General features: G+C 43.0%; 4 protein-coding genes across 8 annotated transcripts; 3 read left to right on the plus strand and 1 right to left on the minus strand.

Moving 5' to 3' along the window:
- Window positions 1–7,002: 7,002 nt before the first annotated feature.
- LOC121717935 (B-cell receptor CD22-like) lies at window positions 7,003–8,911 on the plus strand. The gene is made up of 5 exons (XM_042102647.1): window positions 7,003–7,261; window positions 7,503–7,844; window positions 7,987–8,232; window positions 8,358–8,624; window positions 8,808–8,911. The coding sequence occupies exons 1-5, from the start codon at window positions 7,003–7,005 to the stop codon at window positions 8,909–8,911; spliced, it is 1,218 nt and encodes a 405-aa protein (XP_041958581.1).
- Window positions 8,912–11,160: 2,249 nt separating this feature from the next.
- On the minus strand, window positions 11,161–13,153 carry LOC121719832 (beta-galactoside-binding lectin-like). Its single transcript, XM_042105627.1, has 4 exons — window positions 13,093–13,153; window positions 12,554–12,630; window positions 12,064–12,235; window positions 11,161–11,513 (listed from the first exon to the last, which is right to left on the minus strand). Exons 2-4 carry the CDS (start codon window positions 12,628–12,630, stop codon window positions 11,367–11,369), a joined length of 396 nt encoding a protein of 131 aa, XP_041961561.1. The 5' UTR covers window positions 13,093–13,153; the 3' UTR covers window positions 11,161–11,366.
- Window positions 13,154–19,650: 6,497 nt separating this feature from the next.
- Window positions 19,651–42,478, plus strand: gtpbp1l (GTP binding protein 1, like). Of its 3 annotated transcripts, none has more exons than XM_042103556.1 (14): window positions 19,651–19,848; window positions 20,191–20,379; window positions 20,915–21,026; window positions 23,878–24,058; window positions 27,065–27,248; window positions 29,219–29,383; window positions 30,646–30,769; window positions 30,937–31,051; window positions 33,463–33,607; window positions 35,060–35,378; window positions 36,376–36,554; window positions 36,947–37,096; window positions 38,195–38,245; window positions 40,202–42,478. In XM_042103556.1, exons 2-14 carry the CDS (start codon window positions 20,200–20,202, stop codon window positions 40,304–40,306), a joined length of 2,010 nt encoding a protein of 669 aa, XP_041959490.1. In that variant the 5' UTR covers window positions 19,651–19,848; window positions 20,191–20,199; the 3' UTR covers window positions 40,307–42,478. The 3 variants fall into 3 exon arrangements, with proteins under 3 accessions (XP_041959490.1, XP_041959488.1, XP_041959489.1); XM_042103554.1 differs by lacking the exon at window positions 19,651–19,848 and adding an exon at window positions 19,897–20,018; XM_042103555.1 differs by lacking the exons at window positions 19,651–19,848; window positions 38,195–38,245 and adding an exon at window positions 19,899–20,018.
- Window positions 42,479–47,115: 4,637 nt separating this feature from the next.
- LOC121718537 (von Willebrand factor A domain-containing protein 7-like) lies at window positions 47,116–58,016 on the plus strand. 3 transcript variants are annotated; one of them, XM_042103553.1, is made up of 16 exons: window positions 47,116–47,214; window positions 47,564–47,781; window positions 48,439–48,711; window positions 49,243–49,336; window positions 49,540–49,668; window positions 50,191–50,377; window positions 50,802–50,980; window positions 51,333–51,451; window positions 51,641–51,757; window positions 51,877–52,029; window positions 53,533–53,665; window positions 54,838–54,990; window positions 55,120–55,212; window positions 55,857–56,119; window positions 56,618–56,914; window positions 57,284–58,016. In XM_042103553.1, the coding sequence occupies exons 2-16, from the start codon at window positions 47,587–47,589 to the stop codon at window positions 57,665–57,667; spliced, it is 2,769 nt and encodes a 922-aa protein (XP_041959487.1). In that variant the 5' UTR covers window positions 47,116–47,214; window positions 47,564–47,586; the 3' UTR covers window positions 57,668–58,016. The 3 variants fall into 3 exon arrangements, with proteins under 3 accessions (XP_041959487.1, XP_041959486.1, XP_041959485.1); XM_042103552.1 differs by having other exon boundaries at window positions 47,198–47,214; window positions 47,502–47,781; XM_042103551.1 differs by lacking the exon at window positions 47,116–47,214 and having other exon boundaries at window positions 47,424–47,781.
- Window positions 58,017–70,927: the final 12,911 nt, after the last annotated feature.

Below are 70,927 nucleotides of genomic sequence, written 5' to 3' on the forward strand. Positions count from 1 at the left end.
ACTCAGTGAGTGGTTTTGCTATAAGTATTAATAGTTTTAGAAATTGTGCTATAAGAATCACAGTTGTGTTTAAGCATTCAGAAAAAACTGTAAGCAAGTTGCTAGCTTTTGCAAGAGAACTACAATGTTTTGCTGATTGGGTGAGAGGTTTTGCCATTTGTGTGTAGAGTTTTGCAAAAAAAGCCATAGTTACAAAAAATGTGCTTAAGCAATCAGAAAAAACTGTAAGCAATCAAAAAAAAAAACTGTAAAAGGTCTCAGCTGCTCCAACAAGATGGGGATGTGGTCTATGTTCTGTTCAGCTCCTATCATATACTGCCCCCTAGTGAGTTTATTTGGCTACTAAAGGAAACATTACCCAATTCCCCCCCTCTTAAATGTTTCTCCAATTTAAAATGACCTTAAACATACTTTCAAATACATTACCACACACACACAAGTTCTTTATCCCCACAGTGTTACAGAACGTATGCTGTATTCTCTGTTGGCCTGGTCATGACTCTACAGCTTACAACCCTCAACAAATCGACAAAGTTGCTGATGACTTACCACAGTCACCACAGACAGTGTGTTAAAAGTTATCAGGATTAAGATCAAGACATACTGAAACCTCACTCTATTTAATGTTTCTTAGACATGACTATATGCCCATATATGTTTATGTTGAGATGAGCTTTGTTAGTGCTCTGTTAAGCTATACTGAATCAAATGTTGGATATTTGCAATGCCAAGCCTTTCATGGCTCGTCTTTGAGGCTTCACAATGTTATCAGAATGATGAATACATCAACAATATATTGTTTTTTCTATTATACAGCTATTGTATTATACAGTTTTAGTTTTACTTTTAGTTTTATGGTTCATTATTTATACAAATTGTAACGTTAATGTAATGTTTATTAATGCCATTGTAGGCCTTAGTCACTTTGGATAAAACATAAACATAAACAAAATGACAAAATGACTGACTCCTCTGCACTCTGGGCCCAGAGAGACAGAACAGTGTCTGTGTCAGTGTCTAGAAAGCAGCTTAACTCTAGGCTGGCCTCAGCTCTTCTCTCTGCACCACTTTGAGCAAACATTTACCAAGTAGCATGAGGTGCACCAGCCTCAGCCCAGACACATAAAAGGTGATAGAGGACATATCAGGAAGCCAACAAGTACAGCAAAGCCAAACCACAGCTACTTAGGTTGCAGATACTGGCCTGAAAACCACTGTTTGTTTTTGGCAGAAGATAAGATGATTGATAAGAATGCAAGCCCTCAATTTAACCAAGCACTTATAAAGAACAGATCACTGAAAAGGAAGTATCATTTGCTTTACATATTGCCACACATACTTGGTGGGGTTGGTCATTCACCGAATGTATTTTCTTTAAACGGTAGGTTTGTACCATTCTTTAGTAGTAAAACTCTTTTGCTTTGTTGTGTATTTTTTTACATGAATTTGAATTTCCATAGGAAACATCATCATACCAGCATTTCAGTGAACATTTCTTATATTCTCTTCTTTGTGTTACTTGCATTTCTTTGCAGGGTATAGATGCCCTTATGTAGATATCAGCCTAACAGCCTATACAGATAAAGGTCACTTATGCTAAAGACTCAGTTTGTTCAATATTCGGAGTATTGATAATTCATGAAGCATGCATTAAGTTAAAATGTGCTTAATCGTTCATGTTAATGCTTGTTCTAATATTGCAGGTTAAGGAAAAGACATGCATGTTTAAATCATGTACTTGTTTGTGGTACTTCTTCTACTCAGGCTTATAGGTAAGGTGCACATAATCTGATACAAGCAGAAAAAGATTAAATGAAATTTGGAAGTGTTCATTTATAATTATTTATATATGATATACATGATATATATATATATATATATATATACATGATATATATATATATATATATATTATGTATTTATATTATGTAAGTTATAAAGAATATAATATATTTGAATTCTGGGGTTATGGTAAGGGCATTCCACACTTCCAAGTAACATTAATGACCTTATTTACGTGATGGGCAGATTCTCTCAATTCTTCTCATGTTCTTCTGCACAAATTATAGCTATCGGGTGGCATGGGTTTCCTGACCAGGCTTGGAATCTCACCATTTTAGGGGCAAGGCCACTTGGCCTTCAGTTGGGCATATTTGGTGGGGGGCACAAAGGCCACATGTCAGGGCACCAAGGCCAAAGTTATAGGCTATAAAAATGATCAAAATTGTATTTAGCCCATTCACAGCAGTAGACCTGCATCACAGTATGAAACATTACAAAAACATGAGACATACAGTGTAGGCTATTACATAGAACTGTAAATCATCTGATCCAGGGGCGTCATGCAAGGCAAAATTCAGAGGGGGCACAATCAGGCAATCGGGGGGGGGTTCCTGTTAGAGGGGGGCCGGTGATTTCTCCCCCAGGAGATTCTGAAATTCTGGCTGCTAAACATGCCATTTCAATGCAGTTTGGGAGGGACAGAAATACCTTAACAGAGCAAGCAGCAACCATCCTCTATCTGAGGACTAAGCTAAAATATCTATTTTATAAGTTAATGTAAAACACATAGGTTGGTGAAAGAACTGTAAGCTCAAATTCAGCTCATTAAAGCATGTTTAGACACACACATTTACACTTAGGCCTACTACACATGATTTTAAAAACAGTATCATTGCAGTTGTTATGATTTGATTGATATGTGACCTAAGAACAATCTTACATTTAAAAAGTTGCTGAGGTCAGACTTTGTGGTGCTCAGAAATTAAATTATTTTAATCTTAATTCATGTGATGAAAGACTTTGAAAGAAGTTTGACAGGTTTCAGTGCTGAGTAAGGTTAACCCTAAATATTTGAATATTTTACTAGTAATATATTTTTCATGACCATTATGGCAAGCAATAGGCTACCTCATTTGTAAGTTGCTATCTGCAAATCATGAGCAAGTGACCTGATAATAACCTAAGTTATGAGCACGAGAGAGACTATTATACTTTCTTGCCCTCTACATCACGGTCATAGCGATCCTATATAAAACAACTTTAAGCCTCCTTTTGAACGCGTAGCCTATCCCTTTTCATTACATGGATTAGCAGCCAGATACGTGAAGAGAACAAGTGGAGAAACATCCAACGCAATGCCTTGGTAGGCCTAATGTTATTAGGTTGGATTTTGTAGTCACTGCAAATCTCACACCCTCGTTTATATAACTGGAAACAATTGAACCAGGAGACTTTGCCAAATATTTGTTATATTTGTAAGAGTAGCCTAGGCTACGTTATACTGACACCATGTGGGCTAACGTTAACGTAATGCTCTGAATTCGCTGCCAACATCAAATCCATAGTTCTAACTATTTGATCAAGTCTAAATGTCCTGGTCAACTACAAATAATTACAAACAATACAATTAAAAAATAACAAACTACTTTATATTGCTTAGCTAGACTACTTACCACTTCAACACCATTGACTGTATCTGTTTAAACTGTAACTGTAACAGTTCAACTGTTCAAACTGTAGCCTAAAGTTAACTGTAACAGTTCAACACAAGCAAAACATTGCGAGCTCAATGCACGTGTGAGTTGTTACGGGAACATACACAGACACCAATTTTAGGAAAAGGGCTGTTGACTGGTCTTCAGCTATTTTGCTACGGTTTATTACACATCTAGAAGAATACATTTGAGTCGTTATAGGCTCTGGCTTATTATGGAGCATAATAGGAACAAAGTTATGATAAAAAAAAATGATCAGGGACGAAAAATCCGAGGGGGCACGTGCACCCTTAACTTCACTGGGCACTGGGCAACTGGGCATGACGCCACTGATCTGATCATCTAATATTTACAGATATCTAGGCTATATTTAACATTTATTTTATATTTGGCCTGTTATGAAATCATGTATTGAACAATGTAAGCACAGCTCATGAGCTGCAGCTTTAAGAAACTCAAAAAGCCTAGAATAGATGCATGCTTAGCATTTTGTGATCATTAGGCTACTTTAACAAACTCGTAGTCAGCTGTATATCCTCTGATTTTAATATTTACCGACATCTAGGCGATATTTCTAACATTGAATTTGTATCTGGCCTGTCATAAAATCACATAGAAAAATTTAAACACATTGTAAAACTTAAAGCCGAAATTTGGCATGCATGTCGAAATTTGCTGCAAATTCAAAACCGGATTAGGCCTACTCTGGAACGGCTAACTGTACAGGGGACTTCTTTAAGGGCTGTATTTTGGGTCACCAGCGCATGGCCTAATACTCGTTATTCACCCGCGCAAAGTTGAATTCGGTATTTTGCACGTTTATTTTTTAAGCATTGCGCCCAGGGGTGTGGCAATTAACAACCTAGGGAGGGGCCTAGCGCGTTGTCTAAAAATCGCACCACCTAAACCTGGTCAGAAGTCAATGGCGAGTTGTTCATATGCTATTTTAAGAGCGCATATCACCAGTCATATTGGCAGGTGCACGCACCATCCTATCATTCATGAACGCACACCAGCGCACGTCCATGCAAAGCATTACAAATTGCACGATTACAATGGGAAACATAATTAGAACAAAGATATTACGAAATACTGTACATCTCATAATGAGTAGCCTAGTTATTCACCATTTGCAAATTGGTAATGACGGTTAAAAGTGATTAGGGGAGAGGCGAGAGACACGTATGGAGCACAGCTGAAGACGCACTGTCACGAGGTATAAGCAACTCCTCTGCAGGATAAATGTTGTTTTATTCAGTCATTTGAGCAATATTAGGGTAAGTGTTGCTTTTTCCAGCCTATGTTTTCGGTGGTAACCCATTGTCAGTCAATAGTGAAAGTAACTGCATATAACTGTCTTGTCGTTGACTGACTCCTTGGTAAAGTTAGTTTCACTTTGCCAATGAGTTCAAATAGACGAGTGCAAATGCGTGAAGGCTATGCTAGGTTTTAGTAAAGCATGATTTAAGAATGACTATTCTATACGGTCTCGCAAGCAGCCTCCTTCAAATGCGCCTTTGAATGCCAAAATACCGATGCATTTATTTGACATATCGCGCGTTGCGCCGTTAAAGGGAATGACCGATGTCATTCTCATTGGTTTAAAATGATGTTACGCCCCAAACACACCCATATGACTGATTAAAAGACCTAGGAACACCTTGTTACGCCATGCGCTCCACTTTTGATAGCGAAACCCCTCCCAATGTGAACTGGACATCCTACTAAATTTGAATAGACTTTTGACGAGTGACGATGCACTTTAGAATGTCATGATAGGGCCCTAAACCTTCGTGTTTGGTAAGGTCTGCTGTTTATTTTGATATATGGTTTGCCATGTTTTGAACGAAGGGTTCGTGAAGTAGGCTATAGGCCTATTCCACCAAGATGAATGGGTAGGGAGGGGCGCAGAACCTAATTTATGATTCAAATTAATCATAGTATTTATTTGTCTCGCGAACCGTTCACCAAACGGCTAACATCGTTTAAAAGCTGAGAAAAAGCTCTTTCATGCGATGTGATACTTGTGATGTCTGTATGATGAGTAGGCTACTTCGCGAGTAGTTCAACTGAGAAGAATGGGTGAATCTGGACGCACTTTGTTTCTTGCCGTGCACTGTCACTTTCTCCACTGCGTAAAAGCAATGATGGATTACTGCACGGGCTTAGCGGGCCCAGGCCCAGGGGCCCAAGGGGTCAGGGGGCCCTGAAGCCCAAGCCTTTGCATGGAATCATTGCCTCAATATCAACAAATCAGGATGTAGGCTATGAATCTGATCGAATTTAGTATTGGCCATCCCCAAAATGCACCAGAATACAGGAAATCACATCAAACAAATTAAAAGTTTGTGGGGGGCCCTTAATACATCTGGGCCCAGGGGTCCGAAAGTTCATAATCCGCCCATGCGTAAAAGACCACATTAATTTGCGCTGTAAATCCTAAGATTATTTTGTCAGGCCATAGGCTAATAAAATACGCTATTAGTCGGACGCAAACCAGAATATTGAAAGAAGGGGGCACCAAGGCCACAGTGGCCTGTAAACCTCTGATTTTCAAAGGGGCATCACGGCCAACGCAAGGGGCAATGAGGGCCATGGCCGTTGTGGCTGCCGTGAAATTCCTACCCTGGACCTGACTCAAGTTCTTGCCCTTAATAGGTTTTTCATATTTTGCCTGCAGTTATTAAATTAACTTAAGTTAGACTACAGACTACTTGCCCTTTACCCATTTTTCAAATTATGGCTCTAAAAGTGACAAATACTTTGTGTCTAATTTGTCAGAAATGATTGTGTGAGCAATTTAATGTCCTTTCGGCGCCTCTCTTTTTTGTGACCCTCTCTTGTTTCAGGTGTCCAGTGTGGTGTGACACATCCCTCTACACGAGTCTGTGGTCTTAAAGGGGCATCAGTGGTCCTGCCCTGCACACACAGGGAGGAGAGTGGCAGAAGGAGCAGAGATGGACATTCAGCGAACATAGCAACTCTAAATATCCTGACTGCAGCCTGAAAATAGATAACCTTTCAGATGGTCAATCAGGCGTTTACCAGATTCGGTTTTGGACAAGCTTATACTGGAGTTGGATAACAGCCAATTCTGCTGTTACACTCTCAGTCACAGGTAGTGATTAACAAATATTTATTTTCCATTTAATGAAGGATTGATATTAAAACTTGAGTGAATAATGATTTATACTCCACCACTAGAGTCTGTGGTCTTAAAGGAGCATCAGTGGTCCTGCGCATATTACTATTCTTGGGGTCATTTATATTGGGGGGGTGAGCGGCATAAAGAGTAGAGTCTGTGGGTGATAGGCCATGACAACTCTAAATATCCAAACTGTGACCTGACATCAGACAGTCTCTCAGAAGGCTACTCTGGTGTTTATTACTTTCGGTTTTATACAAGCATACATACACACTGGATAAAAGGCCATTCTGGTGTCACTCTGTCAGAGATTATTGCACTTTTTTGGCAGTGGATTCAATTTTGAGATTCAACTTTAAGATGAATGTTTATGTCCCCTCAGGCCTACAGGTGAAGGAGGAGGCTGTTGCAGGGAAACAGAATCAGACTAAACTGACCTGCAGCACCTTCTGCGACTTGAACTCTCACCTTCAGTATGTCTGGTACAAGAATGGACAGACTCTACAAGACAACACCAAAGCCTCCATACTACTGGACTCAACCAGACCCTTTGAAGTTAACAGTTACCACTGTGCTGTCATAAGTGGAGGCTATGAGGCTCAGCGTTCTCCTGCAGCATGTGAGTGTTAACATCCCAATCTTTTGTTTCAAAGCAATTGAACAAACAAACTACCTAATAAATTCAAATTCAGACTTTACCTAATAAATTCAATGATCATTTGTTTACATCAATACTTAACTATGTCAGTCACAAAGTATTTGGAAGAGGATGAGGGGTCTTCTTCTTTTAACAGTTTCATCCTCATATAACCTTTGTTCTCCAGTAACTGCAGTGTTTGATACTTTGCATGTGCTTGTAGGTGTTCCAGATAAACAGTGTTTGGCTGTGAACTGCTCTTCCAATTACATCTGTGCATTGTTGGGATCAACAGTGAACATCTCCTGTGCTTCCAAACCTCCCAGGGAACACAACATCAAAACAGCCTTCTGGTTTAGCAACAACAAATCTAGCACATCCCCAGGAGATCTGATGCTGGACGAAGAGTATGAGAATCCTGTGGAGTATCTTCAGGACAGAGGACATTTCACCCTCAGACTGAAGGACATTACAAAGAGTCACGCTGGAGAATATGGCGTCAGGATGACCACAGAACAGGAACGCATTTTTTGGGGGTTTCCAAGAGTCAACCTGTCTGTTACTGGTAACCCCCTTTTCAAAACAGGATGTAAAATATCTTATAACTTTAAGTGTGGTGCACAGGGATTGTATTTAATCATTAGTTCGCTGTCATGTTAGGATATTTTAGGGCTTGTCAAGTTATTTTAGTTTTATATCTCCCCCAGCTCTGCAGGTCATGACTTCTGCTGCAGTGACAGAGGGAGAGAGAGTGACACTGACCTGCAGCACCACCTGCACTCTGAGTGACCACCCCACCTTCACCTGGTTCAAGAACTCTCTCATCCACAAGCACACCTCTGACAAGAACCTTCACTTTGACCCAGTCCAAGAGCATGACTCAGGCAATTACTCCTGTGCTGTTAGAGGACATGAGAGTGTCACCTCGACTGATGTCTTCCTCTACGTCAAATGTAAGTTAAGATGGCTAAATGAGTGTGTGTGTGTGTGTGTGTGTACACAGTGTATCTACATACCTTTACAGTAATGTCTGTGAGGATGTAACACTTTGTGGCTGACTTGACACATATTTTCACAGACGCACCAAAGAGAATCTCTGTGTCTGTCAGTACTGTCGGTGACATGGTGGAGGGCCATTCAGTGACTTTGACCTGTAGCAGTGATGCCAACCCACCAATACACAACTTCACCTGGTACCAGACCGTAGGAAATGACACAGTTGTCCGAGGTGCAGGGGAGATGGTTACCTTCACTCTGTCTTCTGGTGACAGTGGGCTCTACCATTGTGAGGCGCAAAACGAAGTCGGATCTCAAAACTCAACTGGAGTTGAAATTACTGTGGCTGGTACGCAATCATTGATGTGTTTCCATCACAAATGGCATCTCTTAGCTTGTCTCTGATTCAGACACAACGGCATCCAGAGAATGAATGTGTTCTCAGAAGACCTATACTGTAAGTGTGTAAAATGCAATAATATAGCGAATGCATAGAATGCATCTGACACACTTTGTCTTATCCTTTCTGCAGGTAACACATTTCTGACTGCAGTGGTGTGTAGTGCAACAGCTGCAGTATTGGCTGTTGGAACATTTATAGCAGTCATGGCTCTTGTCAGGTATCAATGCACTTAGTTTATTAAGCGTTTCTTATGCATTATGGTTTGTATATTATAGTATTTATTTATTTTCATTAGGCTATTGATTGAATTGACATTGTTGTTTATTATTGCTATTCTCTTTAATGTAGTCTTCCCAACTTTTTAAACAGTTTACTGTTAAATCTAACTTTGTATTGTTGTTATTTGTATGTCGCTTTGGACAAAATGCTAAATACCATAACCATAACCATCAACCATATTGACTTTAACATATAGGGCCCTATCATGACATTCTAAAGTGCATCGTCACTCGTCAAAAGTCTATTCAAATTTAGTAGGATGTCCAGTTCACATTGGGAGTGGATTCGCTATCAAAAGTGGAGTGCATGGCGTAAGAAGGTGTTCCTAGGTCTTTTAATCAGTCATATGGGTGTGTTTGGGGCGTAACATCATTTTAAACCAATGAGAATGACATCTGTCATTCCTTTTAACGGCGCAACGCGCGATATGTCAAATAAATGCATCGGTATTTTGGCATTCAAAGGCGCATTTGAAGGAGGCTGCTTGCGAGACCGTATAGAATAGTCATTCTTAAACCATGCTTTACTAAAACCTAGCATAGCCTTCACGCATTTGCACTCGTCTATTTGAACTCATTGGCAAAGTGAAACTAACTTCACCAAGGAGTCAGTCAACGACAAGACAGTTATATGCAGTTACTTTCACTATTGACTGACAATGGGTTACCACCGAAAACATAGGCTGGAAAAAGCAACACTTACCTTAATATTGCTCAAATGACTGAATAAAACAACATTTATCCTGCAGAAGAGTTGCTTATATCTCGTGACAGTGCGTCTTCAGCTGTGCTCCATACGTGTCTCTCGCCTCTCCCCTAATCACTTTTAACCGTCATTACCAATTTGCAAATGATGGCTACTCATTATGAGATGTAGGCCTACAGTATTTCGTAATATCTTTGTTCTAATTATGTTTCCCATAAATCGTGCAATTTGTAATGCTTTGCATGGACGTGCGCTGGTGTGCGTTCATGAATGATAGAAGGATGGTGCGTGCACCTGCCAATATGACTGGTGACATGCGCTCTTAAAATAGCATATGAACAACTCGCCATTGACTTCTGACCAGGGTTTAGGTGGTGTATGATAGCGATTTTTAGACAACGCGCTAGGCCCCTCCCTAGGTTGTTAATTGCCACACCCCTGGGCGCAATGCTTAAAAAATAAACGTGCAAAATACCGAATTCAACTTTGCGCGGGTGAATAACGAGTATTAGGCCATGCGCTGGTGACCCAAAATACAGCCCCTAGTTAAATCACTGACTAATTAATCTGTCTTTAATATACAGTACATGTGTCTTTTACAAGTAGACTCTGTAGAGCAGAGACCAGATGGAGCTGCAGAATCTCAGGTTCAAATGCCAACACCAGACTGTCACCTGGACTGTCCGACTCAGAACCACTTTCTTACTTTACATTATCATACTATATTGAGCTTTAACACCACAGCAATACACCACAACAAAATTAATAATAAATCTAAATATTGTCCTTGACAATTTACTTGTTCTGTCTTTAGGGTATGTTTGTGATGACTAGAAGTTTTCAGGTTTGCCTTTTCCTCTGCAGCTTGTTGTGTAATTCAACATTTAATGTGGTAGTAACCCTGTAGAAGGCTTGTGTGTGATTTTGCCCTAGGAAACAGTTTCAGTGATATCAAGACCCAGGATGCAAAAATGTCTACAAAGAGAAAGCATATGTGATTAGTTACACATGTGTTGTTAATGGATGAAAACATAGTTTGCTGCAAATTTAACAGATGCATTTATCAAAAATAAATGAAAACAAACTCAAGACAAAGTGTTGACCTGTACATTTGAATCCATGACAAGCCTTTGTACTGAGTAATAATGTGAAGTTGGGTGAAGACCACTCAATGATCTTTCAATAGCAAAATGTGACAACAATATTGTATTTTAAATTTCTATACTAATGGATTAATCATAAAGACATCCAACATCATTTTCTTTAGCCAACTCACTGCTGTATATTGCTGTGCAAACACGGCCCAAACAAGTCCTGTAAATTTTCATAATATAGATGATCCCACAAAATGTACAACACAGAGTTCTGAACATGTATATGCACACAGAGTACTGATGGAAACAATTAACTCAGGGAAGTACAGACAGACTTGAGCCAGTTAGTTAGGATAAAAGTGCACTTTTTTCCTTTTGTGACATCAAATATTTGAAGGAGACAATTATAGGCAAAATGCTAAACATTGTTTATTTTGTGGTTTGATATTCATATCAGTCAATCAAAAATGTTCTCTTAGCTGAGGTGTTTTTCTTTTGTTTTTCAAATCACTTGTAACCAAAAGATTAACAGCAATATACATTAAGGCACTGCGCACTGAGGCCAAGCATTATAACATTGACCTATAGGTGGCACATGTGGTTGGTATCCTCAATGGATATCGATACCTTGGATCTTGACATCTCCAGTGACATGGATGTGCTTGAACTTCTTATCGCCAAAGCGGTTGGGAAACTGCATCTTGTGGCCGCTAGGAAGCTTGATATGAAACTCCTGGTTACTGAATTCCATAGTGATCTTAAACATGAACATAATAAAAAGAACTGAGAGTATGCACACCCAAACAGAGTTGTTGGATAGCATAGCTCCTGCTTATTCATTAATTAAATCTATTATTGTTGTTATCCTTTTTGTTATTAACTCTAGTTTTCAGTTCTCTTTGGCTAAATATGGTAATCTGAAATCATAAGAATTTTAAAATTAAATTTTAAATACATTATTAAACTCATGGGCCTAATCTGGTGAGTTAACAATACAAAACTTGTGATACAAGCCAAAGGATCTAATATATACTGTGTAATAAAACAGAAATGTACCGGATGAATAAATCAGTTTTGAGGATTATGAGTGTAAGCAGACTCCAAAACAGAGATGTAGAGGACAGAGAAGTACTAATACATAAATATATACTGAAACATCTTAAGCTACATTTGAACTTCTCCAAACTTATTAGACAGTTATTTCCAGTTTTCATTTGTGCATTTGTATGCACTAACTGTATGCTGAGCTATGCATATACATTTGTGTGTAGGCTATGCTATGCATGTATAACTTTAGGTGCTCTCACCTTGAACTCCTCATGGGGACGGAAGGGGAAAGCGCTCTCCCTCTGCTCCCCCTGCCAGGTGCCTTCTTTCTTGGAGTTGCACACGATGGTCTGATTGTCCCCATGTTCGGAGAAGCGCGGGTTAAAGTGGAGAGCCAGATTATCCTCACTGTGACCGATGTTAATGGAAAACCTGGAGAGAGAGAGAGAGAGAGAGGGCGTGGGGACTTACTGGATGTGTGGAGGTCTGTGTGGACACATGACGTGTGGCTCTAATAGGACAACAAGACACTTTCTTTGGTTTCGACAAATTGCTCCTGGCCACACAGTCCATGTGAGTTGACATTGCCTCAGAGAGAGAGAAGTTTGATTGGCTTTTGTCTTACAATACCAACATCCTTTCACCAGAAACGCAAACGGTCTGAACATATTTAGGGAACTTCACATGAGTCACTCTGGTCCAAAAGTTCTCATGATTATTAGCGTTGCACCATTGACACAGTGAGCTTACCCAGTGCCTGACGTGGCCTTGCCAGTGATCTTCAGCTCCTGACCAGCCTTGAAGGACATGTTCTTTAGAGTGAGCATCTATCCAGAAAGGGGGGAAAAAAATCTTTCAGTAATGTTACTGGCTCATCTATTCCATGTCATCTAGCTTTCTTAACCTACATTCTGAACATCCAGTTGTCAGTGATAAATAACTGAAACGAAGATAGTACATCTATGCTCAAGTGCCAAGATCAAAGCCAGGTGTTCTTTGAGCTCAAGGGCATATCCAATGCATTACAAAAGTTGGTTGAACTTGTTATCTGTCTGGATGAGTAGATGTTTTAGCCAAAACGCATGACTGCTTTGCATTAAATTAAAAAGCCTTTAATGAAATGGACTTATGTTTCAAATGATGTCTTCATCACATTTAAAGTTTTACACTAAGGTGGAACATCTTTCCTTCTTATACTGAAATAGAATAACCCACTACCACTGTACTCTTATTATACAATATTTGTTTGACATTAATATTACATTTACACCATAACGGATGACACTTACCTTGACTTTCGTAAGTGAGGAAGTTCCACTCTGAACTGCTCATGACCGCTGACTGGCTTTTATAGCCGCATGAGAAGGCATGGGATACGGAGGTTGCATTTGACCACTACGTCACAGATTTTGAGGAAGCTAATTGTAAGTGCATTCACTTATCATATATTGTCAACAAAATTAGGCAATTGTGTGATGTATCCATCTAGGTTACTGCTCTGCCCTGTTTACTTTCATCAGAGATTTTCTAATTAACTTCACCTTCAGTATGCAAGCTATGATTATAATTACTCTACTGATGATGGGCGTAATTTATGGTAGGGACAGTAGGCAGGGCCTTAGTCACCATAGACATTGAGGGGGACGTGTCCCCCCCAATATTCAAATATGACCAAAATGTCCCCCCCAATATACGGACATAGAAAAATAAATAAAGAAAAAAACACTACAGAAACCAACAAGCACCACCATCTGAAATGTAATCAAACATAAATAATGCACAAATTAGTGACCTATGGTGCCCTTTTGATTTCTATGGTCGCTATACATGTGTATTTGCAAATCAGGTCATTATGTGTTGCAAACTTGCAAACTAGTTGTTTTCAGACTCATAGTCATTGGGGTATTGTTTAGCCCTGTTATCTAGCAATCGAGCAGTTTAGTGTTTTGCCACTGTTGTCGGGATCACTTATTTTCTTTCTCACGCACCAATCAACAAACTCAACGCACATGAATATTTGAGATATAATTACTAGGCTACGGAACGCGTTTAACTATGTCTATCAGTCACGGTTTAGGCAGAGACCTTCTGATATGCTTTTTGTTTTCAAGTAAACTGAAATAAAGTGAAGCAAGTAGAAAAAATGCCCGTTTATTTAATGTGTCAACAGAATATCTGCAAATTCCGTGCAATTCCGTGTTCATAAGAGAATTCTGTTTTCATGTGTAGATTCTGTGATTCCGTCCGCGTTTTCCACATCACGGAAATGTAGGGCCTTACACACACTCTTACTCACTCACACACACACACACACACACACTCTTACTCACCACTCACACACAAACACCTTCATCCCACACACACACACACACACACAACACACACACACACACATACACACACACTTTTACTCACTCGCACACAAACACCTTCATCCCTCACACACACACACACGCACGCACACACGCACTCACTCACTCACACTCTCTCTCTCTCTCTCTCTCTCTTTCTCTCTCTCTCCCTCACAGAAACACACACACACACACACACGATCAATGTGTTTTAAAAAACTGTGGGGTTGAGATGCTCTGAAAAAAGATATGGCCACCTGATTTTTAAAGCATGCATTAAATAGGGCTTGAGATCACAACTGAAAATAGTGACACACAACACACAGTAAGCATACAGTACAGAGGTAGCTCATATACAAAACAGTTTTGTAAGAATAAAACACTGACATTGTATGTAGGCTAATAAAAGTGGATATATAAACATCCACCAATATAAACATATTCAATGAATTTATAGATTATACAGATTTTTCCACAGTTCTATATGAGGTGTGTAACTAGCACTCACTGAATTTAACATGACAGTGTATCTCAAAAGTGTGTTTTTTTATATCCAAACACAAATGCAGATGCAACATTCCTCCAGCCAGCCGTCTGCAGGAAGGAGGACAACCGTGTGGCCTGTGTGGTTGGTGACATTTTTCACACATTCTGAATCCTGCACTGCATCTGACTGAGGTTTGGACTGAAATATTTAATCTGTCACTAGCCCAGGCAGCTGTCCCCGCATGCTTTCAAACCACCTCCATCATGCCGGTGCCAAAACACTCCACTGCAACAAGCCTTAATAACTTCCGTCCAGTTGCACTCACATCATCATGAAGTGCTTCAAGAGGCTGGTCCTGGCCCACCTCAAGACCTGCTTACCACCCTCACTGGACTCCTTCCATTTCGCCTACCGTCAGAACAGGAGCACAGAGGATGTCATCTCTACGGCACTTCACTCTGCCCTGTCCACCTTGAAAATAGCAACATCTATCATCCAAACTGATCACCAAACTCAGTGAACTGGGCATCAATACCTCCCTCTGTAACTGGATTCTGGACTTTCTAACCCAGTGTTTTTCAACCACTGTGCCGGGGCACACTAGTGTGCCGTGAGAGATCATCAGGTGTGCTGCAGAAAATTACCCAAATGTCACTCACTGGTCCAGAAACCACTGGTCCAACTGTTGTATCAAAGAATTTATAACCACATGCTCTCATTGATTGTATGATTGCACTATTTGTGGTATGCAGACATTGTACAACGGGGGCCCCATATCCAGTATTCACAGAATCATCACATATCCAGTTCATAATAACAATTAAATTAGATATAGTCACCTACAAATGAAACAGAGGGCGCTTGTTTTATTGAGCAGGTCTTGCATAGAAGCCATAATAAGGCCATATCTGTGTATTATTTGAAATTGTAGGTTATGGTATGTTTATTTTTTCTTCACACAGGATGTTAGTGTACTGTGGGACATTTTAAGTGTCAAAAGTGTGCCGTGGCACAAAAAAGGTTGAAAAACACTGTCCTAACCAACAGACCTCAGTCTGTTAGGTTAGATAACCACACCTCCTCAACCATCACCCTGAACACCGGCATACCACAGGGATGTGCTGAGCCCTCTCCTTTACTCCCTCTTCACCTACAACTGCAATTTTACAACGGTATTGAACGCGATTCAGCCAATCGCAATCAAGGGCCGGAACTATCAGTTTTAGAAACGTATCTAGACATATCATCCACTTCCAAAATCCCTAACGTGCCCGACTGTTCTAATTTTGTTGAAAAAATAAATGCTTTATTCTTATAGACCAAATACATCTAAACCATTGTATCTGACTTCATTGTTAGTTTTTATGCATACTTTCATGTTGTTGGTGAGACAGAGAATGTGAATTCTGTCAACATTCTAAATCCCGTTTCCTGCATTTTTTTTACACTGATGACTAAATTTATCATAACTTTTGAAAGGTTACGGATATTCCAATTCATTCTTTTTTTGTTAAATAGCCTACAATTTGCTAAACATCTCATACTCTATATTTTTTCTGTCTTGTAGAAAAAATATGATGAAAATTCAGTTTTATGTGAATGAAATGAAATTTTGACAAATTTTGGATATACAGTACGTTTGGAGAGGATTTTCAAAGACTGTTCATTACTATATCAACATTACCATGTGTATTTTACATCATTTCATAGAACTGATACAATGGTATGTATATCCCATTGATGGTATGTATTATACTCAAGAAATAAGGTTTTTTGTGTGAGGAGGTCATCCAGCATCACAAATGGAATGTTCGGCATGGGCATGAAAGGGTTAATACTGTTTCTTTTACTTTCAATATGATTGCAAGAAGTGCAGATTTGTGCTGTTCCTCTTGATGAGTGAACTTTCCTTTTTACTTCTCCAATATCCCCCCCCCTGCTGACAGATCTTGACCTTAGGTTGTGGAACGGTTTCTGGCTGAAACTGACTGACTGATACGCCACAGAGAGGTTAAATTAGGTTTCACAGCACTACTTCTCCATTTCCTCTCGTACACATATGAATGTATAGTATAGAGTATAGATACTCTTTTGGTCCCGTGAGGGAAATTTGGTCTTGGCTTTTATCCCATCCGTGAATTAGTGAAACACACTCAGCACACAGTGAACACACAATGAGGTGAAGCACACACTAACCCGGCACAGTGAGCTGCCTGCTACAGCGGCGCACTGGGAGCAGTGAGGGGTTAGGTGCCTTGCTAAAGGGCACTTCAGCTGTGGATGTGGGCATGGAAGAGCAGTGCTCAACCACTTCCCCCAGCCCACATTTTTCCTACTGGTCGGGGATCGAACCGGCAAGCCCTACGGTTTCAAACCTGAAGCCCTTAGTAGGCCACGGCTGCCCCACATGTTGAATGTTGCCTCACATGAATGAATGTTTACACAATATATTGTAAACTGTTTATGCTTATTTGTGGCTGAAAAAAAGTGAGATTTGTGTCAACATATATCTACCTATGCATCTGTATATATCAGCAATAATGTTTACTTTATGATGGACAGGGAAGCACAGACAGTGATTGTGTGAACTCAACTTAAATAATATATTGTCAATTTGAATATATGTCCATGACTTTCAATATTGTTCAAAACTCTCTACACATGTCTAAAATTGCTGTTTATATGGGTATACACAAACACACACACACACACACACATACATGTGGATGTTCCCGGTGATTAGCAGATTGATTAGACTGAAGTCTCACGACTTTCCAAAAAACAATACTATTGCAAAATGCTCCTTCAACTTTCCACTACTGCCATTTAGCCTGTTTGCTTGATACCTCTTTTTACAACTAGAGCTAGGGTTATTATGTAGCCTAAAGAGAAACAGAAACTACAGTTTCTGTACCGTATGTACTCAGCACACAGAAACCTCAACCGAGGTGAAATGCGAGGTGGATCTTTAATTTGCATCTGCTTCAAAATGTAATAGGTTCTTCTTCCTTTCACCATTCTACCAACCTACCAATTTTTTTTTTAAAGTTATAGCCTGCTAGTTGTAGCTCAATTTAGTCTAGACGGATTTCAGAAAAAAGGCCTTCTATAAGAAGTGAGGAGCATGTTGTGGGTACAAGCATACCGTATATTTCAAGGGTGCTGAGTCCAAAAATGACTGATGGGCTATCATTATTAGCTTTTGCTGTTTGTTGGATCATCGTCATACAAGCTGATCAATTTTTACCACTTGTTGCAGCAGTGCGATTTTATCCCATGCTCATTTCTACAGGCTGTCTCTGTGCCTCCGCTCCTTAGCAGATAGGCTACATTTTGATGTAGCCTGCGTGTGAAATGGTTTCGTGAGATGTAGGCCTACATGATATAGGCTATGGCCGTTTCATAGCGTGTTGGCGTATAGCATTTTGGCATGTAACATTTTAAATGAGGCCTTGCCTACCCTACAGCTTGTTAGGCTACACCAGTCCGCCCAAATGGCATACCGATCGAGTCCAATATGCGGGCACCCCTGGCTGCAGCTTGCAGATCGGGGCTGGGCTCAATGTGGGGCAGAGCGCAAAGTTGAGCGCAAAGTAGAGCGCAAAGCTCAGCACAAAATCAGCTCGTCATTCCCTGCTGACCTCTGTGTCCGTCTATTTACCCGGACTCGGAGTTTTTCTCAAGGAAGAATGCTTCTCTATAAAAGCGTATCCTCCTACTGCCAACGTTAATCATGTCCCTTCCCGCCTAGCGTTTTAGAAGGCTATAATCTGTTTCAAATCTTGATGATTTGATGAGTTCTCCCTGCTTACTGAAAGTCGCTGTGTGAACCTGCGTGACGTGAGTGCGAAATAGAATGCGAAATATTAAAATAATCGCATCGGACTTGGTGTGTACACTTTGAGTGCGAAAATTTCGCACACGAATTTTTCGCATTTTCGCACTGTTATTTCGTATCGTATCTGGTGTGTACGGGCCTTAACGCGTTACTGGCATCACACACTCTGTGTGTGTGTGTGTGACCTGCCTGCACATCTCATAGCCTAGCCTACTGTATCAGAGATGGACTCAAGAAGTCACAACTGAACTTGTCAACTAACCACTGAACCTATACTAAGAGCCACATAAAGTGGGCTTAAAGCAATGCAGTTCTATCACCTTAAAATAACGGATTCAAACTGATGGTACTGATATAATATAATACATGATGGTCTGACATATGAAGTCTGTCAATGCATGCCCAGAATTATATTGCACTGTGCAAAGCTGTTGATCAGGTAGGATCATGACCCTAGGTTGGTTTTTAACTAGTTGGGTACTGTGTAAGCGCTAAATGGGTTATATTGACACCAATGGTCATATGGACTGGATCTGCTCCCTGCTATCTTAATTCAATGATCAAGATATATCCCTACCACTGAGGTCTTCTGAGCGTCTGTTGTGTCGACCAGCAATACAGGTCAAATTCAAGACCCTTTTCCTCAGTGGTTCCTTATTGGTGGAATAAGTTGCCCATAGTGCTAAGTATAGGTAGCCTCTACTCTTTTGCTCCCGTGAGGGAAATTTGGTCTCTGCATTTATCCCAATCCGTGAATTAGTGAAACACACTCACACAGTGTGGTGAAGCACACACTAATCCCGGCGCAGTGAGCTTGCAGGCAGCTCACTGCGCTGGGATTAATTTGTGTTTCACCTCACTGTGTGTTCACCTTGTGCTGAGTGTGTTTCACTAATTCACAGAGTGGGATAAATGCAGAGACCAAATTTCCCTCACGGGATCAAAAGAGTATACTTATACTGAACCGAATACAACAAATTAGTTGCAATTAGTTTTGGGTTGGGTGATTGTCTCTCACAGATTGCTTAGACTAGTGTTGTTTGCAGGTTTGTATGCTCATCTGTCAGGTGGGCCACCAATGCCATATCATTATAAGTGCCAATCAAGTGCTGTTGGCAGTTATTCGTGTAGACCAAGTAAGTAGGATAGATGACAGCTGGGGCCCCAGTATAGGCTATTTCAAATGTTAACCAAAAGGTCATTTTGTATTTCACATAGTTTGTGACTTTTGTGTTCACAGAAAATGTGAATAAAGTCGGGATAGTAGATAAGTGATAATAGTCTATGCATTATTCATAAGTGGGCGTGTGCGTTGATATTGTCGAATCTGGGACAGTGGTACAAGCAAGGCCACGCAACGACCCAGCTGGTATGTGTGTATTTTGGGCTCAGATTTGAAGTTGCAATGTGTTAATGTTATGAAATGTGATGAACATAAACATTTAAATATTCCTAAACCAGATGCGTCTCTGCAAAAGCTACTTCCGTTGCACTAGACATGGATGTTTTAGTTTAAACACAAACTTTATAAACTTACAGGTAGCTGTTTTGCTAGTATTGTTAGCCAACACTTAGCAAGCTGGCTAAACTACGTTTAGCTTACGTTACAGTGTTTGGCTAGCTTGCTAGCTAACTTCTTGCTAGCCAAATTTACAGCCAACTGTTCATCAGTGCATTAATTGATACCAACCATTATTGTCTTCAATGACAGGTATTAGACATGGCGGCGACCGAGTCGAGTTTAAGCCCGAGTTCAATAGCAGTGGCAGACACTGTTGTACCTGCCTGCATGTTTGCTCCAGACCGGGGAAGCGACGATGATCCATCTGGAGGGGACTGTTATGAGGACGGGGAAGCTCACAATGGCGAGGCCGAGGATCATTTAGACCTCACTAGCAAGGTAGGCCTTTGTCTATTATCTGACATGACGTTCTCTAATATATCATTTAACGTTTCAGCTATTTTATTGTTGTCATTGCAAAACATGTTGTTCATGGTAAAATTCGACCAGTGTGTTTAATTGTGGAACTGTCTGGTTATATGTACACAAGGTTAGCATTAGCAAGCTAACCGACTCTTTCAATGAATGACACGTAGCTAGCCATGTCAACATATGGTAACGTCAACAGAAAAGTACCATCTGGCCAATATTATGTCCACTTCAGTGTGCAGCCATGGTATTGATCATGTTAATTGACAAAGGATTTCACATTTTGTGCTTGCATTATTTGAATTATTCATTGACATATTACTTTTGCAATTTACCATGTTTGCTTCTGTTTGTTCTGTCAAGTTGGGAGCCAAGCATAGCATTCATTTTTAATTTTTGACTTCCTGTTAACACAACTTACTTTGCATATTACTGTAGTAGCATACTATTTAACAGAAATGCCTTATTAACTTTAACAGAAGTGCCTTTTCAACTTGTCCTTCAGATGGCTCTGGTCAGTCCAACTGGAGAACAGTATGATGTGTTATTTCGACAGCTCAGGGAGAGGATGGATGAGGGTTGTGGGGAGACCATCTACGTGGTGGGAATGGGCTCAGGTTAGTTGCTCTTTGTGAACTTTGAAGCAACACAATGCATTTTTTTTTACCTCAAAACGACTGCTCAAACTCAGTCTGATTTACTGACTTACAATGTGGAGAATGATTTCACGTTGCCAATGTGTGCCTGGAATGCTAGATGTTGAATTATGTACTGTAATGTCATGACCCTTTTAGCCGCTTTTAGACTAACTTGGTACCATCTCCGTATAAAAAAGCTTTGAATATTGACCCCAAGGGGCATAGATGTCAATTCTTCCATGGTGTTTCTTTAAAGGAACACTAAGTTTTGGGGAAATTCGCTTATTTGCTCTCAACCCCAGAGTAGGTAATACATGACCTCTGATTAGTATTGCTGTTTATTTTTGAACTGCGATGCGAGTGCCAGCCAGCGGAGGAGGACACTTTGACAGGATAACTTACGAGGCAACCAGGACAGTATTGTATGCTTGCCTGCCCTTTTTCTGAGACAGCGGTGCCAAGCCCAAAAATGTAGACGAAACGCTGCAGTTACAGCTCAAAAAGTCAGCCTTAATATAATTTATACAGCTCAACAATCGGGCTGAGACTTGTGAAAAGCCACCCATACCTCCAGACGTTTTACAGTTAGCCCAGTGACCTTTTCACCTTCCCTGGCCACAGCACATGCTCACAGCTCTGACACCAGTGTGGTGTTACCATGGCCACCGTAAAAAACATTCTGGACACAGCCTCTGGGTACTGGGGCAATGAGTGGCAACTGCTTGGAGGCTGAACTCACAAGAATGCACTTGCTGAAATCGACATTGATTGTGGGCTTGGTGAGGGTTCATTGGGTGCCTCTTTTTTTTACCAAAACCGTGTGGCTCAAGCAGGTGAAAAGCATTCTACATTTTGCACTAATTACATTTGGATCGTTTGCGTCTAATATAGATTAGGGCTCCCTCTCTCATCAACCAGTTAGTCTCAGATCAATGTTTTTGAGTAAACAAACCGGGGCCGTGCAGTCAGTTACCTCTAAAATGTCAGTGTGTGTGGCATTTTGAATAGTGCAGAGCTTTAAATTTGTTTCTTCCCCATGCTGACTTTTTACAACTGTGTTTTGACGGTGACATTTTCTCAAATCCTATGGGATGATTTAGCTCTTGCCTGCGCCCTTTGCATTGTGGCAGCGCGTTTTGTACACAGTGTGTTTTGCTCTCCTAAGCAGTGCTCTGTCACCCCCTCCTATTCTCAGCTGTCCCTATAGGTCAAAGGGCACCTTTGGCCGTCATGTTCTCTGTTTTGGGGGATCAATTTATGTCGTGGCTTAGACTCAGTGGGCACATACAATCCCACATAGTTGTTCATCCGCTGTCATGAAGCGTTTTACCACTCATCTCACTATTAAACTGTTTTCAGACATACAATTAACTCCTGACATTTTCTAGACGCTAAAGGGTTTTATGTGTGAACCAAAAGTTCAGAATTATTGTACTAACCTTGTCTTGACACTACCAGTGAAAATGGCTAATTGTTTTTGTTTGGATGGAATGTAGTACGCCCCTTATCTATCACCTCTGATCTCTCTCATGACAAATGATGGTGATATGACTACATTATGTTCTCCTCTGTTCTTGTCTCACCTTCACTTGTCACTGTTGTGCTGTCAGGTCTTAGCCTGTTGGCCCGAAATGTAGTACTCTCCTTTTTTCCCCTTTTGCATCTCAAAGAGTATGAGTATCTCAGGCCTACACTTTACACTTCCACACATCTTTAGTGGTTCCTCATTCTTCTCATTGGATCACAAATATGTTGAGGAACTGGTCGGCCAGTTGTTTGGTGCCTGTGTGGATTAATGGGATCTGCCGTCAATTGGAACCATTGCTGGCGGACCTGCAACGCAAATGTAAATGTGCTAACAGGTTCGTCTGGGTGAACCCAGACGACCACATACCATTTCAGTCCTTTGAAAATGACAGAAAAGCACAACCTCCATGTGTTTTATCCTTAATATACTCATGCCCATTATTTGTGGAGACCTCAAATTAGAGGTGTGCACTCCCATGGGAGTCCCGCAAGACCCCTGAATCGTGGCGCTAACGAGTGCGGCGTGGGAAACATTTTGAAAGCTGTTGTCGAAGCTCAAAGTTTAAAGCATGCGGAAGAGTGCACCTCTAGTAGGCTTTTTCAGATGTTCTAAAGAAACGTTCCTGCATACTGTAGCTGTTTTGTGCAGGCTTTAAAGGTACACTGTGCAAGATTTTCACCTTAATATAACCTTTGCGAAACCAATTTGATGGTAAACAAACTTGTAATAAGGGAATCGTTCACCTAGCATAGCCGTAGGGAGTCACTAATGAGAGAACCAGGCACCGGGGCAAAATATTGCTGGAGTGGGACTGAAAAATCCGTCTCGCGCAGACCTCTACCTCAAATGTTGGCTCAACATACCGGTAAATAAAATATTACATTTAAAGAAAAAGTAATGATTGACAGCAAATGGGCCTTATAGACAACCAATGAACATGCTAGTATACACACTTTTAGTAGTTCAGTCATACTGAGGGCATGCTTGTCTTCCATCCTACAAAAGTTTGGGTTGGCTGCAAATGACACTTAATATGATATTTATTGATATTAATGCCCAAACATGGCTTTCCAGATACTGTGTTTTTCAGGTTGTAAAACTGAAATAATATCAAGGGCTAAAAAAATGTGAAGATTAATGTTTTAACAAGGATTGAACCATTACTTATTCTTAATATATTACCATACAGTGTATTACACAGTGTACTGTATATGTAATTGTCTCTCTTCTGTCACTTGTCCTTTTCTCTACCTGTCTGTACCCCGACCCTCTCTCTCCCTGTCTGTACCCCGACCCTCTCAGACGGCGGTGAGTACGGGCTGAACGAGCAGGACATGGAGGCGTCGGTGGCCACGGTGCAGTCGCTGTGCGAGCAGGTGGAGGCTGACCTCATCCTGCTGAGAGAGCGGGCAGAGACGGGGGGCTGCGTGCGCGACTACCTCATTCGTCGCCGCGTCGGGGACACCGACTTCCTGGAAGTCAGGTGAGAAGCAGCCAGAGAAAGGGGGGGGGGGGGGACTCACGATGACTCACGAGACAGAAGTGGGAGAGACCCAAGCTGGCTTGATCTTGTGCTACAACCCACTGGCTGTGCAGACACACACACACACACACACACACACACACACACACACACACACACACACCACCCTCCTCTCAGATGGTATGTATACATGGGCAAACACAGGCCTTATGAAAGCCATAAGTTGGAGTGTTGTAGCAGGATTCTGAAGGGGTCTGTGTTTGTATGAGCTCAGGCCTGGCCTCTTCAAATGATGAAACTCCTGGAATTTGCATGACCATCAAATCAAATGACGGTCAAAATACACCCTACACATAGCCTACACCAGTGTTTCTCAAACATTTTCAGACCAAGGACCACTTAACCAACAAAAAAAAAAAATCACGGACCACCTAGCTAAACAAATACAGTAGATCCACATTATATTACACAATAGGCCTACTCACTGAACCACCTTGCTTATTGTCTTTGCACCTTGCTTATTGTGTCAAGGATTCATATGATTTAAACTGGTATAGCTTACATAGGCACTGTTGCAGAACCCCGGACCCCACTTTGAAAAACACTGGCCTACACAATGACTGTTTCAACTCTTTTGTAACCCAAAACCCAAATAAGGAAGCGGGTGCACAGCCACTGAGTCTCGCAAGAAAGCGGCTAATTGAATAGCCTAGTTTGTCAAATTGTGAGAGAAGAAATGTTGTGATTAACACATCACATCATTACTGTTATTGAGTGTTGTTGATACACAATAGGCAAATTGTGTCCTTGGAACATAATCTGACAGCAGATTTGGAGTTTCGGAGGTAAGCTGCAGGCAGCAGGTTAGATACATAACTGGCATGCGTATCTCTATCGATAAGGTAAAAGCAACGACCGAAATGTAGGGTTGCAAGGAGTGCATGAAACATGTTAAATATGCAAACACTGATTCTGTTTTGCAAACACTGGCAAAATAGAAAAAAAAAAACTTTTATTTAAAAGCTAAATGTTGACCGGTATGATGGGTGATCATGACATGGAATTAGCTTGGAGCAAGTGTGAATGTTGAAATGAGATTTGTCTGCTGTGTGAATGGTCCCCACACTTGGGTGTGAGTGTAGCCCGTCTCCTCTGTCCACTAGATGGCACTATCCTATTATTCCATTCCGCAGCAACTGTTCAGAGAGAATGGAGTTTGTTTTCATGGATTTATATTATAAGTATTTTTTTTTTAACCATAACCTTAGTGTAAAACAAAAACTAAGAATTGCCCCTTTAATGGATTTAAGTAAATATTGGACCAGCTGATATCTACATCATTGATTGTGGCATTCGTTCATTCTGTTCGCTAGGAATGATGTGCACACAGAAGCACTGTCTGTGTTGATGGGGGGGCTGTACTACACTTTTCTCCTCCATTTTTTTTTTTTCAGTCTTCCCTCTCTCTGCAAGCCTGTCACTTATTTTCTTTTTTTCTTTTTGATGTCCTCTGGCCTCTCGATCCAATTTCTTTAGCTCCCACCACGGTGTGGTCATCTTGTATTTTATTTCTCTCTCTCTCTCTCTCTCTCTCTCTCTCTCTCTCTCTCTCTCTCTCTCTCTCTCTCTCTCTCTCTCTCTCTCTCTCTCTCTCTCTCGCCTCTGCCACCTCTCCCCCTGTCACAGTCTCTTCTTCTGCTTTTCCTCGTCTCAGTGTCTCTGTCTTGGGGTGTCAAGCTGTTGTAGTCTGTTCAGTTTCTGTCTTGGGATCCATTCTACCTTCTCTTTCGCTTTCTCTGACTGTCTGTCAGTTTGTTCTGTGTTTGTCCTGTGTTACTGGCAGTCTGAAATAGGGGATGTTCCATACTGTGCGATCAATGTCATTGATACTGATCGGAGATGACAAAGCCCAGTCATTTGTGATGGCATTTTCACTGGACTTTTACAGTCATTTGTGAATAAAATTCCAGTTTTATTCATTTTGAAGTATTCATTGAATGCCAAGCTGTTTTCTGGAGCTTTGTCCTAGAGTGCCAGCAATCTAGACCATTGTTGATGATTTTATGAACTGTGAACACATACAATGGCTCGATTAAAAGGTGAGACTTTAAGCTCCCGGTGGGTGCAAACTGTGTATTTCTACACGCCTCTGTTCCTGAGAAATCCCAAGCTAAACAGTGGCTAGTTTTCATCAATCGCTGTTTTTTTCTAGAAATGGAGATATAACGTCTTTCATGAAATATGAAGTGTTGCCTGTTACTTACTTGTGTAAACTTTCCGGGAAGTGATCAGCGAGACCTGGCGAGACTGCCACCTAGTGATAGACCCACGAAAATGGCCTGGTTTTGACCTGACGTGCATGCGTCACTGATTCGACCCAAAGCGGCAACCGAGTTATGATAAAATGTCCAGATTGTGCGTTTTCATGAGTTTTCGATCATCATATATTTCATTTCCATTCATCACAGAGTTCCCAAAATCACATATAAGGTGTGTTAGAGTGTCTAGTTTCGTAATTTAAAAAAAAAAAGATAAAAACGTAATATTACGTTTTTGGCACTTAACACATGGGAAGGAAAAACGTAATATTACGTTTTTGGCACTCAATGAGTTAATAGGTATCCTTTAGTTGTTGACAATTGTTGTTGTTGACGTTGTTGAATTAAAGAGAAGATATACTGAATGTGTTTTTTTTTTCCCATCTCTAGTCTAAAATCAGACATCCAATTGCATCGCCGTCAGAACAGCAGATGATACTCATTGTGTTGCAGGGAGTCTATAACATGGCACAGAATCTCAGAGAAAAATGAACGTGTTAGTCAACTTGTAGAGTTCAAATGATGTACTTGACTGTTTGCACTAGCTCGTGTTTGAGGTATTAACGAATAAATGAGTATGAATGAATACATGTAAAAATGAATGCTAACGAATGTTTGCTTTGTCTGACCAGACCACATCCTGATGACTGTTGTCCTGGTTACTGATTAAGAACTCTGTGTATCCTAGAGTGGCCGTGGTGGGGAACGTCGACGCTGGTAAGAGTACGCTACTGGGCGTGCTCACCCACGGAGAGCTGGACAACGGCCGCGGCTTTGCCCGCCAGAAACTCTTCCGCCACAAACACGAGATGGAGAGCGGCCGCACAAGCAGCGTGGGCAACGACATCCTGGGCTTTGACCAACATGGACAGGTGGGCATCTTTTCAGTCTGACGAGGTACACTGTGTCGCCAATGGCTTAATGCCACACTACCAACATCAGCGTTTCAGGTGGGATTCTGGGGGATGAGAGTGTTCCGCTTTCACTCTTTACTCTTTCATGGCATGATGAAGGTAAGGGAAAACACTAAGCAGGATTTTTTTTTTTTAAATCTCATTCTGTTGTATTCAAGTTAATTCTGCAAACTAACCACCACAAATGGAATTCAGTTCTGTGGGAAACACTGTACAGATTTATGTTTTCAACATTTAGCAGCAGTGGAGGTTCAGATTCAGTGTGACCTGGAAAGGGCAGAGAATAAACAAGGAACTGAAGTAAAGCGAACGTGTCAGCAAAAATACTGGAATAGAAACTAAATAGAAAATCTCCCATGGGAAAATGTTACATGATTATTGTAGCTTATCAGGTGGTAGCATTTCTTTATAAAGGGAACTGCAGTGTATCCAAGTAAATGGTGTTCTATTACATTTTTGTGCTAAATTTAATTAATCACATTAGTTGAAATCAATAAAGCATTAAGCACAGGAATATAAATGACTGTTGGTTCAACTTGAAAGTAATGGTTTGTTTGTTTTGTCAACAAAGCACTGATTTGCATTATTATCTAGTCACAGTGCCTGAATAAAGTGAAGTTACACTTAATGAAGTTCTACTTATTTGACATCTGCTTAATGAAATTGATAAGTTGGTAAAATGTTCACACAAATATCCAGATTTTAAAAACTAGCTGCAATGGGCTTGGAAAATCCAAATTAGAATGGGCAGATTTCAGTGGGCATACAGTCATAAATTCTCATGGCTTTTAACTAACCGACTAACCGTTATAAGGTTTATTTGCACATCACTTTCCACGTTCTCCTTCTTAGCAACATTCAGACACACAAACATGATGCTGCATCTTAAAAGAGAACTTCGCTCGATTTCAATTTCACGTGCCTAGACGGAGTGCTGTTACGGTCCTGCTAGAGTTCGCACCCAGGCGGCTGAAACGGGGCAGGTTTTAAACGTGCTTTTAGCCTCTTAACATGTTTCGAGATGTCATTACAAGAGCCATGTCAACTGATTCCTTCCGAGTGAACACAGTGAATATGACCGCAGTAGATGTGAAAGAAATGCATGAAGTTGTGTTAATTCAGCCAATGCACATACTGTACCTCTGTTTAGTTCAAGAGATGTTGCATAAAGAGTCAAGGACATGTCTGTCTAGCTTTGCTTGGCTCCTACTGTAGTAAAGATGATGAATAATAAGTAAAGGTAGAAAGTAAAGGGGAGGGAGGAGGTACAAAGCTTCATGGTCATGAGATTGGTTTAGATGGTGACAACTGTTGACAACTATGCCCTTACAATTGATGAAACAAATATAATTTCACTAAATCAGTGATGATGGAAAGTTATTACATGAACTTTTTTAACCTCCCCACCAACGTAATAACTTCTGGCAAAACGTAATAATTATTGGGTTATTACGTTGGTGGGAAGTTATTACGTTGGAGAGTTTAAAATGTGCAGATTTTTTATTGTGTTTCTGGTTTATTATGTTGGTGGGACGTTATTACGTTGGTGGGTGTTACAGCCCATGTATACATCTAATCAGTCAAGCTTTTAAGACCAATGTCTGTCTGGCAGATTTGCCAAACTGCATTATTTTACTGATAATGCATGTGGCCTGTGGCTGACTCTACAATGACCCTACAATGACCCTAGGGTTGTAAGAGATCATGGACATGGTCATTTTATGCACATCTATCACACTCGCTTGACATAATAGCATGCATTGCATATATGCAGCATAGCGTTCATGTATTATTTAAATAAGAACGCTTTGCATGATGACTGGTGAAGCACTCAATGCTCAAAACTCACTTTTCCGTGTCCAGGTGTTCCTGGCTTGATCAGTCACAGTTTAGTACACACCTGTCTCGTCTTGCCCCCATCTTCTCAGGTGGTGAACAAACCAGATAGCCACGGCGGCAGCCTGGACTGGACCAAGATCTGCGAGCGCTCCTCCAAGGTCATCACCTTCATCGACCTGGCGGGTCACGAGAAGTACCTCAAGACCACCGTGTTCGGCATGACTGGACACCTGCCGGACTTCTGCATGCTCATGGTGAGATGGCTGAGGACGAGAGAACCAAAGAGGGAATTGGCAGAGAGCGATGAGGACAGAGTTGGGGCCGAGGAGGAAGAAGGACTAGCTAAAGAGCAGATCAGGAGGAGGAGGAGGAGGCAGGGAGAACTAGCTAAAGAGCAGATCAGGATGAGGAGGAGGAGGCAGGGAGAACTAGCTAAAGAGCAGATCAGGAGGAGGAGGAGGAGGCAGGGAGAACTAGCTAAAGAGCAGATCAGGAGGAGGAGGAGGCAGGGAGAACTAGCTAAAGAGCAGATCAGGAAGAGAGGAGGAGGAGGCAGGGAGAACTAGCTAAAGAGCAGATCAGGAAGAGAGGAGGAGGAGGAGGCAGGGAGAACTAGCTAAAGAGCAGATCAGGAAGAGAGGAGGAGGAGGAGCATGTTGCCAGTGGAGTGAGGAGGGAAGGGAAAAAGACCAAAGGATTCACAGAGTTTTATTTATCACATGCATCACTCTTCAGAGTACTGCAATACCAACTGATGATGCCACCTAGAACACTCTCCACAGCTGAAGTGTAGAAGGCCCTCAAGATAGATGTTGACACCTTACATTTCTACAGCTGATGTTGGAGTTGGATTCGGAATACATGAAGGCATAATTTAGGCTGCATTTCACTAATAGGTGTTGGTATTGAGGTTGTTGTACGGTGTTGAGTTAATCGCATATCTAAAGATGATATCCATTGCTTGGCATCTGCTCTTTTGTCCCTCTCTGTCATGGTTTGAACATTTGAAAAGGTCATTCTTAAAGGGGAACTTGGCAACTATTTCAACGTAATAAACCCATTTAGAAATCATTTGGATGGTTAAATGACCTGTTCCGGTGAAAATGGTACTGCCCCTAGCGTCCCCAGGCGGAAAACCAACCTTGCAACATTGAGACTACCGTCCTGAAAGAGAAGTGAGAAACAAGAAACTCGTTTTAAATTGTGTTTCTTACCTTGTAACATCCACATTGTCTGCCGAACTTATGCTAACCGTTTTGCTAGCTTGTAAACAAATCCATGTGCTTTATCGTTACCTTTTTCCATAGTTTGAAATGGCATAATGCATAATTTCTCCAGCAGAGGGGGAAATCTTGCCAAGTTTCCCTTTAAGAAAGAACTTACATTCAGGAATGTGTAGGATCTTTTAGTCACCATTATGTCTTGACCTCTGCTTCTTCCCCACTTTATTTTCTCTTTCTCTCTCTCTCTCTCTCTCTCTCTCTCTCTGTGTCTCTATCTGTCTCTGTCTCTCTAGGTTGGCAGTAATGCAGGGATTGTGGGAATGACAAAAGAGCATCTTGGCCTGGCTTTGGCATTAAATGTCCCCGTGTTTGTTGTGGTCACAAAAATAGACATGTGCCCAGCCAATATTTTACAAGGTGAGAGAGCTCTGCTGCAGCCATTTGCAAATAAAACACCTCATTATCACGGATAAGTGAACCTTTCTTTAAACAAGGCTAAGCTAAACAGCTTCACCTTTATGTCTTCAGAGTGCGTAGAAAACAAGGATATGTGTAATGTCCGTGTGTGCTTCTTTTTTTTGTAGAGACGCTGAAATTACTGCAGAGGTTACTCAAATCTCCGGGCTGCAGGAAAATCCCTGTCTTGGTACAGAACAAAGATGACGTTATAGTCACCGCCTCCAACTTCAGCTCAGAGAGGTAGGCCTGTCTTCGGACCACTTGACTACGCATGCTATACTTTGACCGCTCCTATCTGCGCTGAGTTATTCATTCGTGTACGTTCAGTTGTTACATGCGTCTAAACTCAGATGGGAGAGGCAAGGGATTAAGACAGCACTCAGTGTTTTCCCAATCAGTACAATTAGGGCTGAAGCTATGTTACACTTTATCTTGAAACGATGTGAACAACCGACCATATTACGTATTTAATCTTGAGGTAATAGTATAAGCGAATAGGAAGTGATAGTACAAGGGCTGATCAGTTTGTACCGTCAAGTCCGTAGGTAAAATAACAATGGCGTCTGCCTTCAACAAACAAAGATGTATGTCCTGGTGGGGACATTTAAAGGCAGATTACTTGTGTAAACAACAGACTTTGAGGGGGTGGCTAAAGAATAAATTAAAAGTCGCTTAGATCAGCGGAAAAAGTAGCGATCTGTATAGAGAGCAGGGCTTGTGCGCCACGCTGTGCTCCTTAGTGAACGGTTACTCGCATCCTCTGCATGGTCTATGGTCAGCATTTTTGTGGGGGATGGAAATTGTGGCTTGGCTTGGGCTGGCCCAGTTAATTACAACTTAAAAAGCACACACACACACACACACACACACACACACACACACACACACACCAGAGCTCCTCAGACAGCCGTGCTTCCACAAGAATATTCAATCAGGGCCTTTTCTTTTCTTTTCTGTTCTCTTTAATTTGATTTCAGATGAGCCTTCACAGCCAAACGCTTCATTCCGTAGATTGGAACCCCAGATCATTTCTTTCAAATGGAACAGGCCTGTAGGGAAAGAGAGGGGGTTGGAATTTGTCTCATCATTTTGTATGTCATATCCGATCCCAGCTTATATTTTCATTGTAGGGTGACATAAAATGAAATCAGAAAAGTACCTGTGGGTGGGAGACCGCATAATGGCAGTTTTTTTTAGAGGTCAGAGCTGCCAGGTCAGCTTCATGTGTGTCGTGTCTGACCGTGTCATGTTTGGTAAGAGACGTGTAATCAGGGGCGGATTATGTTTGGTAAGAGACGTGTAATCAGGGGCGGATTAAGGTGGTCATGGGCCCCTAGGCTACATTTTCTGTGAGCCCCCCTCTCACAAAATGGCCTACCACATAAGGCAACATACAGTTGAACCACCAGATACTCATACAACATCACTGCAACGTTGGCACAGCAATAGCTGAACAACAAACAGGCCTACTCACACCAGGCAGCATCCTTACAGAGCAGCAATTGAACCACCAACTACTCATAAGACAACGTCTTTACAGCAACAACTGGCCTACCCACAACAGGCAGCAGCAGTTGAACCACCAAATAAATACTCATAGACAAGACATCTTTGCAGACAACTTCCTTACAGCAACAACTAACATAAAACGAAAGACATAGCCTACGATTTGCTACACCAGCAGACAATTTATAATAATCGACAACAAATGCAATAATGCCACAGCAGTTATGAACTAGGCTACATATTCCTACCTTTAGACGTTTTTCTTCATTCTTGTGGGCATTGTTAGCATCCCTTGTGTGACAGTTCTCTATGCTTTCTTCATGTGGTTTAGGCTACTCAAACACACAGCAGTAGGCTTTTTTGCAGGAGATGTTGTTCTTGCTGTTCTTTAGCTCTTACACTAGAACCTTTCGCTTTTGAGACCCGCTCTCATATCTTCTTTCTGTCATTTTCTCAAGGTGTCCAACGGAACTGTAGCCTAGGCCTATGAATGACGTATGTTTTTTTAAACCTAATCTGACCGTGAATTTCCACATCTTTACCCAATCAGTGCCTTTCTACATTAAATATTTATTTTGGGTCAATGAAGTGTAAGTTTTATTCTCTTATGTAAATTTGAACAAATTATTTATTTATTTTTTTATGGCCAATGGGGGCCCCCTGGCAGGCTGGCACACGTGGGACCTGCAGCCATATCTAGCCTATGCATTGATCCGCGCCTGCGTGTAATCGTGCTGCATTATGAACAGCAGGACTGCTTTTGGCAGTGGATGGAATCTATTCCATTTTGCCAATGGATGGAATCAATCTCCTGTGCTGGAAAGCATGTGAAGTTGTGACCTTTTAGAGATGCTGAAATGGCAATGTCTTTCTTTTTTCTTAATATCTGAAAATTACTTTTTGGTGTTGGATGTTTCTGGAATTGGAAGCAGTCTAAGTAACCTTGAGGACTGTGTGTGTGCGTGTGTGTGCGTGTACGTGTGTGTACTGTACGTGTGTGTGCGTGTCTGTGCGTGTCTGTGTGTACGTGTGTGTGCGTGTGTGTGTGTGCGTGTGTGTGCGTGTGTGTGTGCGTGTGTGTGTGTGCGTGTGTGTGTGTGTGTGTGTGTGTGTGTGTGTCTGTGTGTGTGTCCACATTCCGGTAGAATGTGCCCCATATTTCAGATCTCCAACGTGACGGGAGAGAACATGGACCTGCTGAAGATGTTCCTCAACCTGCTGTCGTCCAGGACTACGTTCCGGGACGACGAGCCAGCCGAGTTTCAGATCGATGATACATACTCAGTACCGGTGAGGGGAGATGAAGAGACACACTCACACACACACTCCAATCCATTTCCTGTGTCCTAATACAGAATTCATTCAGTATATCCTGATTACCTCTTACCTATCTCCAGTCTCCTCTGTGTTGGTATAAAATGTATTAGCAGCCTTCTTCAGCATGGGTAATTCAGATGAATTAGGGATGTAAAGGTACACCTAATATATAATAAAATATTATTTGTACCAAACCGGTTACAGGATGTTAGGTTCAATACAGATGTGTACCGAATATACCAAATGCAGTCTTTAACAGAAATCAACAGTAAGCTTTTTTGCATGTGGACCATGATTCAAATTTGAGTTCCCAGATAAACATGATAAGTGGCGGACCATATGTCAGTTTAGATCATAGGTTCTCAAAGTGCGGCCCGGGGGCCAATGGCGGCCCGCGGAAACATTTCTGGCGGCCCGCGATAACATCTGACAACATCTGTGAAACTTTTAAAACTGTACTGTGTGATTTGAAAAGAATGAATCTCCGTTTAGTGGTTTTTCGTGGCCGTCAGGTTTTCCTGTGGTGCTTTGGTAGCTGGAATTGGCCCTGAATAAGGCCTATGCTGATAAGAAGCAAGGCACACTGAGAGTTTGTACTTGAAATGGACTGCAACCAGAACTGTTATATCCCAATTTTTTTTGTTGAGGGTAGAGAACCGCAGGGATTGTGTGTGCATTGCATTTTAGCCAGGTTTAGCCTCAGTTATGAATTAAAATCTGTTTAATGCAATAAATATAAACTGTAGAGATGCAACCTGGTCATTAAAATGATTACAAATGGGATTTTTTTTCCAGGTTTTTCTTTTTTTTTCTCCCCCCGCCCCTTTGGCGGCCCTCAGTTCAATGTTGGGTTCCTGAATTGGCCCTCACCAATCAAAACTTTGAGAACCCCTGGTTTAGCCCATTCTAAATACCATTCCTGTTACACATCAGTAATATTGTTAGTGAACGTTAGGCTAGCAGTACCTACAGGCTTACTGTGGCGAACATGAACCGAACCGTGATTTTTTGTGTACCATTACGAATCCTACTTACTGTTCTCACTGTGTGGACAAAGTAGTGTTGGGTACCGGTCTTTTCATTCAAAGGGATTTGAGTTTTGCTAAATGACTAAGTCCTAGTATGCTACTCTGGTGTTGCCCTGTTTCCTAGTCTCCTCATAATTGTCTGTTACTGGACTTGGAAGTGTCTTGTATGCCCAGAATGTCTGGATGTTGCCAACTGTCTAGATATTTTTTTTTTCCTCTGAATGTTGTAGTGTTGTCATGGTGTTGGCACAGTGGCGACTAATAATTGTAATTAGTGTATTTTTTTCACTAGACTCCTAGAATCTGCCGAGGTGTTTTTTTTTCTTCTGGGTGAAACTTCTGTCACTCACATAGCTTGTGTGTGTGTGTGTGTGTGTGTGTGTGTGTCTGTCCACAGGGTGTGGGCACGGTGGTGTCGGGCACCACGTTACGCGGGCTCATCCGCCTCAACGACACCCTGCTACTGGGGCCGGACCCCCTGGGCGCCTTCATCCCCATCGCCGTCAAGTCCATCCACCGCAAGCGCATGCCGGTCAAGGAGGTCCGCGGTGGCCAGACGGCCTCCTTCGCCCTCAAGAAGATCAAGCGCTCGTCCATACGCAAGGGCATGGTCATGGTGTCGCCCCGGCTCAGCCCGCAGGCATGCTGGGAGTTTGAGGCCGAGATCCTGGTGCTGCACCACCCTACCACCATCTCGCCACGCTACCAGGCCATGGGTACGTGACGTGACGTGAGCACCCCCTAGTGAGCGGGAAGACATATTACACATGACCTTACAGGAGTGAACCAGGGAAGAGACTGGAAATGTAGAGGATAAGGGACAGTGTGATAATGAGAGATAGATAAATAGATAGATGCCCAAGGGGAAATTCAAGAACAGGGAAAAGCCTAAAAGTGCAGTAGGTACATATGCCCAAAGATTCAAAGCTCAAAGCATGGAAAGTATTCGACCCAAGCTGGCTGCTGAGCTGAGTGGCTAGACATGCCCATAAGGACTTTGGTATTGTATAAAGCAAGGACACCTTTACTATTAGTACACATATATGCGAGCCAAGTGCTAATGACAAGTTATCACAAGCTGATATATTTCCCATTCAGTGGGAAACTATTTATACAGTAGTGTGTTTATGGAACATAGTATAGAATCGTAAGGTTTGGATAGCCTTTGGATAGTGTTTTCCACAGATGCCTGGTATAGTCAGTGTTTTAAATACCTAACAGCAGCATGTCTAATATTATCCGCCCTTGACTTGTGAAGCCCTCCGATGCTTGTGGATTAAATGTGAAGTACAGCCTCCACTGCTGCTGCTGGTCTATGAGGCTGGCTGAAAAACAAACTAACTCATCTGAATGAATCTGGCTGTAGACTTAAATTAGTTAAGTCATCTAATCGCTGAACAGCAGAGGTGCCAAAATCCTCTCCTGACACACCGCATGGTAGAAAGGGAGCCTCTGCCCTACGTTGGGCAACGCCGCTCTACAGCAACAGGCCCAAGTCTGTCATGAGTTTTGAGGGCAAATAAAAACGTAATAGTAATAACAACTTTGTCTGGCATAGTACTTTTTTTAGCATTACAAGCTTATTTAGCATTAGCTCCTTACATTGGGCACAATCGTGTAAAATAATACAGGATATGTAAAAAATGCTATAAGCACATTATGCTATTATGACTGACTATATTATAAATGGCTCCTGTTCTCTCTGGGCCCCAGTGCACTGTGGCAGCATCAGGCAAACGGCCACCATCCTGACCATGAACAGGGACTGCCTGCGCACGGGGGACAAGGCCCTGGTCCACTTCCGCTTCATCAAGACGCCCGAGTACCTGCACTGCGACCAGAGGCTGGTCTTCAGGGAGGGCCGCACCAAGGCCGTGGGCACCATCACCAAGGTCAGTGAGGAGCGAGGACTCTCCAGGGTGCCCAGAGGAGGCACTCGTGCCCTCCGGCCTTAAACGGGCCTGGACAGTTGGAGAGGTTGTGTATCAGTTGCTGTGGGCAGCTAGTTAGTTGCTGACCTCCAAAAAACGCCAAACATAAATTCATATCAAAGTTTGCTTAGCCAAAGGCATAGCGATATAATTGCCTATTGTGATATGATGTCATTTTTGTGAAATACTTGCACCGCTGTGTCCAAACAGCGTTGCGCAACATCATCTTACCTGCTGTGCTTTAAGTATTGCATTTATTTTTTGACCCTCTCGTCAGCTCTCCCCTAACTAACTTGTTTGTTTGTTTGTTTGTGTTGTTTGTTTGTTTGTTTGTGTTGTTATTTTATTTACAGTTATTACAGTCGCCCAACAACCTGCCCTCCCACTCCAAACCCCAGCAAATGAAAATGCAGTCCAGCAAGAAGACGTCACCGCATGGAGACGGAACGACAGCGCCAAACGAGGAACCAGGGTTATTAGAGGGCAACCAAAGCTCTGCACAGGTGACAACAACAACAACAACAATATCAAACAATATCAAAAACTGGAAGTCAGGCCAAAGCTAGGTGGAGGGAAAGAAATAAGTAAATACTAAGAAATTATAAGAATATTTAAACCCCCTGCATGGTCACAGACTATGTATCTATGTAGACAATCAGAGATAGCATTCTTTGGCAGCAAGGCATCGAGGCACACAGTTCATACCTGGTATCTTCATGCCTGCTACAGCAAGTGACTCGTTACACACTGAAAGCTGCCAGCTGCCAGCTCTATTTACCTGATAAGCCGAGCCTTATAGGAATGTTCTCATGTAATGTTAGTCTTAGCTATGGATCCTAATGTATTCACAGCCGTCAGGACATATCTGCATGACATGTGAGTGTGAATCCTCAAGTAAGAGAGGTGCAGAAAGAAACAAATGCTGCTGTAGGGCACTGTTTTCCTTTCCGTGGTGTACTTCAGGTCTCTGCAATGCATGCCGGTCTCTATTTTCTTCATTCTGATATCTCTACGTCAGCCGGTTCCTCAGGCGGTCTAAATCTTCTCTCTGTCCTTTCTGTCTCCTGTCCTCTCTGTCACTCCCTCTCTTTTTTTGACAAAAATATTCTTTCTCACCTTTCACCTGCATTTCTTTTCCCCCACATTTTTTGCCACATGGACTTAAATTCCATCCATTCTATGCTGTCACTGGTCCCTTCCCTCCTTGTCCTCCTTCCTCTTCCTCTTCTCTTCCCCCTCTCCTCTTCTCCTCTCTTCTTCCCCCTCTCTTCTCTTCCTCCTCTCCTCTCCTCTTCCCCCTCTTTTCTCTTCTCTTCCCTTCCCTCTCCTCTTTCCTTCCCTCTCCTCTTCCCCCTCTTTTCTCTTCTCTTCCCTTCCCTCTCCTCTTCACTCTTCTTCACCCTCTCTTCTCTTCTCTCCCCCCTCTCCTCTTCTCCTTTCCTCTCTTCTTCCCCCTCTCTATTCTTCTCTTCTCTTATCTTCCCCCTCTCCTCTTCTCCTCTCTTCTTCCCCTTCTCTTATCTTCTCTTCCCCCTCTCCTCTTCTCCTGTCCTCTTCTATTCCCCTTCTCCTCTCCCCTTGTTTTATTGCTGCCACGTTAGCCAGTGGGGGAGGAGGACTCGCAAAGTAGAGACGGCAACAAAGAGAACAAGGTAAAGAAAGAGAGAGATTTTTGTTTCTCCTGCTGAATAACATGAAGGATGCCTGTTGTGTTCCCCCAACTAAAAGAGAACGTCCGTAACGGCTGACTGGTCTAAACACACCTTGTAATTGGAACGTCAAGCATGAGGAATTGTGTAACCAAAGTGACTACATTGGTTACACGAGAACCTTAATTTAACACTCAGATGTGTTCGGCAGAGCAGAGATCTACAGCCTTTTCCATAATGTGAGGTTTTCCTGTCAGAACTTCACATTTACAGAAACTCATTTGATCTAGAACAATGTGTTCCGTGGAAAAATCACACAGTTTGTGTGACGCGCCCTTGTCAGTATTGCACGGATTATCCAGCAGAATGTCCGTAATCAGAAAGAATTGATGCCCATTCACTTGCACAGTGTATAAAAAGAAATGCCCGGAGAATAGCGTCGACTACAAAACACACCGAGTTTTGTCGGCTTGAGCATGAGGACTTTACACAACAGTTGTCATTTTGAGCTAAACTTTCATTTGCGCAATGTAATCGTCTCACACATAGATCAGTCATGAAGCCAATTAACACCAAGCCTGTCTGTATGCTGTCACCACGGCAACGTAGTCACCAGAGCAGATAACCCTCCCTTCTAGAAACCTAATAGAAATAGAAATATAAGGAAAGGAATATAAATGGGTCCTGCCATAGAGAATATATCTACAGTAATAGCATTATTTATAAAATAGGCATATAGTCAAAGGCCACTGGCTTTATATAGGGGATGATAGCGCTAGCAGAGGCTGTGTTTGCGTGACCCAAACATTTGCTGACGGGCTCAGTGTAATTCTTATCACTGGGGTATAGCGCTGAGCTGGCGTATCACTGAACCTGATGAGTTCTGGGACAGCTCCGCTTTTGTCAGATGGGCTCCTCCTCATCAGCCCTGACTGTGCGTCACTGCTGGGAGATGGGGGGGGGGGGTCGGGCGTCGGGCCCGGTGTTATCAGGGAAGGAGATGAGCTGCGCCGACGTCTAATCTTAACACTCAGTATCAGGCCTCCTGCAGGGCTGCTGATGGAAATAGTAGATTTATCTTCTTCTCTCTCTCTCTCTCTCTCTCTCTCTCTCTCACGCTCTCTCTCTCTTTCACACGCTCTCTCAATTCAGTTCAAGTGAGCTTTATTGCCATTACAAAATGCTCTGCTTCACCAGAGCAGAAGAGTGAAACTTCCTCTCTCTTACTCTGTCTCGTTTACTCTTTAATAGTCTCACCCTGTCAGTCGTACACGCTGACATGTCACCTAAACCCTTCTCAAGTTTCTCGCATGTCAAAGATGTATCCCTCCCTCATCACTGTAATAACTAAAAGCGTCGAGTCTGTTTTAACAGCGGTGTGACTTTAACTAGTGTAGAAGTCTGAGCATGATTTAACAGCTTCAGTAGCAGCAACAGTGCCACTTAAAATCTACTGCTCCCAGGCCACCCCTCTCACAACTTCTCTCATAGCATTGCAGCACCTCAAGTGTGACAGAAGACAATGAGTTGTGATCTATACCAGCTTCAGACCAAGTGAATGGAGAGCTGAGGTCAATGCGGAGCTCACCAGGGGTCATCTTTAAACAGTTCTCATAGTGGGCCATGGATGTCTCTCTCTGATTCTTTAGCTATCTGATTCTCTCTCTCTCTCTTGATCTGATTCTTTAGCTATCTGATTCTCTCTCTCTCTTGATCTGATCTCTGTCTACGTCTAGCTCTCTCTCTGTCTCTGATTCTCTATTTGATTACTCTGATGTGATTTTTCTTGGTCTGATCTCTCTGTGTCTGTTTTTCTCTCTCTCTCTCTCTCTCTCTCCCTCTCACTCTCTTTCATTCTCTGAATCTCTACCTGATTCTTTCTTTCTCTTGGTCTGATATCGCTATCTCTCTCTCTCTCTTGGTCTAATATTTTCTCCCTCTCTCTCTCTCTCTCCGTAGCCAAAACAGGGTGGTGGTGGGCGACGGCGAGGAGGCCAGAGGCACCGTGGTAAAGGTCTCACCAGCCTCTTGGTGCCCCCTGCTGCCGGAGCAGGAAGCGGCTAAAACAGCCTCATCATCACATCCACCCCCTCCTCCCTAACTGACATCTCCGCTTCTCATCACCCACATCCTCCAGCCAGGACCTCCTGCTCTTTCATTTCTGGCACCAGGGATATTTTTTAATTTCAATTTTTGGCATTCAAGGGGAGCCCTCTTGCTCTCCAACCAAGCCAGTAGAGGACTATTCTCAGACTATTATACAATAATCGCTGATCTTCCTTTTTTATTCCCCTTTCAGTTTCATTTTGTTTTGAAATGTGTTGCCATTCTCAAAGCCGTTTCGCCTACCCATAATCATTGTATTTAACAACCCATTCAACCCCCCCCCCCCCCCACTCCCATGGTGCCCATGTTCCCCACAGACCCAATCAGAGTGCCCCGGCCAAATCCTTGTTTGCATTGGACTCCTCGTTTATTTTTCACAGTCCAGTTTTGCCAGCAGGTCCTGTCGATATGGAACACAAAAGAGAGGGATTTTTTGTTGTTGTTGTTGTTGTTTGAATGTTGGCCATACCTTGTCTGTGAAAACTAGCCTTTGTTGGGAATCGATGGTGTTTTTAGGAGTGTTTCCTCTTGCCGTGTACTGTTACATCCCCATGGAAGAAATTCAGCTAACCACGAGTTTCATTAGAGTCCTGATTTTTTTGTTGTTCTTACCCCAGCATTGAACAATTATGTAGCCAAAAATTAGGATGTTGACTGAGAACTGCTTTGTAAGCCACTGTAAAATGATAGTTCCTCAGGTCTGATGGCATTAGTTGGTAGATAATACATTTATACAGTACGGTGTTCTACACAGATTTTTTAATTTATTACCAAATCAAGACCTGCTTTTGGTGAGTTCGAACACTTTTTGTTTTCAGGGAAAAAATGAGTAGATGTGTCTTTTGTAAGTCTTTATGAAGAGATTTGAAGGTTCAGTTTAAATTCAAGGTCAACATGATACCTTGGATTCCACCTATTTTTCCAGTTATAGCTATCAACATTCAGATATTCAGCGTTTGAAACTGCCTTTTTTCCCATGAACAATGACATTGAGAATGAGTTTTAGTTTCGAAACTCGTTCAGTGGTGTGTTTGTGATTTACACAATTCTGCTCTTTGCCAAGACCAGTAATATTGTGCCCAACATACCCATTTGTCTTGCACCAGTGAAATTGCTTTAAGGACTAGGCCTAAATTCCCAGTGGTAAGGAAACCAGGTTAAAAAGTGTGGGTTGTTTAGACAATAGCAAGGTTAAGAAGTTTTTTAGGTTCTAGCGGTTCTCTCCCCTGCATGGAACTGATGGCAGGGGACTTGCATACAGGGAATGCAATCTAAGTTTTTAGAAGTGATGCTTTGTTTTCATTGTGTTTTTGTTTTGGAATTGGTATGAAAGAAATTTAACTTTTATTTGATGAGGCATTTTATAGGAAAATTTGGTAAGGCGACTGGGACTATGAAATTCCCTTCCACCCCATATGTTGATGAGGCTTTGAGTTCAATAGTTTATTATATTTGACAAGCTTTTATACATCAGTTTTGTCAGTTTCCATTAACAGACTGAAATCTCTCAGCAAGATGTACACACTGAAGTTTCCTATGTGGATGTACTGCATTAACGGGTTGTTGGTGGTTGGTCAAGAAAGTGGCATAGATGAAGAAAGCTTTAGCGGTTAGAAAGAAAGTATTACATATGAAAGAGGCAGCTCAAGGATGGTAGTATTCAGAGGATGCACATCTGACCCCAAGGTTTCTGATTAGCCTAAAGACCTGGTAGCATTATTCCAGAAATGTGTGTTTGTGTCACCCACTTGAACCTAAAGCACCAGCTTCATAAGCTAAACAGGCTTGGCCGGGGGGTTATGGATTGTAGCAGCTTAATCGTCCAAGAGTTGAAGCAATTTCTTGCCAGGTTTAAATTCTTGTTTTATTCTCATTATCAGGATGTGCCAGACTTTTGTGTTGGTTTGGATTTTTGGAAGGTTTTTTTAATTATTGGTTTTTATTGCGGGAAACCAAAAGGCAGGATCATTTCCCCCCTTTTTAAGTTTTTACTGCATGGATTAATTTTTTGACGAAGAAGTAGTTATTGTATGTATGTACAAAAAACGGCAAAAAAGAATGCTATTTAACATTGGCAACAAAAGGTTTGTGTTGTACATGCTTTTAATTAAAAAAAAAAAAGAAATGTTATTCTATATGTTGTGGACTATATTTCTTAATTCATCGATCCATGTTACATGTTTTGACCCATAATGTTTCCTGTCTCTCTCCACTGTCCTATTGATATGAAGGCAAAAGCCCCAAAAATATACTTAAAAGGAAGAAGAGTAAGGACTAGATGCTTTCTGAAGTACTTCTGCACGTGCAAAGACTACACTCTTTAATAGGTCCTTTATTTATCAGTGCAAGGTCTGAAGGCTTTGTTTGGTCCTTGAGCTAGTACTGATGCGAGGGCTTTTCTTGTCATAGACTATTCTCTTTTGTCATACTTGAATCTCAGTATTCTATTTTTGGTGGTAGGTGACGGCTGGAGGTGTTTTGAACAAAAACTCATTTTTGAACAAATTTGCACAACGTGGTTATGATGCTATCCGGATTTAATCACGATTTAGCCAGTCGTCTTCTATGCCAACAATAATTACCATTTAAACGTGCAAGCAGGTTCATCGAGGGACAGAGACACAAGGAGAGGCTGTGCAAAGGCACACATAGCTCTACAATGACACGATTTCATCCAATTTAGGTAGTCCAATATAGAAAATCATTGTGTGGTGGTCAGTGTTGATATTGTGGTGGGCGGCCACAAATAAGTCAATGTATGGGAAACACTGAGTCTCACTCTTGAGGACGTTAGCCCATCTGGAGGTCATAGCCAACTCCAATAACCCAGATCAGAGTTTCTTAAAACATGGGCTGTGGACCAACAAGGAGATTGCTTGTCAAGTTATGTCTGGTACTTCTACATTCAGTATTGAGCGGTAATTCAATGTTTGTGCACGTCTGGATGAGAGAATCTGAAACTACTCTGCTGTTTGCTGTCTGTTTTGATGCTTGATGTCCCTGGATCTCCCCGCTGGGCTTTCAGCAGTGTCTGCATTGAGAAGAAATTTGGGACCATAGTTGCAGTCATTGCTCAGCATCAGACAGTAATGCTCTAAGACTGAGACAGCGTTTTACAGGTGTGAAGCGTGTGAGAATAGTACCGGTAATCAGCTTGGCCAGGAACATAGACCATGTGATGATTTTGATGGGGTTGCCCACTGCTCCTTGTGGAAGTTCCACTTTGACCCCCCCCCCCCAATTCGATAGATCCTGGTAGACTCAATAATTGGCCCCTCGTACAAAAGGTGTAGGACCAGACAAGAGGCTGTAAAGACTGTGGAGCGGCAGCCTATTTGAGAGCGCTGTGTGAGTTCACGGAGCCCAACCTTTTTTGCTGTGCGCTCCCACTGTGTGTGATGTGATTGTTTCGGCAGGGCAGCCTTTCAGCTTTCTGTCGCTAAGAGGATGAGCCCTACCCCCTGCCTCACCCGCCACCTTTTTACTGCCGCCTGCGAGGCCATAAAGGCACCAAAGCATTACAGTCACTTAAATCATGGACGAGCTTCCCACACCATTTCATATTTAAAAAAAAAAAAAAAAAAAAAGAGCAGTAGAGAAGCAAGGAGTGTTTCTTTTTCCCCTCTGGCAAGAAAGTTCTAAAAAATAATCCATGTGCTCATCACAGAACAGCACAGCTCTGTGATCGGAGTCTTTTCCACCAACAGAAAACCATCTCCCTTCCCGTTCAACGGTTCGGAACGCCCATTGTTGATAATGCACCCTTTCAAAACTGGTGGAAATTTGGGCTGGTTCACTAGATAGCACCAGGGTTGAATGAATTCTGAACGGAACCGTTTCAAGAACGGGTTCGTTGTCAGTGGAAAAACACCATACTGTAGCACTTTCCACTTTTCCTCAGGTGGCCTCCAAAGAGCTGATGGGAGAACGAAGAGAAATGGGCAGTTCCACGGAAAATTGACTTTTTGTCACATCCATAACGCCAGTGAAATGCCTTGGCATTTGTATGTGAATGATGACATTACTTTTTTGTGCATTTTTTCTCATGTACATTCTTCAGCCAAAAACAGCAAATGCTCAAATTTCATGTAATCATTCAAATCATTCCAAACCATCACATTTTATTGGCGTTATGGGTGTTACAAAAAACATAATTTTCCATGGAATTGCCCAAATAATAATCACCTCTGGTCGAAGTTTATGTTACAGATCCACAGCCCAGGTACTCAGTGCTCCTGGCTCTTAGCCCTGATCGTAGGAGTGTTTGTTGAGGCCTAATGTGGACTGTCCGTGCAAGTCTTCCAGAGAGAGAAATGCTCGGGAGAGCCCAGTCTGCAGTAGTGGACAATCCCACCACCACTACCTCCATTACTACCTGACCTGAGCGAATTGTACGTCAATTAGATCTCTTCTCATTAGTGGAGGGTGGAGAAACTTTCAGGCGATATAAGGAGGTGTTTTGACTAAAAGGACCCGTAATAACTATGCAGCTCTTTGGAGTCGGACAAAGCATTAGTATCTCCTCTTTTTAACCTGAACATGAAAATGGCTTCCCTACAATTGAAGTCATCAGTTCTTTCCAGTGCCACTTCATTACAGCTTTGGCTTCACCTTCTGCTTATGTACAGCTAACAAAGCAGATGAGCTTTTCACGACTTCAGACGGTGCAAAGATTTTTTATACCCCAGTTGTGGAGGAAAGCACCAATTAATTCCAGGACATCTGGGCTTGGCACACGACTGAAAACTAACTAGCGAAAGTTTGGGTTGTGGCAGAATCAGGACTTTATTCCTCTTCAGCCACACACCACTACACACACACACACACACACACACACACACAGCAAAAAAACATAACTGTCAGAAGAGGCCTGAGCTTTACTCAAAATATGGCTTCTCATAGTACGTCACATTTGGGACATCAATGTCACCCAGCATTCATAAATAAATCATGCTTTTAGAGACTTTTTCTTTTTCCATCTCGCTACTCCGCTGGAAGCAGATTTCTGGGATGGAAAATGAGATTTGCCCGTTTCCTCCGGGGGGCTGGCAGGGCTCCAGCTGCACCCAGATGCTGCTCAGTCTCGGGGCCTCCCGACGTGAGTTCTCATCTAGGTCTGGACCTGCTCCATATTCTGGGCACAAAGTATCACCAAGCCACCACCCCCTCCCCCCCCCCCCCCCCCCACCCCCTTCCACCCTTCCTCTCTCCCTCCCTCCATTGTCGTGACCTTATTTCTAATGCTGTGAAGCTAGAGTTGTTATGCTATACCTCTGTGAGATGGATGGCTTGATTTAAATAGGCACACTCGACTCCAGGTGTCACCCCCCCCCCCCCACCATAATATATACTGTACAGTATGTACGGAATGTGCCAGCGTGCCTGTGGAGTGCGTGGTTTAGAGTGAGAGTCGCCGCTCCATCACTGACGGATGCCCTGGCGCCACAGTTCAGACGCCGCTTCGATAATGACTGTTTCTCTCCCTCCCTCCTCTAGTGCTCCTAGCTTGTTATTGTCTGCACCATGTGGCGCAAATGAATGGGGGAGGAGGGGGTGGGTGAGGAGCTGTCGCTCTCTAGACGAGTCTGTTGAAACCCATCCGTCGTCCCCTCCCGTAAACCCCCCCCCCCCCCCCCCCCCCATGGATGGATGTGTTTACAAATTAGGCACTGGAGGGGAGGAGGGAACTGGGGCCCGAATTTCATCCTGGCTGCCGGCGCGCTTGCGAGACCGAGACGAGCTTTCTCAAGATGAAATGCGAGCGGATGCGTGTGGCATAATAAAAACAAATAACGGCGAAATAAAGCTGTTCCTGGGGAGAAACGGCAACAGAGTGACATGACGGAAGGGCCCACTGAGCTGCGTTTAATAGCCTATGGATTTCACATTAGCCCGTAAGAGTTCAGCTGCCCGCCGCATCACCACGCTAAGAACAAATCTATTTCAGCGCCGCAAAAAAAAAAAAGATGTACGAGTGCGGCATCTCTGGCTGCCATTTTGGGAAGACTCTTCCTCATCTTCTTTGTCACACCGACAGCAGAGCAGAGAGAGAGCTCCCGCAAGTTTTCTGCGGCGGGCGATAAGCAACAGATGCCGCGCTCACTTCAAAACAAAACTGCCCGATTGCAGCCTGCGGCTTGGCACGGTGAACTGGCACAAGGGGTTCAGGCGTCACTGGGAGGCCATTGCAGCTTACGTGAGGCACGGTGGCAGGGGTTTGAACCAGTGCCCACGCCCCTGCTTGCCATCTTTCTCTGGAGGGGTTGGGCATTTGGGGGTAGGGGGGGGGGGGGGTGTAGATCTGGAAGGGGAGGGGTCGGGTGAGGGCCCATCTCATCCAATTTGGGAAAGACCTGAAAATACTTCAGAGGTGCCCCCAGTCCAAAAGCAGCTTTGGCTGAGAGTGAGGCCGTTTGAACTGACAGGATGAGGTCATGTCCTGTCCTCAATATTGCTCAGACAGAAAAACAGTGGATGGAGAGATAGGCTGTTACGAGAGAGAGAGAAAGATTTTTTGAAAGAACCTATCATTTTTTTTTTTTTAGAAAAAAACCTATGGATTAAAACCATATTTTGAATGTTTGAAACAATATGTGAAATTTGGAAAAATGTAACAAATAAAGAGAATGTTGCTACTTGAGACCCATTGTTATATTTTTTTACTTGTTTTCTGTTTACATCATGCTCAAGAATGTGATCTGTCTAGATGAGTAGCTTTTCCTGAAAACGTGATCTGGATGATCATATCGGTGATGTCTTTATCTTGATATAAATGCAGCAGTGTCTTAGTGGTGAATGTAGTATGTGTCAAGTGCAGTGGCTTGCACAGACGGCACCAGTGTCCCTGAGGACTACATCTAGTTAAGGTATAGTACAATATCATGTCATGCCATGTCTAGTAAGAGCTCCTAGTACAATATCTCTAAACCGGATTGGCAAAATGACAACTGTAGTACTGTTGTGACATTTACATTGTTAACACTGTAAAGATAGTTTTGAGTCGCTGTGTTAGTTTGTGTCTCTGCATTTTGTTTAACGAGTTTACATTTTTAAAATTATTATTATTATTATTTATTTAAACAAAATGTATTTGTTCAAACTGAGTTGTATTGAATGTGATTTTAAAGACTAATTGGCCTCTTGAGTCTCCTAGCTACCACGTGTCCCCTCATTTCAAAGCCTGGATGATTTCTCCTGCTCCTCGCATCCACACAGGCCCTGCCATTTCCACCTTGAGGATGAGACTCCCCAAGCAGTCCTTCATCACCCTCCTCACCCTCACCCTCGCACTGACAGGGACTCTTCACGCCTTCAAGTTGATCTCCAGCGACTCCATGACCCATGACGACATCACCACGGCCGCCATACTCAACACCACGGCGGACGTGTGCAGAGCACTGGCAGAGCAAGAGGGAAGAGACTTTGTTTTGCCGGTGAGAAGGAAGCAGGCTCAGATCAAATAACTTTAAAGGTGCCATATGTAATATCCGCCAAAAAATCAATTCATACTCCACATTCCATAAAAGATGGGGGCAGTATACCTCCAAAAGTGAGTTGGTCTACCTTAGAGTAACAACTGAGACACATGTATTGCAGTTTGGCTGGCTGTTATGTTGCCCGCATACCGCCTCCCATGGCCGAAACTGGTATTATGACACCTGTCGGGCTGTGGCTAGTAATTTAGCATGCTAATTCAGGTTGATATCTCTGCAGCACTATACCTTGTCATTTTTTTAATGACATCATCGCCCTTATTTCTTCTCATTCTTATGATGCGTGTAGCTCATTTTTTGGATATTTTTACCTCAATTCTTACACATGGCACCTTTTAAAATATTCCCACACACACATGGTTCTATGTTCTATTGTTTCAGAAGACTACGCAATTGTTTTAGGTTGTATTATAATCAGTGAGCTCATCTGAGAGAGAATTATTTTGATACAGATGCTTTGATGACTGGTTATTTTATTTAGCTTTTTTGGCATTTTTACTTGTACTGTAAGAGAAAGCACTTATTAGTCTCCTGAAAACCTTTTATAAACACATTTCTTACATATATATTGACCTACAAATGCTAATTTTTCTCCAGGAAGGTTCACTGTCAGTGCAGAGCCTGTCCAAGGCTTGTCTCTTCACCGATTCTGTGAAGGCATTCCAGGTGGCCATCGGAGTCATAAGTCTTCGGAATGCCTTTGTCGACCTCCGGCACGTCCTCGACGAAGAGTATCACTTTGACGACGAGAGCTTTGTGCGTGGCCGCCGCCTCATCACCAGGGGTCTGGCGGCCGCCAAGGCCAACGTGAAGCAGGGAAGCCTCCGGGCGGCACAGCAGGCCATAGGGGAGATCATGCACACACTCCAGGTGACTCTGGCCTATTAGAGAAGAGAAGAGAAAAGTTCCACTCTATGCAGCTAGTGTGAAATCGCTCTGATCGATACGATCGATCTAATCTGCTGTATTATAATAATCTGAATAATCTGCTGAATGTCAAAATTGGCAGTCAGAGTATCTAATGGTCATTATTTCGGCACCTTTTTTGCCGCTCATTTGAAATATTTACATTCATTGTAAAAGCAAAGTCATCCATAATGCATCATGTGTTAAGTATGTGTTAACTATATCCATATCTATTAATTAAAGATGCTCATGTATTATGTAGTATTATACTCATGATGTATCCTTTCCTTCTGCTTAGAAGCTGATGATATTTTAATCATTGATTGATAATTGATTGTCATATGCAGCAACAGGTCTTCTAAACACATTATGTACCACATACTTGTGTTATTCATGCACTTTGGTTACATTATTCAATGTGTTGCTTGGATGGTTCTGTGCTGTGTCTTTAAAACATGTCATGCCTCTCTGTTTCTGTGTGCAATGGCATTTCAGGACTTTTACAGTCACAGCAATTGGATTGAACTGGGGAACAGGGCTGCCTTCTCCACCCTTATCAGAGCTGACCTCGCCTTTGATAACATCGCAGGTAGATACAGATCATGGGTAAAGCAGGTAGGACTGGACTAGCAGGTGCAGTACAGTAGAATACGGATCAGGAGTGATGCAATCGGATGCAACACCAGAGTGCAGTGAGCATAGACTGGAGAGGGGTTGTTATTTTGTTTAGTGTATTTGTTTATTTCATTTGAAGGGTTTTTTTGTTGTTGATGATTGTATTTTTTTAACCAGACAGTAATACACCAACGTGCAGAAACTGTGTGGGGGACAACTGTGACAACAACGTCCTGGAGAGCATCATTGCAGGGCAGAAGCTGACCTCAGGGTACTTCAGCCTGACCTCCTTCTCCAAACCTCAAGGTAGTTCCACAGACACTCTGGACTTCTGTGGAGCCAGATAAAGATGGTTTTGATTTTTTAAAGAAGATGACTAGTTTATTTAACACCCCCTCCCCACCACCACACACACACACACACACACACACACACACACACACACACACACACACACACTCCTTGCGCAAACACACACAAACACACACCAAGGGAAAACAAATCCACAGTCAGCTCTTGTTCAAATCATCCATAAGCCCTCTGCAGAGCTCTCTATTTACTGAGGCCCGACTCTTTATCTCCAACAAGACATTTAGTGTCTGACCACACGCTGTGGAGGATGACAGATGTCCACTCTGGAGTTTCCCTGGCCGCAGCAGCACTGCACGTGTTCACTCGGTGGTGATATAGGGTTGTCCCCCCTAGGGGTCAGGGCTTTGGGACAAATGGCCGCCTCTTTATCTGTCTTATCCTTCTCTCTTTTTTTTTTCTCCTTTTCCTCTTCATCGTCCATCCGTCTTTTTCGTGTGTCGTGTGTCCCTCCCGCAGGGAAGTGCAGCCACGGGGGGTCTGCGGACCTGACGAGCCAGACGGAGCCGCGGGGTGGCATCAACAAAGACGCCGTGGACTCGGCCCACGGCAGCCTGCACGCCGACGCAGCCCGAGTCGCCACGGCCGCCACCAGCCAGCTGCTGCAGGACATCAGAGGAGCGGTGGGGGACGAAGACTTCCTACGGTGGGTCACGGGGGACAAACTCTCTCTCTCTCTCAGGCTGACTATGTAGAGAGGGGGATAATCCAGCCAATTTAGACCGTGTACAAGAGGATGTAGGGTGTGTGATATCAAGACAAAAGGGTTAAGTCATGTAGGGATAGTGACCTTATGCACTCAGAGTACGCTCTACTTACCGGTAGTTTCTGACATTAGCCATTTTAGGTATCTGTACCAGTATTGTGCAACAGGCCCAATAAGTTGAAAGGAACTACCAAAGTAGCTCTCGGAGGAAAAAAGGTTAGAGACCCCTGGTCTAAGCTATATAATCTGTGTCATCTTATCATGGTAAAAAATGTGAATTAAATTAATGGAATGTGATGCAGATGTATAAAAGATTGACGTTTATGTCCTCACTTTTTCTGTCTTTTCCTTTGTTTGTTTTTAGTTTAATGGGCATCTCTCGATCGCCTACGTCCTCTTCCTCTCTGGTGCTCTGCTTTGTGGTCGACACCACGGCGAGCATGGCCAGTGTCGTGACCGAGCTGAGGAGCCTGGCCGCCGCTGTCGTCAGCAGCCAGTCCAACAAGCCGTCCGTCTACGTTCTTGTCCCCTTCAATGGAACTAGTGAGATACCGATATGCTAACAAACACACTAAGTTATGCTAAACACATACCCCCATGTCACGTTTGCTGTTTATCAAATACTTCAAACAACTCACGCCTGACTTGGCAGATTGGCACCATGGACAAGTCTCTGGATGTTTGGTACATTATACATTATACCACCTGGTTAACGCTCTTTAGCAGACTATGTGTGTGTGTAAATGTTATGATCTCAGACTATACATGTGTGTGTGTGTGTGTGTGTGTGTAAATGTTATTTGATCTTAGACTATACATGTGTGTGTGTGTAAATGTTATTTGATCTCAGGTGTCAGTTTGAAATGGGTTTGTCTGTGGTGTTCCTCATTCTCAGGTTTTGGCCCGCTGATGAGGACGGGCGACTCTGATGTGTTCTTATCTCAAATCAACACGCTGTCTGTCAGTGGAGCAGGGAACCGCTCTGAACCCAGACAAGGCTTATCTGCACTTTTGGTAACCTTACCCTGGCGTCAGGGTTACGATATCATAGGATGGTTATTGTGTGTAGTCAGTGTGTAGCATGTTTACTGTACATGAAAAACTGTGTAGAGTGCTGGTAGAAAACTCCATTTCCCTATAATCCAAATCCCAATAGATCTATAACAAGAACCTTCATTAATTGATTCTGTCTCTGTTTCTCAGCAAGCCCTTGCTGGAGTCCCAGATAGCTCTGAGATCTTTGTCTTCACCGATGGTCCACCTGGAGACTCCCATCTGGAGAGTACTGTGACAGCCCTTATTGAGAACACCAAGTCAGTGGTGAGCTCACAGAACTAACCGACAACATGTAACAGGATGTCCTTCCTGTCAGTTACATAAAGTATCTACATACAGTATCAATCCAAATCTCTCTCTGTCTTGCTCTCCTGTTTCTACAGGTGAACTTCCTGTTGACGGACCTGAGCAGTGCGGAGGCTGGTGACCTTTACCGGTCGCTGGCCCAGCTCTCTGGAGGGCAGGCGGTGGTGGTCACGGAGCAGCAGCTTCCTCAGGCTCTCAGCCTCATCAGCGACTCTCTCAGCCCCGCTCTGGTACACAGGCCTGCTCTCGCACTTTATTTGATACAGTGCCCCACGTGGTACAAAGTGGCATTACAATGAAAACTGCCTGGACCGGCGCTGGCTGCTTTGCATGCTAACTTTAGTTAAAGGATAATTCCGGTGTGATTTTGACCTAAAGTTTCTTGAAACATGATACCAAGTGTGAACGTATGTCTCATAGCTCACCTCAGCTTGTCCCCTGCACTCAGAAATCTGGCACTAGTTAGCCAATGCTACCAACAGGGTTTTGTTGTGGTGCCTCAGGCATCGGCCTAGCCATGCAAATAAATCACTGTTTTACACCATTTACGAGGCTCAAAGTAGCTCCATACTTCATTGGTAGACTTCCGAGGGCCTTGACATTTAAAACGAGACATGGAGAGATTCAGTTGCTTCCAGTAGCAGCAACTGGAATCCATGCATTTCCACTGAATTATTTTTGGAATCTGACCCCTTATCATACCTGTTCATTCGTACTTGTCGCTCTACTTATCGTGACTAAATTCAAGATGGCATCGAACGGTAAAATTCCTTAAGGTACTGTCTGTATCAATAATAATAATAATAATAATAAGCTTTATTTGTATAGCACCTTTCATACACAGAATGCAGCTCAAAGTGCTTTATATTTGAAGCATGTAACACAATGATAGTCAGTCAGTCATTATCAATCACTTTTCTTTGCTGTTTATGATCTACTCAGCAACATATCAAAAATATAGAAAATGACGTCATAAGACTGGCAGCCTTAACCCTCTTACCCCCCACAAGCACGCCATATGGCAACTGTGGCAAGGAAAAACTCCCATATTCCAGGAAGAAACCTTGAGCAGAACCTGACTTAATAGGGGGAGCCCATCTGCTTCTGGCTGGCTGCGCCCTCCAATAGTAGCAGATGTAGAATAATCTGAAAATGTAGTCTACAGGATAAGATGAGTTAACTAAAAGCTTTCCTGTACAGGTATGTTTTCAGATCTTTTTTAAAAATATTTACTGAACTCGCCTCGATATCAATCGTATTATAAATAATCTACCAGTGCTTTTTCAAAGTTCTCCATCTCCCGTTCATGTTTCAACACACTTTAGGTCAATATCACACCGGAATTCTCCTTTAAGTGGATATCTGGATCATCTGTTTACAAAATGGTGGTTTCTTCGCATTTTGTTGTTATTTCTAGGCCATTTTGTAATGTTTAAACTTAAAAAACATATACTTAGCCTCTTTTACAGTAGGCTAAAAAGGGAAAGGTTGTTGTTAGGGATATAGAGTTTATAAGGTAAACTCCTAGCTAGTTAGAATTAGTTTCATAGCTACCATTAGTGGGTGAATTCAAATCTGTTAGAAAATGCTTTAGAAAAGTTTTAACTCGTCTCTTACAAACACAGACTTGGAGTTCTTCAGACACATGTAATCTACCTACACTAAACTACGCTTCACTGAAACTAAACTCAGTAGTCATCTTTGTCTGAGATCCACATGCTCCGTGCTCCCAGGCAACGCTGATCCAGGTGGTCAGAAACCCGGGGGCCTCCGAGACGTTTTCCTTCACCGTGGACTCGTCCGTGCAGACGCTGCTTGTTTACGTCACTGGAGACTCCCCGACGTTCACCATCACCAGCGCTTCAGGTGACCTCACGAAGCAGAAAATTCTTTTAACAAAACAAAAGCGGATTGCAGCCGGAAAAAAATTAACTATTTGTCTAAGAGGTGCATTATGCATCAACAAACTCTCAGGAATGAAAGTCTATCCAACTATGCTAATGAACTTTTTGCCCTACGAGCTCTGAGTCTAAGCTAATCTCCAAATTTGCATGTAAAACAGACATTTAATGTAGCAAACACTTTTACCCTAAGCAAATTTGAGGAAAGGTACTTAAATATTTTTCATCAGTAAGTGTAGCCCACCCTCTCAGCATCAGTAAGTGTGTAGCCCACTCTCTCAGCATCAGTAAGTGTGTAGCCTACTCTCTCAGCGTCAGTAAGTGTGTAGCCCACTCTCTCAGCATCAGTAGGTGTGTAGCCTGCTCTCAGCATCAGTAGGTGTGTAGCCCACTCTCTCAGCATCAGTAGGTGTGTAGCCCACTCTCTCAGCATCAGTAGGTGTGTAGCCCACTCTCTCAGCATCAGTCCCATGGCCTTCACTTTGTTTTATCTGTCAGGTGATTCATCTGCATATACAGGAGAATATACTCATAAGCACAATCTGTACAGTACATGGCGTGATTATTTCTACTGGCCCATTCAAATGAACTTTGACTCAGACTTCACACAGGATGTTAAAAATAGCTTACCCTTTTATGTCACAATTAGAGCCTCTGTGTGTAATTAAGTATGAGTGAGTAATTAAGCTTCAGTCATTAAGTATTGTGAAATATTCATGAAGTAAGAGTACATGGCCATTAGCTCACTCTCTTTCCTCCAACCCCCATCTAAAGCTTTTCCTTGCCCTATCAATACCATGGGCTATGGGCTATGTGTGTGTGTGTGTGTGTGTGTGTGTGTGTGTGTGTGTGTCAGCCTGATTGAGGCGCATGCAGAATAATCCATGCAATGACAGTCTAGTAATGAGTCAGAACAGAGAGGGATTTCCATATATGGTAAGAGGGCCTGTAGTTCACATAGCGATATCTGGTATAGAGCATCTATTGCGGTGTCCGGTTTGAATGCTCTTACTCAACATAGTAGCACAACATTGACCCTCTCTGTCGTATAGTTCATCATTCTCTCTTTTTCCCTCTCCCTCTCCCTTGTGTACATCTTCCTTGTGTCTGATAAGAGGTTCAAATCTGTCCCTACAGGTGCAACACAGAGGAGCCAAGAGGCCAGTGGACGTTTGGGCAGCATCCAGAACGTAGGCAACCTCCACACTGTTAGACTGACCTCCCCACTGCAGACAGGCCAGTGGCAGATCAGCGTCGTCTCCTCCCAGCCGTACACACTCAAAGCTATTGGTAAATTACACAGATAGGGATTCAAATATGAACGTCTATATGATTTACTGATCATTGTGCAAACAGCTCAGAGTTTTGTGCCTTTCCCAGCTCAATAATAACTTTTCTGTGTTTTTTTTTATACCTCAGGTGAGAGTACAATAGACTTCTTCTTTGAGTTTGTGGAAGTAATCCAAGATCCTCAACCAGGATTCACAGTTCTGGATAGCAGGCCACAAGCCGGTAGGAATATTGATGGTTTCTCCACACAGTAACTCACTGTCCTGCTCAGAACACACTCAATTTTCACTGTGGAATACAGTCTGGAGTGGAATACAAGATTTATTACAAATTTATTACAAATGTATTACTGTCTCAACTGCTCCTTGAAATGATTTATGCCTTCATTTCCCAAAACAAACAGTCTCTTTTAAAGCTGCCATCATCTGTTTTATATTATAATCCCATGGAGTAGACCCGTTTTTGAAAAACATTTTTTTCTGCAGTTCAGAGTTGGCCTGGCCTCTGCCTGCCTACGTACTTCCGCTCAATTTCTTTTAGTCTGATTTCCAGGCTAGTTCAGAGTGTCTTTTTAAAGTTGAAAAAAGTTCTCGAAAAAAAACACCCTACACACAACAAATGTACACTTTTTATTAATAATAATTCCTCACTTTACTGTAACGTTTCTATAACTGAAATTTATCAAAAAATTGTAGCATTGTCAAAATATTCAACTGGTATATAAAGATAAATATTAAATATTTTCTTGTATTTACCAATACACAACAATGGAAAAAACTATTCAAGCTTAAAGAAAGAAATTAAAGAATTATCTGACTCTCCCTCCCCCTCTCTCTCTCTCTCACTCTCGCTCTCTCTCTCTCTAGCTGGTGATGCCTCTCTGTCAGTATCTGTGACTGGGGGCTCTGCTGTGAAGGTGACCGAAGTGACTGCAACACAGGTGTCCGGTAGCGGTGCGGTGCGGGGCACCCTGGAGCAAACGGCAACCGGTGACTACCTGGTGACCATGAGGGGCCTTCCAGCGGGACGCTTCTTCCTGCAGCTCAGAGGACAGAACAGCTCGGCCTCCAACGAGGTCTTCCAGAGGCAGTCCTCTACGCAGCTCATCACCTCCACAGTGGCCATTTCAGTAAGATGGACAGGGTGACGGATAAATAGCCTACCCAGTGGTCATGTGTAATGCTAAACCTTCATAAGTGTGTATGAAAAAATACAGAATGAAGAGATCCATCCTACACTGTAAATAATGTATTGCAACTACTAGAATATAACTTACATACACATATATATTATATATACTGTTTACTTTACCCATGGTAATCTGAAGCAACACCAAACACTATATTGGCTTAGTATGACTGCTGACATTTGAGCCGAGAGCAAGATCCATATTCATTAGAGTGACATGATTGTGAACCATTAGCTGTTTAATTGCCCAAGGGCTTCTGTTTTTTTCTATTTCTCACTATCTAAGTCACTCAGTTCAGTTCTGTGTATTAAATCCTGTAAAAAATATTCACTACCATGATTCAATTTAAATACTTACTAACACAGAGGATGTTTACGTTGACAACGGTGACACAGCTGTTGTTAGAAACCATCAAACTATAATCCACCCCCCCTAAAGGCTCAAGATGATGGTGACTGGAGACCTGGAACAGACTTCAGTGTTCCATTCAATGTGACAGTGGCTAACGGCGCTGGCAGAACGGTCGTCGTTCGACACTTAAACGACCGCGGGTTTGCCACGTCCTTCCCCAGCAACCTCACGGTGGGGTCAGGGGGCATCGCCGAGGGCAGCGGGACCCTCTCGGCCCCCTCAGACACAGCCTCAGGCACCAGTGTTGTACTTGTTATTGAGGCAGACTCACCGGGTAGCGCTGACTTCAACTACGTGCTGGTGCGCTTGACCGTTACTGCTGAGGTAATGATTCATGTGTGGTCAGAGCTCATTTAAGAATTGTGTTTCCTGTTCAAGTTTTATCTATGTTTTACCTGTTTGTGCATTGTGATTAGAAAGGTATATCCTATGTATGCTAGTTCACTAACGCTAACATAACATTAACCATAAAATGCTGTGGTACTTGCACTACAAGTTGTTACAGCATAGGTCTGTAATGCACAGGTTTAATACTTTTCCAACATCACTTTCATGCAATGACTATGTGACTGATTTGACTTGGAATTTTTCAGCTGCTTGTTAACTCTATAGCTCCTTCTGCTTGTGTACTACGCTCCATTTGTTGCTACTACTGCTACTCAAATCGTCTAATTTGACCTTCCTGTTCTCAAGGTGACGGACATTACTGCCCCAACGTGCGAGATGGTTAGCGTGAACGCTAACTGCACCGGCAACTGTAGCCAGCAGATGTGGGAGTTCACGGCCACCGTGAGCGACGGCCCCGGTGGCTCGGGGGTGGAGCGCGTGTCCGTGCGCGAGGCCAGGGGCACCCTCAACACCACCACTGTTCTGGGAGGCGCGGGCTTCAACGTTACACTGGTCTCCTTCACCACCACCTGCTGCTTTGGGGAAGTGGTGCTGGTGGTGGCGGACGCAGTGGGCAATGTGGGGACCTGCTTCATCTCGTCAGATGGAGGACGCACACTTAGCCTCTCGCTGCTACCTCTCTGGGTTAGCATGGTAAGTCTCACCGTGGCTACGACTTTATACAGCTAACAACAGGGACCCACTGAGCATGATCTGTGTGATACTACAACACATGTTTGTGCATTTGTTATGAAGATGACTTGAATGAAAAGAACATTTTGTGCCATATTATCAGTTTGTCAATATTTCAGGATAAGGAGAAATATAAAAATGTTTAATATTCATTTGATTTGTAATCTAATTGGGCAGCTCAGTTTGAAACAGCACTAAAGTGGCATGATGTAAATATCTTAAATAAGTGGATATATCTTATCAAGATAAATATAACATATTTCTGTTATGGATTTTTGTATCAAACTATTTGTTATAAATGTAAAATATTGGATATCCATTAAACAGTAATGATGTAATCACTGAACCGTTTCTCCTTTTACCTTTCATTTTTATGTAGTATGCTTTAAAAACACCTGACAGGTCGATGAGAGAGGTCTTTCTTACGATTAAATAATACATGGACATTTCCCCCCTTTTATCTGTGGCGAAGTGAGGACCAGATAATACCACATGGTTGAGCACATCAGTGAATTCACTTCACGTCACTGGACTCTTTGAGGGTAATGTGCACTAGAGAGCGTGTGGAGGGGGCCTCTGAAGGGCCTTGTTAGCCGTTAGCCATCAAAAAAGGGATTCTATCGTATCAAACACTCTCCCGTTGTCCTTGTCTGGCATTGACCCCAGTTAATATTACCCAGCTTCCCACTGTGGCACACGTGCCTTAAGAAGAAAATGTATTCTACTCTCACTTCTGTAGCTGAACTGGACTCTTTGAGCTTCTGGCTCTGGGAAAGGCTCGGGAAAAAGGGCAATTTGGTGACTAGAGAAGGCTTCTATGGCCTATGTCCCTAACTACCAATGATGGTGCAGCTCCTCAGTTGAGACAGAAGCACCACTCTTGGGCCTACAGCCTTCTTTTCCTACTGTAACTAGAAACAAATACATGGGTGAGGGTGATCTTTAAAGTGCCCCAATTAGACTAGAGAGGGCCAGACTGTGACTATGGGGAAAGACTTGGGTCTCTTAATTTGGAGAGTGAAATGTCCCCCTTTTTTATTCTACCAAAGTAGTAAGAAAGTGTCAGCTGAGATTTTTTGTCTGCTTGTCAATAGTCAATTGCTTCATGAGCGAAAGAGGAGCTGACTCTATCGATGTCAGTCCACTCCTTCTCTGCAGTGTTCAAATTACCTGAAAGGTAGTTTTTGCGATCAGAGAAATGCTACTAAATTTCTCAGGAAAAGTGAATAGAAGTGATATTTTTTCAGGGCTTGGAGTAGGAAATACTCAGGAAATACCTTATTGGGAAATGCTGTAGCACCATTGCTGAAAGTCTATAAGCACTTTTATTTTGGACAGTACAAACATATAAAACTATACTTTGTTGTATGTCAATAAACATTTCACTCAAATAGACACTGATGGCTCTGAACGCTCTTCTTACCTTGCTCAGTTCTGCTACGGCAAACTGCCAGAGTAGCAAAATCATTTTGCCGATCTGCCAGGCATGCGGAATCCTCACTCACACTCTTAACCTGCTCGGCTAACAACCTAATGCTTAAACTGATTGGCTGACGGTTTGGGGGTAGCGTTGACATGGCCTATTGATTTCTCTGCACTCATCCCATCAGACACCATTTTTTCGCACGTCGTCAAAACCAGAGAATAATTGATCTGCCATCGGCAAGGGAGAAGATGATGTTTTTCCATCCCGAGTTTGCGATACTGCCCTGCCAGGGCTCGAATGTGTCAGTCTCTGTCTTTAAATATTCATGACACGTTGATGGCTTGTCAGCCCTCATCACAATAGTGTATTATCTTTCTTTTTTATTGTCATCCAGAGCTCACAGTGTAAATAAGCTTTAGTCGGATCACTGGGATCATAACTTGTGGCCTATTCTCAGTTCCCGCAGCAGCGTATTTTAACTGCATCCTGTAATCACTGTTGTATCCCATAAGTCACACTCATAAGGCAAGGGTGAGGCAGAACATCAAGCAAAATCCCACTCATCTATAACAAAGCTGTTATAGTCATCCTAGTCATCCTAGCATTTGCATTGTTTTGTTGACTTGTCTACTGTGGCCTGTGTTCTCTCTCCTTTACACACACACACACACACAACCACACTCACCTTGAGTTGTGGTTATTGTGTGTCTGTCGCACATGTCTCCATGGTGTCAGACGCAGTCCCTAGAAGTCACATATTGATCTTGGGACTTGGCCTGAAGCGATCTGTTTATGGGTCGATCGTGGTATGTTTTCCTCAAGAGCCATGGACAGCTGGAGAAACCTGGTGAAGCTGACTTGTAGGTACAAAATGATTAATTCACTGTGTGTGTGTGTGTGGTGTGTGCTTGTGTTGTGCACATGTACTGTATCTCGGTTGTCTGTCTGTGTGTGTGTGTGTGTGTGTAAGAGAGAGGGAAACAGAGTGACAGAAGCCTCCCCACATCATATTGATCTGTGTTGGTGTGTGTCACTGAGTGCAAGTTAAGCCAGCTCCCTTGTTTATTCCTATCAGGTGTCGTGACAGCACTGGGTCAGGCATGTGAGGTAGCTCCGGTGGAAACGATCAATGTATATAAGCACACACACAAACACGAGCCCTCTGGCCCTCCCGTCTAAAACTGATGTGACAGCGAGCCCTAGCTAGGGGTCTTGATTAGAATCCTACCCCTGCCATATCCAAGGTAACCTCCTCTGTGGCCTGCCCAAACCTTTGGGCTAGCATCGAGCTAAGAAGGCACACAATTTGTTTTCCCTCTTTTTTTATTTCCCTTTTTTTATTTTACTTTTCCCTCTCTTTTTTTCTCCTCTCACTTTCAGTTTGAAAAAAAAAAAGCCTTGGGCATGTTGCTCACAGAATGCTAAATAAGCTGAATCCCTCAGAAAGTGCAGGCCTACAAATATTTATTAATTTAACTACCTGTTTTAATGAGCTATTACTCTAACCATTTCAGTGTCTTAGGGGGCTAAGGTCCTACACCCTGCCAAAAACGAATAAGTAATTATTGGTGGCTTATATAAAAAAGAATAACACTATATTTTTGTTTAGAAATTACTGGTGTAAACATAAAATACATACAGGGATACTGTATTGTAAGTTCTCTTCTGTGAGTATACTGTATGTACAGTACTGTATGTTCAAAAAGACCAACATGTCATAATTTCATCACACATCTGTGTGCCCAAAGGGCCTATTGCAGACAACCTGAAAGGGCTGCATTGTTTTGCCTTTCCCTGACGGAGCCGCAGTGGCATCGCTGTCTGACAATTCAGCCCAGGTTTGATTCCCATACCCTCCATTGTGAGCCTGTATTACTTTAGATATTGACATATTTTACCTTTATTAACCTGTAGCTTCCATACTAAAATACAGGGGTAACATGTCTGTCAAAGCCACCCACCAATTTCAACAAATTACTAGCAGCTCACCTTAACTAAAAATTGTCGCATAATTTACAACATAGTCTTAAATCTGATATCCTGAATGAACCACTTTTTATGTATTTTTAGACATTTAAAACATCTGCCAAAATCATCACATCAGAAACACTCTTCCTAAGTAAAGATGACGGGGAAGGAATAGCTCAAATTAGTTATAATTAACAAACAAACCGAGAAGTGGTTAGCAACAGTAGTATTGACCATCTTATTAAGTCCCTTGGTGGAAGTCGTCATGAAAAGATCCAATTTAACCTTATTCAGTCTCTTTAAGTTCCCAGTAGTGCTTGGTCTTCCCTGGTTGTCTCACCATAGTACCTACATCAATTGGTCTTTAGAAACTGTGGTTAAATGCCAAGCTACTTGTTTGTTTTAAGTTCAGTGTAAATTGACCTGTTGTTCAAACTCATCACATGCACCCCATAGGAAAAAGAATGAGACAATTTGGGACCACGTAGGCCAAGTTATGGACAGGCAGATTAAAGCAGACCCATGGGCCAAGTTATGGACAGGCAGATTAAAGCAGACCCATGGGGGCAGTGGGGAGTTACTTTCAGTTTCAGTTTTGATGCCCCTATGGGTCTGCTTTAAGCTGCCTGTCCATAATTTGTCCCAAATTGTCTCATTCTTTTTCCGATGGGCTGCTTGTGGTGAGCTTATACAACAGGGCTATGGGTCAATTTACACTGAACTTACACTTTATTTTGTAAGCTGATTAGGCCATCCCTATCCCAATTAAAATGTCTCCCGTCCATGACCAGTGATCAATATCAAGTCCAATAGTTCCTGCAACTAGATCCCAACCACCCCCTAGAATTATTGAAATTGACCCGGTTTACACAATTAACTGCCTCCAGGAGTTAGCGAGGTCTGTGCTATCTGGTGGACTGAGTGGTGTATGGCCCGGAGGATCAGTCCTGGGGTCCAGCTTGAGACATTCTACACCTGGATATAATCAAAAATTTCCACCAGAGACATCCTGATCGCTCCTGAAGGATCATCAGGTGGCGTTCATAGGGAGGGGTCCTGTGATAACTTTTGTGACTGTTTGGCCATGTGGGGTCCTCAGTGTCTTTGTTGTCTTTCACATGTTGAGATCACATCCTGTTTCCTGAGTTCTTTGCGTAGTCTTTAGTTGGCACTCTATTCTAGTGCAATCCTGGTGATGAAGCTGAGGTGATGCTCTGAGTTTTTCTTGAATGTTCTCCTGTTGTTGACCCTTTCCTGCCTACCTTTGGACTACCGTTTTTTGGATGTGTTGGCTGATTTTGACTGCTTACTGGATTTTGACCTGATGCCTGGATTGTATCTCTGGATTTGTGTTTGCTGGCTGCTTAGATATTTCTGTAGTAAACTGTACCGTCAGTAAAACTGTACTGACATTTTTTATCTTTGTTCCATCATTCCTTCTCCAGCTCTGTCTTCGTCTCTGTCATCATTTGACTCTCTTACTTTCTCTCTCCCAGTTTGTTTCTTCTGTGTTTCCTTCCTCCATGTCCTTCTCTCTCTCTCACTCTCCCCCTATACGTTCTTATCATACCTACGATTACTTTCGTCCCTTCTTCTTTTCACTCTCTCCATGTCGCTCCCTCCCCAGATCTTTCGTTGTCTCTCTTTCTATTTCACCCTGACTTACTCTCTCTCTTTTTCTCTCTCTCTCTCTGCCAGCATGCCTTGTTATTCGCTTTCCTCTCACTCTCGGTTTGTTTTAATGATCACCATCTCTCGTAGTCTCCAGACCCCCTTCCTGGGGCCGCTGCCATTCTCTCTTCTCTCTCTATCTCTCTCTCTTTCTCGCTCCTGCCATTTCTGTCACTACTTTTTCCTCCTCTCCAACCAACCCCACCTCCACTACCTCCTCTCCTCATCACCATCACCATCCCTTCCCACAGAATGGGAGATGAGAGTGAGATCTGAGGCGCAGGCCATCGGGGAGCTAATCTGTGAGTCGTGATTACCGGGGAGACCAGGAGAACGGTGGGGGGGGGGGGTTTGGGAGGGGGGTGAGATGGTGAGAGGAGAGCAAGAGAAGAAGAAAGACTGAGGAAGGGCATTGGAAGACCAAGGGAAAAGTTGAAGACAAGGGGTGGGGGGGGGTTGGGAGGGGGGGTGTGTGAGTGTGGAGGGAGGCTGTGAAGTTTTCAGATGGAGAATGAGAGGGAAGAAAAAACAAGCAGGAGAGGCCAAAGAGGTTGAATAATAATTGGATGACAACACAGGAAGGATAGGGGGGGGGGGGGGGGGGCGACAGCGGAACGACAGTGCAGATTTGTAGTCAGTCCTCTCTTCTGATAGAGGACAAAAACAAGGAAGATCAAGTATTTGGAGGTATTTTTTGGGCTATTTCTGTTTGCTTTACACTTCTGAAAAGTAGAAACTAGTTTCAAACCATTCTCAGAGGTACCCACACACACACACACACACACACACGCACACACACACACACACACACACACACACACATCAGAGAAGAATTGACTGTGTTGATGAGGAACCCAAATGTTGTTCCGACCTAAAGGAGCTGCCTCCAGCTAAACTGACTGTCCACACTAATTCAATCGTTGCCTTTGCTACTTCCGTCTCTTTGCCAGGAAGTGACTGACTTGAGTGTTTAATCCACATAACTCTGCTGACTCATTTAGATTTTGAGGGGGGGGGGGGGTAGTAAAAAAAAAAAACGAATGAAATGATAATGCACATGAAAGCAAATATATCAGCAAAGACTGGCAGCATTCTTTTTATTCCGCCTCCAAGGACAAAGTAGAAACCAAGAGACAGGAGGAAAGAAAGCAAGCATGAAAGTGAGCAAGAGGGAAAAGGAGGGAGAGAAAGGAGAGACAGGATGCTGGAGGGCTTATCGGATAAAGCAGAAGCTCTGGTGGAATGGATGTCTTACAGCAGCAGAGAATACAAAATGCCAGTGGAATGAAAACGACTAAGTGTTGAGAGAAGAGACTTGATCATTACCCAGGTCTTACAGTGGGACGCACTTTAAAAAACAAGTTTTTGCGCCACTCTTGTCAGAGCCTCATATTTAACTGGCACTAGAGTGCCAGTAAGGAGGTGTTGTCACTCGCACTCACACGCGCATTCTTTCTTATCCTGAAGACTGGAACTTTAAGCCTATATAAGGTGTGCAGCTATGAAGGTATGATGTGGATAAACCAAAGGAGGTGTAATATGGACAGTGGTAGATATACTGAAAGCTGTAGTCACGTAATAGTATTTTCTTGAATACTTTTTTTAATAGAATACTAAATACAGCAAGGCATTTGCTGAAATCCATGTCTGTAGAAATTAGGAATACATTTTACACCTTTTCCCTCTTCCTCATTGTTATTACATGATTGTTACATTGTATTAGTCTAGTGTTATTGGCTTTAAGTTGTGACTTAAAATCCGAGTTGCATCTCTGCCACACTCCCACATTCGTGGTGCATTAGTCTCTTTTCAAAGGCCAAAGATGACAGAGAGGGAGGGGGACCAGCAGATTATAGAGAGCTGGATGTGTTGTGAGTACCTTTGGGGGGAGTTATTTGTTATCTCCCTACACAGAGGGAGGAATCAAAGCTAATGAACTCTGGGAGCTCTCAAGTATTTTTTTCGTACATGTGTGTGTATGTGTGTGAGAGAGAAAGGCGGAGAGATTGTGCATTTGTGTGTGAGAGAGAGAGAGGTGGAGAGATTGTGCATTGTGTGTGTGTGTGTGTGTGTGTGAGAGAGAGAGAGAGTGAGGGGCAGATATACATGTGAGAGGTGCAGATATGTGTGTGTGAGAGAGAGAGAGGTGGAGAGATTGTGCATTGTGTGTGTGTGTGTGAGAGAGAGAGTGAGGGGCAGATATACATGTGAGAGGTGCAGATATGTGTGTGTGAGAATTAGAACATTCGTGTATGTGTGTGTGTGTTTGTGTCTATGCCAAATGGATGAGACAGTCCAACAGGGGAAAAACACAGGGGAGAGAAGTGGTGCATGACTCAGGCCTGGGGGTCCCCCCCCCCCTCTCTCTCTCCCTCTCCCTTTTTCTCTCTTTCTCTCTCTAATGACACAGTTTGGAGGTCAACAGCAGTGAGACGAGATGTGGGGGGGGAGAAGAAGGGGGCAGAGGCTGAGAGCATGACGAGTCCTCCGCGAGAACAAAAGGACAAGGTGAGAAGCCGCGAGAGAGATGAGCCACACCTGGAGAGACAACCAGTGCTGCCCGTTCAATAACAGCACCACCACCACCACCACCACCACCACCAACAATTAGGGTTCCAACATTTGATGGAAAGGTGAAATACTCAGCAGGTACCAACTTGAGGACAGCGTGGAGTAATTCATTCGGGAAGGAATCAGATGTAAACAAAAAGCCCGTTCCCATGGGGACGGCTGTAGGGGAGAGGGAAGATGGCGGCTCGATGACAGCAGCCACCAGAGATAGCCGTGTGGTGTTTGTATTCCCAGAGGCAGAGCTCACGCTGGCTTCACAAGGCTGTTAAACAACTAAAAACCAGCGGTGGGCTCAAAATGTCAGATTTGACACAGGAAGTGAAGCTATATTTGCTGTTGAGTGCCTTAAAGTTCATTACATGTGACTCTTTATTCTTTCAAATAAAGCTCAAAGGCAGCTTTCAAACCTCCAAAATGTTTTGAGCAACACTGGAGACACTATACCTACAGTATGGTCTTAAACAACCACACATTTAGGTACAAGTCTTTCTAGCTCATGGTGGCATATAGCCTGGGTGAACCCAGATGAATCTTCAAACACATTTGAATTTGCTCTGCTGGTCCGTCTGGCAACTCCCCTATTCGCGCTCATTTCAAAGATCCAGGAACCAATCACAGCCGCTTATCCAGAATGGGGTGGGCGCTATACAGTTAGGTGCACTAATACAACCAATGGCAGTGATGATGGCGTCAGTATTACATAACACAGATGTGTATATTCTTTGGAACTGAAAAAGAATAATGAGGAGCTGTACACACAACCACCAATCTGATCTCTAATGCTCATAAATGCTGTTGTCAATCAATCAAGCAGTCGATCAATACAAAGATTTGGAGGTAAGGCTGTTTTTATTTGTACTGATTATTCCTTCAACAAAATGGATTATTTGGAGAGGGAAACTGCTGACAAGAGCAGCTACTGAAAAAAAAAAATCAATTCCCTATTGCCAGTATCTCTCCCAAGCTTCTCTCAAAATGAATCCTGACTGAAAACGAATTTGGAGCAACCCAGTCATAATTATGCTCCCCCCTCTTTGACTTGCACTTCCTCGATATCTCCAACACAACTTTGATATGTTTTCAACGAGATATAATTGACATGCTGTGCTAGCCTCATGCATTTCATGTTGGAGATGGGCTTGTTCTCAGAGTGTGTCCTTAATGGTGAGGATGGTTGCTATTATCTCTCTTTGCTTTTGGGGTGTAATTTCAGCAACTTGACTTCAAGCACAGCCAACGATTCAGCAAACCTTCAGCTGTAGTCCTTTTGTGTGTCTGTGATATTTGGAGGGCAGACAGGAGTCAAGCTTTTTCGTTTCTCATGCACTCCATGTTTTCTCTCTCCTTTTTGTCTTTCCCCTTACTGGCCTGACCAGACATCCACAGATTCCAAATACTCTTCTAATATTCCCTCTATCCCTCTCTCATCGATGCTATACTTCTATTGCATTTCTCTTCCATTTCTCTTCACATGTGCTTTCTCTCCTTGAACCCCCCCCCCCCCCACCCCCACCTCCACCACCACCACCACCACCACCTTCCCCCCTCCTTCTCCCATCCTCTCTCTCTCTCTCTCTCTGTCTGCCTGCTCACTAGTCTATGTTGTTTGGAAGCAGACTCCTCTGGCTCCAATGTTTTATTGATAAGAGGAGGCTACGGAGGGCAAGTGGTTGAGAGTACCTGCACATCCCTCCCCTATCCCTCTTTCTTCTCTCGCACACGCTTTCTCCCACTGTTCTTTTAGTCTTCCTCCACCACACACACACACACACACACACACACACACACACACACACACACACACAGAGAGAGAGAGTATCCAATCGATAGCACTCTGCTGGTAGCTATAGCCTGTTGAATGGACAGTGGAGCTTCTGACATGTGTTGTTTGTGGTTTTCTCGGACGCTCTCTTTTCCTTCTGTCTGCATGCGTCCCCCCACAGCTTGTGTCAGACCGGACCGACTGGACCTGCCAGGCTCCACCACTCATGGTCTCATCATCTCCACCACTCTAGCTTGACCCCTGAGTCATGGAGAGAGACTCTGATGCTCTAGGGACTTAAGATAATCACCAACTCCAGCCATGCCAGAAGGCTTGACCTATAGTCACATAAAGGACAGTGGTTTTTATCATCAGTGAAGTCCAGTCCAAGGCTCTTTTCCTATACTGAAACCAGCTGAAGTTGATTTTGTATTACATCGTACCATAGACATTGATTTGCATTTGATTACAAAATTATGCACAATTGCTGTGGAAATGCTATGAGCTGCCATGAGTCTAACAGTCCCACTATGATGTATAGGACAGACTGCCATATACACTGAGACAGATCAGTGATGTCAACATTTGTGTAATGTGCCTACTCTTGGACATGTGGTATTGTTCTGAAATGCTCCCAGGCTGCCAGGCTACAGTGCTGTGTGATATCCTTTGCAAATACAAACACCAAGCAGAGACACTAGTAAGGAGTGCAGTATAGGACCACATACTCTTCTGTAGAAGTACAGAGCACAGAGTACAAATCTGTGTTTATTAATACGTATCTCTAATCTCTCTGGGCCATGGTGTGCCTGCTGTCTCAAAGCTTCTGTGGCTATGAGAGGGCAGGGATGAGGGTATACCGCTGAACCGGACTCGGCTAGAGACGCGCCAAGATTTCCCCAGGGGCTTCGCTGACCTTCAGAGAGGGAGGCGGGGAGAGGCGGGAGAGGAGTGGGTAGCACGAGAGAGACTGAGAGAGGCTTTAGCTAGTAATTTACACCCACGTTCAGGTGATGTCAGATCCAAAATGTCTCTCAATACACCCCCCCTCACCCCAAAACATAGATTCCTCAATAAACTGCCATCCGTCTGCTGTACTGTACCCCCTCCACTCCCTCGCTCCCCTCCTCCCCCTGGCTTTTCCTTCATCCCTCTCTTGTCTTCCCACTACCTCCTGTTTCTCTCATCTCCCTCTCTTTTCCACTTCTCCCTCTTACACGCACACCTTCCCCATCAATCCCATTTCCTCAGTGCATACTCTCTTCCCTCTCTCTTTCTCCCTCTCTCTTTCCTCATCTTCATCCCCCTCTTTCTCCTCCTCCCGTTCTGTCTCCCATCCATATGAGCTCTTCTCTTCCTTATCCCCCCCCCCCCCTGACCAGAGCACAGCACATTTGAGATTTGAGATCATTACCAGCCCAACAATGACTGCTCGTATCAGTGCAGGCTGGCAGGCAAGGCACACATTTATCAAAACCATTATTGGCAAAAAAGCCAGACAAGTATGTTCCTCTGAATACCAGCAGGGGGCACTGTTACATATGAGTAAAATACTCCTTGTGAGTGTGTGTGTCTGTGTGAGAGAGAGAGAGTGTTTGAGGAAAAAAAAAACTCATTCCACATGCCTTTGTGCTTCAAAATCACTATGGCAGGCGTAGACACACACACACGCATACCCACACACACACACACACATACATGCACACACACCCACATGTTTTCACAGCCTCTTTTGTCAACTTCCTTGTGGCTCCCATTATAGACCCATCAGCTACATACAAGCGCAGTATTTAAGCACCCTATTCACGGCATGAATGGTACACCAGTGCAGGTAAACACCTCTATTCAGCAGGACAGTGAGAGAGAGGCCATGACTACACACACACACACACACAACACACACACACACAGTGAGGGTCAGTGGGCACATCTTCTGTGAGATGAGCATCCACTGGCTGGTGGCCGTACATGGCCAAGCGTCTGTGGGTCTTGCCCACTCTACTGTACAGAAGCTTCTAGAAGGCTCTGAGGTGCGCGCCAAAGAGCCCTAACGGGCAGATGCAGCTCCTGAAATATTGATGGGCGCTTCTCCTGTGGGGGACGATGTGCAAGTGCATTGGAATGCCGTTCCTCACATTGGGCTGCAGCAGCAGAAGTGGCACTGGCATTTGGTGAAAGGGGAATTATTTCTGCAACCCAGTTACTGAAATTATAGGATTTCATCGCTGCCCTTATTCTCTTTCTCTCTCTCACACACACACACATACACACTCTCTCTCTCTCTCTCTCTCTCTCTCTCTCTCTCTCTCTCTCTGTCTTCCACCCTGTATATTTGCAACCTTTACCACTCTGCTCCCTCTCTTGCGAATGACAGATTTTTTGACTGATGGAGCCTCTGAGTTTGTGGGAGGAAAAACTTTTCAGGCCAATTAGCAGGCTGTCACATGCGGGGCGCGGCACCTTGTTTGAGCGCGCTCCTATAAATGGTGATGGATTAAGGCGGCGTGCTGACTTAAGCACAAGTTATGTGGCGTGTACCGCACCGCACCACACCACACCGTACCGCACCGCACCGCACCACACCGTACTGCACCGCACCGCACCACGTCACGGCTCGGCTCAGCGCAGTGGTGGACCACATTACCATGTCATTGTAAATCAGACGGCTTTTGAAAAATGTGACCCCCCCCCCCCACCACAACCCCTCCGTCAGTTATGAAATTTGGCTTGTTGAACACGTCGTTAGTCATTGCTTGGCAACCCAACCCAACCACCCCTCCCGCACCCCCCTTGGTGAGTGTGAGCACTGCAGGGCTCCATATAGTGCAAGCAGGGCTGTTTGGTTGATTTATTAACTGTGGGTAAATCTGTCAGTGCCTGTGCCGGCTTGTATCTAATTGCATGTAATATAAATGTGATGTAATTATACAACAAAAACACAGTATCTTATAATACAGTAAAATTGCATTTTGAGTGTCTTCGTAATTGGATTCAATTTTAAAAATGACGTGAAGATATATAATGATATGTATGCCACATTATCCATTGACTGTTTATTTTATGAGATGTGGTGGTGATCCTCTTTTAAAGCGGCTCTCTAAAAGATGTAGATTTTCTTGGGAAATCTCCTGTGCCGACTCACCTAGGCCAACTTATGGCTCTTTTTATTCCCACATAACTTCAAACCGAAGACATTTTCATCTCCGGTCTGTATGTGATGTTACTTTCCGTAATCCTAAAAAAATATGACGCTCTCAAGACTTCACGAAAGAATCACATAACATAAAGCTGTTTTTGTAAAGGCGTTTTTGTTGTTCTTCATCAGAGTTTGTCAGCGGGGGATATATAAAAGTCCCTTCTCTCCTATCCTGCAGTTTTGTCAGCCCAGCATATTTCTGCACACTCTCACTTTGGATAGCACAATGTTTGTGTCCAGGAACTGTCTGTTGATATTCTGTCCACAGTGCGGAATACAAATATGCCTACGTTTTAGGTTAAGATTACAGTAAGGTGTTGTGTCCTGTTCAGGCCAGAGGCGGAGTTTCCTGAGAGAATCTTGTCAGGGTCGAAAAAGATGTCATGGTAACTGATAATTATAACTAGCTAACAGGTTATTCGTGGTTTCTACTGTAGGTGTTTAGTGGATGGTTTTAGATGAGTATTTTAAGACACATATTAAGACAAATGAAAACAGGAATTAGGAATGATGTTTTCCACATGTTTATGTCAGACACGATCCAAAATCAGTTAGATCAGTTTTTACATTTTTATTCATGGCCATATAGTGTGTAATCAGTCCAGTCTAGTTTTCTGACTTCTCAGCCCAATAATGAAAATCGTTTCCTTTTTCTGTGTCATT

Source organism: Alosa sapidissima, chromosome 9 (genome assembly GCF_018492685.1).
Source record: "Alosa sapidissima isolate fAloSap1 chromosome 9, fAloSap1.pri, whole genome shotgun sequence".
Lineage (NCBI taxonomy): Eukaryota > Metazoa > Chordata > Actinopteri > Clupeiformes > Clupeidae > Alosa > Alosa sapidissima.

What these genes read in the sequence shown, in the direction of transcription:
- gtpbp1l (XM_042103554.1), top strand. Translation starts at nt 19,941, where the DNA reads ATGCGTCTCTGCAAAAGCTACTTCCGTTGCACTAGACATGGATGTTTT. An exon ending in CGTGGTGGGAATGGGCTCAG is followed by an intron (nt 21,027 to 23,877) that starts GTTAGTTGCTCT and finishes CGACCCTCTCAG; the next exon opens with ACGGCGGTGAGTACGGGCTG. An exon ending in GCTTTGACCAACATGGACAG is followed by an intron (nt 27,249 to 29,218) that starts GTGGGCATCTTT and finishes CCATCTTCTCAG; the next exon opens with GTGGTGAACAAACCAGATAG.
- LOC121719832 (XM_042105627.1), bottom strand. Translation starts at nt 12,630, where the DNA reads ATGCTCACTCTAAAGAACATGTCCTTCAAGGCTGGTCAGGAGCTGAAG. An exon ending in AAGGCCACGTCAGGCACTGG is followed by an intron (nt 12,236 to 12,553) that starts GTAAGCTCACTG and finishes CTCTCTCTCCAG; the next exon opens with GTTTTCCATTAACATCGGTC. An exon ending in GTCCCCATGAGGAGTTCAAG is followed by an intron (nt 11,514 to 12,063) that starts GTGAGAGCACCT and finishes TTCATGTTTAAG; the next exon opens with ATCACTATGGAATTCAGTAA.
- LOC121718537 (XM_042103552.1), top strand. Translation starts at nt 47,533, where the DNA reads ATGATTTCTCCTGCTCCTCGCATCCACACAGGCCCTGCCATTTCCACC. An exon ending in GGGGACGAAGACTTCCTACG is followed by an intron (nt 50,378 to 50,801) that starts GTGGGTCACGGG and finishes GTTTGTTTTTAG; the next exon opens with TTTAATGGGCATCTCTCGAT. An exon ending in GTACACACTCAAAGCTATTG is followed by an intron (nt 54,991 to 55,119) that starts GTAAATTACACA and finishes TTTATACCTCAG; the next exon opens with GTGAGAGTACAATAGACTTC.
- LOC121717935 (XM_042102647.1), top strand. Translation starts at nt 7,003, where the DNA reads ATGAATGTTTATGTCCCCTCAGGCCTACAGGTGAAGGAGGAGGCTGTT. An exon ending in AGTCAACCTGTCTGTTACTG is followed by an intron (nt 7,845 to 7,986) that starts GTAACCCCCTTT and finishes TATCTCCCCCAG; the next exon opens with CTCTGCAGGTCATGACTTCT. An exon ending in AGTTGAAATTACTGTGGCTG is followed by an intron (nt 8,625 to 8,807) that starts GTACGCAATCAT and finishes TCCTTTCTGCAG; the next exon opens with GTAACACATTTCTGACTGCA.